Genomic DNA, 72089 nt, shown 5'->3' on the forward strand with positions numbered 1-72089 from the left:
CAAAACCTTCCTCTGGATGCGTATACACTAAATATGACGTTTGGTCGAGATCTATCCAGCCGTTTCGCCGTGACAGTGGAACAGACAAACAGACAAGAAAAATAAAAACCACCGATTCGGTATTGACTTGACCTTAAACGGATAAATATCTGAAAAATTGCCAAAACAAACGAAATTACAGACAGCGGACCCCTTACAACTTTATTTATATAGATAAGCATGGACACGTCTAGAAGTGCAGACCTTTATTCCGAGAGTTATTGCTTTGAAACTGTACGACATATCTACAAACGAACTTCACCATCAGACGCCTCTTTCAGTGTTTTACATGATTGGTCCTATGGCATCCTCTCGTATCTCCTATATTTATGGGTTAGATTGAGTTAGAGTCATTGAATGGGGTGAAATTTTGTAGTTTTCACATACTACTTTATAGTTTTTATACTCATGAGAGAGAGATTTATTACAGAAATAAATCATCCGTCCTCCAATGAGGGTGGCCATTTGGATCCGGAATACAGTTTCAATTTCAATTTCAATGGAGTTTAAAAATATCAGTTTTATCGTTGAAACTGTTATCTTTTTTTCCCCAGGGTTAGTGGGGGAGGAATGGCAATCACGTTCTCAGGTACAGATGGAAGTGAATGATTTGCAGAGAGTCCCTCAGTATCTGTATTACTTTTTTTTTTCTAACTCGCAGAATGGAACTTTCAAGTTTTGTAGGAAGTTCGATGTCTGACTAGGGAGGGCGCCTCTTGCTCCGAATAACAGGCCTCTGACAATCCACTGATCGATAGGTATTTTATACTTGACGTTAGATGGAAGGTAAGGCAAGCATGGGACATAAATAGCTTGCTTTTCTAGGTCCACATCCCGAGCCTGATCCAGGTCCCTTTCAAAGCGAATGGTGGAATCTAAGACCATCGCTTTAATGTCCTCTCTGTGATAGCTAGAATCATAAAATTTGGCTATTATATGGCAACGGGTCATGTCAATGTGCGTATCGAATGTCATCATTCTATCTTTCCTATAAGTGTGCCAAACGATAACATATACGTGTAAGAAGTACAAAATTAACTTGAAATCGAGAAATACAGCTCTATTTAACGTATAAGGGATAGAAACACGACAAAAATTCATAGGACCGAAGTTGTGGATCTCTCCAAAATGAAAGGTGATTGTGTTTTCTGTTTTGTGATACGACTTACCGTTTATACTCCGCACGCCTTTACTTCTAAATTGACGTTTTGGACGATTTTGGATCTGTCTGGTGGTTATGTGCTGAAACATAGACATCCAACCACGGCCGACTTGATTGCTCGCTCTAGCTAGCTCCGGAGCGCAGCGAGAGTTCCAGTCGGCCGTGATCCAACCAATCCCAAGTTGCCATTCACATCGACTCATATCGGCAGAGTGCGATCTCGAAGCCTAGTTACCAATTCTAATGTTTACATTCACCACGTGGTTAACGTATATCGCTTAGCGTGTACGGTATTCGGGACGCTTCGCGATCTTTTGCATTTTTCTTCACTAATTAGTGTTTTTCATATTAGTATCTCTCTAGTATATAGCGTAGTTTACAGTTTAGCATAGCGTAAGTTAGTACAATACAGGTTTGATAGCTCAGTGTATAAAAATATAACTGTAGTTTCATTTACGTCTGTGTATTGGTTAGTGCACTTCGTGCGTATTCAGGATGTCTCAGTGTAGTTCGGAAAAGACAAGTGGCAAGAGAGTAACTGAGATCAGTGGAGTGTTCCCTTTGTAGGCCATAACCTCCTTCCTGTGTCAGACATTAGCGGTGAGTGATGTGTTATTTCTTCATTCCCTTTTATTCTTAATAATATATTCTCTTTTTACTGTTGGATGCTGTTAGTAAGTGTAGATTTTGAGAATTTGTTTTCAGTCCCGATTCATTAGCATTTCTCAGTACGGTATTGCATTTTATGAGGGCTGTTTACCGCGGTCGTATTGCATCAGCTGTTCTCGCGGTAGTAGCACCTGGCTACAGAGGTGAGGCGATGCTCATTTGTTTCGGGAAACGTCAATTTAAAAGTAAAGCCGTGCTGAGTATAGCCACCAATTATCCCGAAACGAAGGTCTGCACCGTCGTTAAAATTGCTTCTATATTCCGATATTTTCTGGGGCCAAAAGTTATACATTTGCATAGCTTAGAATATTTTCTCAGAGAAAAGTGTCCAGGTTTCGGGAATAGCATTCGCATATGTACGGAGTAATTACGGAAGAAAATAATACAGTTAAGAAAGTTGAAATTAATAGGTTTATAACTGAGGACAGCCGGATAGGACAAATATGTAAATACCAAGTGAATGTATTGGAAAATGAAATGCTCCTCAACAAATTATACCGGTATGAGTTATGGATAAAAAGCTGTAACAGAGGAGAAATTTAGGCACAGGGATTCTTAGACAAACAGATATGAAGATAACTGATGGTGTTATTACTTAAGCTATTCGAGGACGGTTATAACCTCCAACGATATTCCGCCAGTATCCCGTAGAATGGCCGATTGACGTCTCTCTTGCTTTCTACCCAAGGAACAACCATGAATTTACAGGAATTATGACGAAAATGGCAATACGTTACTTCCTTGCTGGCAAACAGAGACGTTATAATACCAATATAAATGGTCCGTTATTGGACATTATAAATTTTCCAGCTAACTCATTCTTAGTTGCCAGCGTTTCGCCCTCGTGTGCTAGGGTGGGCTCATCAGTTGGTACCTAGCACACCTACCAATACGCTGGCTAGTGCATACCGTGGAGGCCACTGCGTAGGCTAACTGGAGCCACCGGCAGTGCCAATGCACTAAGAGACTTTGTCTCATTACCAAAAATTGATGCCTGCTTGGCCATCAGATGATATAGATGTTGATTCCCATAGGGAATCTGAAATATTTGTCCTGAATGATGGCCAAGCAGGCATCAATTTTTGGTAATGAGACAAAGTCTCTTAGTGCATTGGCACTGCCGGTGGCTCCAGTTAGCCTACGCAGTGGCCTCCACGGTATGCACTAGCCAGCGTATTGGTAGGTGTGCTAGGTACCAACTGATGAGCCCACCCTAGCACACGAGGGCGAAACGCTGGCAACCAAGAATGAGTTAGCTGGAAAATTTATAATGTCCAATAACGGACCATTTATATTGGTATTATAAATTTACTCATTCAGGACAAATATTTCAGATTCCCTATGGGAATCAACATCTATATCATCATCACCAGAGACGTTACCATGGTAACCTGTAGGTTCGTTGTCGGTCTGTCGGTCACTCAATGTAAAGCATGATACCCGCAGAAAATAGAATTTTCTCCATCATTTGAAGAGTAAGGTATTATTAACATAACAAAAGTTGTTTATAACGAAGAGACGTTTAACATACAGTCCACGGAGTTTACAGAAAATCAATGGTATAAGAGAAAATGGAGGAAAACCGTTCTGGTTTTCCTATACTCCCCCCCCCCCCCCATCTATTCAAAGATTTTAAAACGATATGCATATCAGAACCTAACCCCGGGATGAGTATAAGCTAATTATGACGTTTGGTCGAGATCTATCCAACTGTTTTGCCGTGATGGTGGAACAGACAAACAAACCCAAAAAATAAAAACCACCGAGTACCGAGCTCGATAGCTGCAGTCGCTTAAGTGCGGCCAGTATCCAGTATTCGGGAGATAGTAGGTTCGAATCCCACTGTCGGCAGCCCTGAAGATGGTTTTCCGCGGTTTCCCATTTTCACACCAGGCAAATGCTGGGGCTGTACCTTAATTAAGGCCACGGCCGCTTCCTTCCCGGTCCTAGCCCTTTGCTGTCCCATCGTCGCCATAAGACATATCTGTTGTCGGTGCGACGTAAAGCCAATAGCAAAAAAAAAAAAAAAAAAAAAAAAAAAATTAAAAAAAACACCTATTCGGTAATGAGTTGAACGTTGTGAACATGTTTTGAGTCAATCCCCGGATATGCACCTCCGTGCAAGGCTCTAACGATAGTGTGCCTAATTTGATGCTCAAGGGAGGCTTGCAAATCAGACATATCTTTCAGGCTTTCACCAATTCACAGATTTCTCCATCCACTGATTTCGAGATGAAAAACTCCCGAATTTTCTCCAGTGTCTTGAAAACTCGCTAGATGACCGCCTACAGGAGTCTCGTGATAATACTTGAAAATAATGGACTTTTTGGTCATGTCGGAATTGACAACAAAGGTATAGCGAAATTGCCTTACCTGAAGAAAGATCACTGATTATCGGCGCAAGCTACAGGTCTCCTCTTTGATACTTAGAAATATCGGGGTGCAACAGACGCGCATCACACAGGATAGTATTAACCCATTAAGAAGCAAATAATTACGTTTTAGGTAGATCAGAAGTGACCAGACTACAGTTACTAGAAGAATTACCACAGAACATACTATTTATGTTATCAGGCACCATATTCTCGGATCCCCTAATACGGCGTACATCAAACTGAAATCCTTACAGCTCAACGAACTAGACCAGTACGTCGGGGTTTCCCAATAATCCAACCAAAAGCTTAGTTATCCACTTCGAGCTCGAATTTCACATGTTCTAGGTACATCCTGAATTTTCCAGGGCGAAGAGCACCGTAAATCCCTTAAGTTCACGTACAGAATACTTGGGATTCCTGAGGTGGAAGGGGTCTAGAAGAATATGGGACGGATCGCCTACCTAACTCAAAATTCTGCAATAACACGGCAGCAACAGCAGATGGAGAAGAATCAGTGTGTACAAAGAACCTTCTTAAAAATAATCGGACATGGCTAGAACCGGGCATTACCTAGAAGGGAAACATCAGACTGGGTGAAAGAATACTTCCACTTGCGTACATATGCTCCACAGTGGAATGGATTATTTGCACCACTCCAAAATCGGGAATTGGTGCGAGTAATCAGTGAAAGAGAAGTAGGCCTACAGTATTTACAGAGAGCAACTTTCATTGAAAGATCCAACAATGACATTAGGGAGAAAGTATGCAGTGCAGTAATATGTGCTGAATCATCTGAAACTTTGCCTTTGCTGGCGGGATCTAGTGTTTACAGTGCACTAAGTCTTCTGGTATAGGCTAGAGCAATTTTGTTACTTTCATTGATCTGTCTCTGTCTTACACTATGAAAGTGATTGAGATATGAGCGATGCTCGTAATGCCATTTCTTATGCAGTCAGCCCCTGCTACGAATGGTGTGAAAATGTTGCTCATAGAGTCGGTTGGTGCATGGTGCATTTCAGTGGGCTTGGCAGACCGATATGTAATAGGAACTTCTGGCTCGGTGAGGAAAGCAACGGGAAACTACCTCACTCCTCATTTCCCCAGTACTCCTCTTCAGTGATGCCTAGGCCATCTATGACAGCTGATGGCGGAGCTGTTGAGGATCCAACCAGCCTTAGGGCTGATGACTGAACACATTTGAAACTGGCAGTACTCAGATTTATTCCTCAAAATTATTTACTAGCAATTACCCGCAGCTTCGCTCGCGTGGATTTCGTAATTTGATCAAAGTAATCGTTCCTCGGCATTGTACTAAGACATTATCTGAAAATTCCTAAAGTATAAAAACTCACCCAAAACTGAATTACATTTACCCCAGAAATTCTTTTTAAAACATGTTTGTGGTATTACGTTTTGAGGCTAAGACGAACATGCGACACAGAACTGTACATGTAGAAACAGTCTTCTCTCAAGTCGAAAAAATAAATACATGTTTCTTTATTTGTATAGGAGATTCAAAATACCCATTCCCACATCTGTAACATCTTCAGTTTTAGAGATACAGCCTATGTAAGTATCCCCATAAAAGGAATTCAACCCCTTGATCAGTCCTTCCCCCGCCTGATTAAAGTGTATTTTCCGAAAACAAAAATGCATGCTTCTTTATTTTTAAAGGAGATTCCAAATACCAATTTTCTCGTCTGTAACTTCTTCAGTTTTTAAGATATAAGTATCCTCATAAAAAAAAACAATTGAATATTTTTCACGTCGTTTCACCTCCTGTTAAGTGTCTTCTCTGAAAACAAAAACGTACAGACTCCTGTTTTTTTTTTTTTTTTTTTTTTTGCCATTTACTTCACACAGATAGGCCTTATGGCGACGATGGGACAGGAAAGACCTAGGTATGGGAAGGAAGCGGTCGTGGCCTTAATTAAGGTACAGCCCCAGCATTTGCCTGGTGTGAAAATGGGAAATCACAGAAAACCATATTCAGGTCTGCCGACAGTGGGGGTCGAACCCACTATCTCCCAGATGCGAGCTCACAGCTGCGCGCTCCTAACCGCAGGGCACAACTCGCCCGGTCCTGTATTTTTAAAGGACCTTCCAAATACCAAGTTTCTTGTCTCTATCATGTTAAGTTTTTTACATATAATGTACTCATAAAAAGTAATTCAACTTCATTTTCACCCCCCTTCCTACCCGTTAAGTTGATTCCCCCTCCCCCAAAGTACATGTTTCTTCATTTTTAAAAGAAATTCCAAACACCAATTTTCAGAATTCAACTCATTTTAAAAATTCACCCGCTTTTCCAATTCTTTTCAGCCCCGAACTGGATTTTCCGAAAACAAAAAAAAAAAGTACCTTCAGTTTTTGAGATAAATCTATACTCATAAGAATACTTCAACTTCTTCCTCTTCTTCACTTCTTTCCACCCCTCTCCCGCCTTAAGTGTACTTTCCGAAAACAAAAAAAAACGTGTTTCTTTATTTTGAAAGAAAATTCAAAATACCAACATTTACGTCTGTAAAGACTTCAGCTTTTTATATACAAGTATACTCATAAAAAGTAATTCAACTTCATTTTCACCCCCCTTCCTACCCGTTAAGTTGATTCCCCCTCCCCCAAAGTACATGTTTCTTCATTTTTAAAAGAAATTCCAAATACCAGTTTTTCAGAATTCAACTCATTTTTTCAATTCATTAAACCCCTTAAGTGGATTTTCCGAAGACAAAATAACACGTGTTTCTTTACTTTGAAAGATGATTCCAAGTACAAATGTTCAAGCCTCTAACATGTTCAGTTTTTGAGATATAAGTATCGTCATAAAAATAATTCAACTCCCTTTTCACCCAAGCCCGTTAAGTTGATACACCCCCCCCCCCTCCAAAAATGCGTTGTTTCTTTATTTTTTAAGGTGATTCCAAATACACATTTTCCCGTGTGTAACCTTAAGTTTTTTAGAGATAAAAGTTTCTTCATAAAAATAATTACATTTTTCACTTCCTTTCACCCTCCCCCTAAGTGAATTTTCCGAAAACCAAAAAAACTTGTTTCTACATTTATAAAGGATCTTCCAAATGCCAATTATCACGAACGTAACATCTTCAGTTTTCAGATATATGTATCCTCATAAAAAGGAATTAAACTCCTTTTTCACCGCCCCCGCCTCCAAGTCGATTTCTCACCCCCTGAAAATGCGCGTTTCTTTATTTTTAAAGAAAATTCCTATTACTAATTTTCACGTCGGTAACATCTTTAGTTTTTGAGATATAAGTATCCTCATACAAAGAATTCAACTAATTTTTCAATTAATTCACCCCCCCCCCCCCTTTAGTGGGTTTTCTAAAGACAAAATATTACGTGTATCTTTACTTTGAAAGAAAAGAATTCAACTCCTTTTTCACTCCACCCCCGCCCGTTAAGTTGGTTTCGCTCCACCCAAAATATGTGTGTTTCTTTATTTTTAAAGTAGATTCCAAATACCAATTTCCATGTCTGTAACCTTCCTTTTTGAGATATAAGTTTCTCCAGGAAAAGAATTCAATTTTTTTTAACTTCCTTTCATACTCCCGACTCAAGTGAAATTTCCAAAATCAAACAGTAACAGTTTCCTTAAAAGAGATTCCAAATACCAATTATCACGACTGTAACATCTTCAGTTTTTGACATATATGTATCCTCGTAAAAGGAATTCCTCTCGGTTTTCATCCCCCCCCCCCCCCCAACCAAGTTGATTCCCGAACCAAATGCGTGTTTTTTTATTTTATTTTTAAAGGAGATTCCAAACACCAGTTTTCACGTTTGTAACACCTTTAGATTTTTTGGCGTAGGCCTATATCATACAAATAATTCAACTAATTTTTCAATTCCCCCCGCCGTTAAGTGTATTTCCCGAAAATCAAAGTTTTAAAGGAGATTCCAAATACTAATGTTCACGCCCGCAACATGTTAAGTTTCTGAGATATACTGTAGATACGCTAATTTTAAAAATTCACCCCCTTTTTCAGTTCTTTTAACTGGATTTTCCGAAAAAAGAAAGTGTTCCTTTATTTTTACAGTAAATTCCAAATACCAATTTTCAAATCTGTAATATGTTATGTGTGTGAGATAATTTGCAGATATAGTCTTTTTTTAATTCACCCCGTTTGTCACTCCTGTTCACCTCCTATTCATCGGATTATCCAAAAAACGCAAAAATACGCATTTTTTAAATTTTCAATTTTCATGTCTAACATATTCAGTTTTGAGATATAAGTTTCCTCATAAAAGGTGTTCAACCAGTTTTCCCCCTTTTTTGACCCCCCTTAATGGGATTATGCCTTTGTAGGTGGCGAAGTTAGGGCTCTTGGCCCTCTCTTGCACTTAACCACTATAGTGATGCATCACTGGGAGCAGAGTTTGAGTTCATAATATTATATAGTAAATAATTACCTACACAAAATTACATTACACTACTCACATTCATTCGATCATCCAGTCATACAAGTTAGTCAGCTGCATTCAACAGGTAGTCTCGGCAAGCAATCTTAAATTTACTGTAAGTAATGAGTAGAGACGGGAATTTGCCTATTTTATTCCTGTGTTCAGAAACGTAGGCTTTTGAGATATAAATCCGTTTAAGGGCCTTTTTAGCTATATTTCTTTGGTTTTATTGTGTCTATAAATGCCTATTTCAAGGGTTTGTGCCTATTTGGAGTATAATTGCCTATTGCATGCCTTTTGACTGTTTTTCTAAGCAGATTTTCTTCAGGAGAAACAAGCCTTGAACCCCTCCAATCTCTTAAGACATAAGCGACAACCAGTACCCGAACTATGTTGCACAACCCATATGCCCAATTTCACTACGGATGGAAGGGTAGTTTGTCAACCTTGCTGTAAGGAGGTAAGTTCATTTGTTCCTTTTATCTTTTTTGTGATTGAGAACTATGATCGCATTTCATTGTAGCATATATAGGCCTATTAATTTATGTATTGTAACAAGTTGTTTTGTTGCAATGCTGTATTAGTAGTGAACTTTCAATAATTTATATTGCTAAAGTGTAAATAATCATTAAATTACTGAACGAGGAGTTAGAACGCCGGTGGTCTCTTGTCACAGAATAGATGAAAATTAAATCGGTATTTTGAACTGTGATTCATTTCCTATTAAAATAGAGATTTACAACTGAAATGCAATTTTTAAAACTCCCTTTAAAAAATCGTGAATTCTATTACCCTTCCGTTAAGCCTTCGCGAAACACAGGTCGCAGATCCAGTGTAGCCCGGCTAGGACGATGCCACAGCGTGGTTTACAAGGGTGCCAAGACTATCTTTACAAGACCAGACAAAAGACCGTTGGTCTGGATTGGTGAGGTCCGGTTAGTAGCTGCTGTGCTTGCGGGGGGGGGGGGGGGGTTTAAGGGGGAAGCAAAGAGAGTCTAAGGGGCGTAAGCTCCCATGTTAACAAGCCTCTAGTATCCCCTCTAGAGGCTTGCTAAATTGTGACATAAATAAGGTTACGCGCACGTCAGCACAATTTCAAATTACGCAGTTTTTAATTTTCAACGAGGGTGGCGATCTTGTGGGCACACGTGATGCAGGATCTATTGCAGGCAACAGAAAATAGTTTTCATGACAGCTGACCCGGATGACCAACGCAGGCGAATAGAAACAAATAAAATGTTCACAAATCTGAGATTTATAGTGCCTCCGTTTTCATTCTTCTATATAAGAATATTGCAAGCATAAAGGACGGATCTCTCCTCTACGTTACTCCGGTATCGTTTCACGTCTTTTTTATTATATTTTTCAGCCGGTAAACTCGAAACGATACTGCCAAATTATAACTGAAAATCCTTAAGGGCATATTTCCATGTAAAATACTAATTCTCTTGTTCCTACTTTAAAGTTTTGTACTTCTAGAAACATCACCTCTAATGGTCTTTTTTTATGAAACAAATACATGATATATATTAAGCATTATTGCCAATTAGCCCAACTGTAGAAATTTAAAATATAGGGACAATGTAATTTATGTCAAATTTGTTACTTTTCAGATCAAATGTGAGAAAAATACCACAAAGATCAACTTAGGAATACTGCGATGCCTCTCATACGAGTACAGAAATCTGTATCAACGCAGCTTTTCTACCAATCCACTTTGGGCAGCGACCAACAACCATTTTCTTCCGACCTATGCACTACAATGTTGGGAGCTAATATGCGCCTGCATAAACCGGAGCATCTTCAAATTTCAACAAGCTGCCGGGAGCAATCACCACGTTGGAGAAGAGTGGCATGCCCCTGGTGGAGTCATTTAGGATTTTGGAAGAAGTCAGGGGAAGATTTGATAGAACCTCTAGGAAGACAGCCGCTGTAAGCGAATTAAAACCAGATGAAGTGACTTCATTGAAGTTTTGTCCAATCACTTAATGTGATGTTGAGAGATCTTTCTCTCAGTGCAAAAACATTATGCATGAGAGAACAAGATTGTTACCGGAAAACATTGAAACGATGCTTGAAAATTCCTTTCATAGTAATTGAGTGTGTCATTAAATTATAAGTAAATTTTTCGTGCCTATAATTCTCCTCTCTCGTAATGAGATTGTATTTCTGATAGTGACATACAGGGAATTCCAAAGTCTAGAACCCGTCACAACAAAGGAACTGTTATACATAGAGGATCGTTGAACAGGAACAGAAAGGGAGGAACCAGAGCGGGTATTACTGCTGTGAAAGGAGGATAACGTAAGCTGGGATGAAATGTATAGGGGTCTGTCTTCAGAGACCAGTCTGTATATCTGTATGTGATTACGTTCGTCAGGTTTCAGCCATGATTCCAGTTTTATTTGAATGAATATCGACGGTTCAGAGCAATATTATCATAACTAGCATTTTACATTAAAGGAAATTAAAACATTCTGTGTATGCCAGAATCACCCCGGAGGCTTATGGCTTTTAGTATCGCCTAGAACGCTGACTTTACAAAGGAAAAATTACATGTATCCTCCTAATTCAATACAAATGGTTTCCACTATGGTCACTTACATTTTACCATACACCTGTTACTTCTATAACACAGCTTCTTAATTTTGTCGCTGCCCTCCCGACCATTTTACACCTAGCCAACATTGGAAACAATCTTCGAGAATGGGATCGCTAAAATGAGAATGCTGCTATTATAAAACTTTAAATTCATCGGCGTTTTTCCATCACTTATCACATACATTTCACCTGGCACGGCGTCTCCTCTCAAACTTGGTTTCTCAAGCTTTTATCGACACAGATAGGTCTTATGGCGACGATGGGATAGGAAAGGCCTATGAATTGGAAGGAAGTGGCCGTGGCCTTAATTAAAGTACAACCCCGGCACTTGCCTGGTGTAAAAATGGTAAACCACGGGAAACCATCTTCAGGGCTGCCGACAATGGTGCTCGAACCCACTAAGTCCCGATTACTGGATACTGGCCGCACTTAAGCGACTGCAGCTATCGAGCTCGGTGCTCTCCTAGCCATTCGTGGTGATGGTGTTTCTACAGACATGTCTGCCTGAATTTTCAACAGTGATTTCGTCTAGATTTTGAATTATCAAACTAAAATTTTTAGACTAAGAGGTCCGCAACCTCACCATTAGCAATTTTTGTTTAGTTTCCGTCTGTATCACTTTTTCTTTTCTTAGTTTTAGCACAATTTTTGGATTTCAATTATGTTTTATATGAACCTTTTTTCACTGAATTTGTCTCAGCGAGTTATTTATTGCTCCATCTAATGATATAAATATTGTTTATTGTTTCTATTTCCGTCATTTCTCTTTTGCTTTTTTTAATGTTCCTTCATAATGTTTTTAGCACATTTTTAGCGTGTATTATGAAGATTACTTAAACCCCCCGTATTTCACTGAAGATGGCTTAAACGAGTCGAAACATGTTTGAATTGCATTGCTCCATCTAATGACGGAATTATGTTTTCTATTGAATTAGGATATATTTAATTTTTTCCTTTGTAAAGTAAAAACCGTCAATTCGGAATGATTCTAATATCTTGTAATAGAACGCTGACAGTCATAAGTCTCCATGGTGATTTCTGGCATTGCAAAAGCTTTTAATTTACTAGATACGATTGTATTGCTATGAACCGTCGATAAATGCACTTCAAACATGCAGAAATGTGCAATTCATAAGATATTACCAACTAACACTATAACTAGATTTTTAAATACCGTATCCTTAAAAATATGAATAATAAGATGCCATCATCATTTGATTTTTAGAGACTTTATTATCCCCGATGTCCATCTCACCTCCAATAACACAAATGAAAACCCAAGGTATTAAAGAACGGGATGGATCATAAAACTTTCAAGATATTCCACCATTTCCAGCATTGTTCTTACCTTAATACACAGTTTTCCACAGGAAGCAACTTGTACAACTCCAAAGGAAATCTAAAGCCTATGATTTATGCAACAGAAAATCTCTAATAACCAGTTTTTCCCTGAAGAAACTGTCAATAAGTAGAATTTCAATAAAATATAGGCTCAGTCTTGTCAACATTTTTCATAAACATATGATGTACATGAGGGCTGGCGACGAAAATTAATGTGTAGGCGCCTAAGTGAGAGAAGTCATTTTCTCAGTAAACTCACCTGCGTTGTCACAGCTCTGTAACAATTAACAGCTTCAAGCTTCATATGAAACAGAATTTTGTATAATGAATATTGAATTTTCACAACCGCATTGTCATTGAAAGTCTATTTCGATAAGAATTTTGTACGATGAATCTACTTGAAAATAGATAAGGATCTTCACTATAAACAGATAGCATGAATAACCTAATGATCATCAATGTGAATGGCCCTAGCTTACAAGATTTTGAATCGATAAAATCAGCAGAGCACTGGCATTTTCAAACAGGAATACATAGATGTTAGGAATAGCAAATGAGAAGGAACCAATGACAACTGAAGGTGATATGATCGAACCGATTAATAGACTACCGGTACTCAAATGAATTTTATTTTTGATGCCTGGCTAAGGAATATTGTTGGCTCCTAGATATTTACAGATTTGTCCAGCCCTGATGTAGAGAATTATCTTAACCTGCGAGAAATATAGCAACATCATCCTTAAGCTCTTCAGTTACAAGCAATGCTACTGAAGTCCTTTTACTATTATACATATCTTTAAATACCCGACTACGGCAAATGCAAAACACTAACATTATGCCATAATTTAATTACCAAGTTCTGTATATTAAATTACCACTGAAAAAACTTATACTGAAACAAAAATTTAAATAATTCACTCACCAACAATTATCCTTCATACATTTTCATTGTTATATTTCTCTGAGAATAAGTAGCCTACTCCCAGCAGTAAATGATATATTAGGAAAACAACAGGGATAACAGGAAGTAAAACAGAATTGTGTGAAACTTAACACTATTCAGGATCAATCCAAGAGTCAGAAATGGAACAATTTGGAGACAAAATTGCATGGACATATAAATTAGAACAAAATGCCAAATAATTTATAAGCAAAACAAATTAATGTCTCTTTATTTGTAGCCAACTATACATGTTCAGTCTTTCAGTACTTCGTGTACTTGGGAATGTATAATGAGAATCTATAAAAAGTATAATACATAGAAAAGTGATAACATAAAAAGTGCAAGAAGAATTGGCAATCTTGTCTGAAAATTAAAAAAAGGGGGGGGGGGGGCGGCATTTGACCAGTTAGAATTTAGTTTGCATCAACTTCTTCTTCCGGATCCTCATCAAACTCGGCTTCTTCATCAGCAGTGGCTTCTTGATACTGCTGGTATTCTGATATCAGATCATTCATATTTGACTCTGCTTCAGTGAACTCCATTTCGTCCATGCCTTCACCAGTGTACCAATGCAAGAAAGCCTTGCGCCTGAACATGGCAGTGAACTGCTCTGATATACGCTTGAAAATCTCCTGGATGGCAGTGGAGTTTCCAATGAAGGTGGCAGACATCTTCAGACCTCGAGGTGGGATATCGCAGGCAGCAGTTTTCACATTGTTGGGAATCCATTCCACGAAGTAACTGCTGTTCTTGTTCTGGACGTTCATCATCTGTTCATCAACTTCTTTCATTGACATACGGCCCCTGAAAATTGCAGCCACTGTGAGGTAGCGACCATGTCGTGGATCGCAGGCAGCCATCATATTCTTGGCATCGAACATCTGTTGTGTAAGTTCAGGAACTGTGACGGCACGGTACTGCTGGCTGCCGCGGGATGTGAGCGGAGCGAAACCAGTCATAAAGAAGTGGAGTCGAGGGAAGGGAACCATGTTAACAGCAAGTTTCCTGAGATCGGCATTCAACTGACCGGGGAACCTAAGACACGTCGTAACACCAGACATTGTTAGAGAAACGAGATGATTCAAGTCGCCGTAGGTAGGGGTTGTGAGTTTCAGGGTCCGGAAGCAAATATCGTAGAGAGCTTCGTTATCAATACAGTATGTTTCATCTGTATTTTCAACCAATTGGTGGACAGAGAGGGTAGCATTGTATGGTTCCACTACAGTATCTGAAACTTTGGGAGAAGGTACTACTGAGAAGGTGCTCATAATTCTGTCGGGGTATTCCTCGCGGATCTTGGAGATAAGGAGAGTTCCCATGCCGGATCCAGTGCCACCTCCCAGTGAATGTGTAAGTTGGAATCCCTGCAGGCAGTCGCAGCTTTCGGCCTCTTTCCTGACTACATCCAGAACGGAATCCACCAACTCTGCTCCTTCCGTGTAGTGACCCTTTGCCCAGTTGTTGCCAGCGCCGCTCTGACCGAAAACAAAGTTATCAGGTCGGAAAATCTGGCCGAAAGGTCCTGAACGAACAGAGTCCATGGTGCCGGGCTCAAGATCCACAAGAACGGCACGAGGCACGTATCTACCTCCAGAGGCTTCATTGTAGTAAACATCGATTCGTTCTAACTGAAGGTCCGAATCTCCGTGGTAAGCTCCAGTTGGATCGATTCCATGCTCGTCAGAGATGATCTCCCAGAACTAGAAAGGAACAAAATAATTACCTCCAATGAGTAACAGAGAAAATCCTACCAAACATTAATATTACACACTGCCCATTTCTTACAGTAGTATCACTAGAAATTATATTTATTAATTATGGCCCAGATGAAACTGCTCTCGCAAGTGAAGATGTCTAATATAGTCTGCCAATGCAATCCATTTTCCAGACATGAGTAGCTTAAAGTGAAAGTTGGTTCCTTAATGTTAGACCAGGTCATTATTCCCATGAGCGTCAATACGTAATTTTCATGGCGCCTTAGAAATCAAAGACGCAGTAAGTTCAAGAAAGAAGAAATCAACATCATTTTAAGATAAATATGCAAGAAACGTATTGAATAATTTATCCTTAGAGACTGGTTAGGATTCAAAATAATATATTTAGTAGAAGAGATGCAAGACTGCCATCAATTGCCCGCAGGAAACTGGCTAGAACATTGGGCACTCCGAAAGAAAAAGAAACCTTTGTAGTAATTTTCGGTTTCTGTTTCAAGCCAGTGGCCTTTGATGCTTCCATCTCATTGATAACTGTAAACATACTGGTACAATTTATGTAAAATGAAAATGTTCATAACGGAGTTCCTTCAGACAGCACAGAAGGATAAACATTGCAGTAAGTCCTGATCAGCCATTTCTAACAAAAATAGCATCCGGCTGGAAAAACAATGTCATTTTTCAATACCCCCATCGAAAAGTCTGGAATCCTACAATTTTAAAGTAATACAATTCCAAACACTACCGTCTCAAATATAATTAAAATTTTATGGAATATCATAACTAAGTAAAGACGACCTGTGAATTCCCAGAATAAATATCTAAAGTTTTTCCAATGCATACTTTCATCTCTATCATAAAAAAAACCAGCATTCCTAAATATTTCATTCATCGCAAAAGAAATTTCGGCAACAAGAATGACAAATATCAATTAACAAACCCCAATCCGGCAGAGTAAAAGAAAATTACATTACATCTCATCACAGGATTACAAATTGTATTTCCAAGAAATGAAATAACCTCATTAAAAGAAATAGAAGAAATACAGCACGGCACGGTATCAAGAGTGGTGTGTAACATTCCTGCTTATGAGTACAACTCGATTCGTTGAATGGTATTTAACTGGTAGCACAGAGTTAAAATGGTATTACGTCGGTCGTATGGTTGTATGTGAGTATTTTCCAGCATAGCTGTCAACTAAATTTGGTACAAATATTTCTTAGTCTGTGAAAAATGTTGCTGGGGCAAGACACCCCTGGAACCTCCAAGGGAAGAGGTGAAATATAAATAAAGCTAAGAACGACCGATATTAATGTCGAATCCACAGTTTTGCGGACTACTGGACCGATTTAAACCAAACTTGCTACACATATGACTTACTATCAGAAGACTAACCACGCGGGGGTAAGACAATGCTGGCACCCTTATTGGTTGGGAGTGAGGGGTGAGAAAAAAGAGCAATAAAAAATAGTGTCGAATCTATAGTTTTCGGGCTCGCTGAGATGATAGTGACACTCCGGATGTTTTAAAGTCCAAGTTCAACCCCTTATGGCATCGTGGGTGAATAAAGGTGAAAAAGAATATTTTCAAAATGACCGAGACAATGAACGTATGTGTGTATGTTCCAGCATAGTTCTCTATCAATATTGATGGAAGTATGACTTACTATCTAAAAAAAAAAAAATACTGTGGGGTAAGAAATCCCTAGCCCCCCAAGGTAGGGGTGAAATATGAAAATAATCGAAAACGACCAATATTTGAGTCGAATGCATAGTTTTCAGGGTCGCTGAGATGAATTGTGACACTGGATGCCGTTTAAGACAAAGTTCAGTCCCAATCGGCAGAGGGGGTGAGAACGAATGAAAAAAAAAATGTCGCAAGTGACAGAGTTTACGGACGTATGTGTATATGTTCTAGCATACCTCTCAACTAAACACGGTACATATATGAATTACCTGGAAGAAATTACTAGAGGGGTACGATTCAGCTAGCACCGCCACCGGCGAAGGCGAATTATAGAAAATACGGAAAGAGGGGTGAAATATTGAAATAATAAACTACGACAAATATTAATGTGCAGTCCATAGTTTTCAGGGGCCCTGAGGTGAATAATGAATGACATTCCGGATGTCTTTGAAGTCCATGTTCAGTCAGCAATGGCATGGGGATGAGAAGGGGAGAGAAGGAAAATACCCAAACTTATGGAAATTACGCATGCATGTATGATTCTTTCAGCATAGCCCTCATACAGTTTTGGTACACATATGACTTACTATCTGAAATAAATACTGTTGGAGGAAAACACCCCTAGCACTCCTGGGAATGGGGGTGAAATATAAAAATAAACGAAAACGACTGATATCAAAGTTGAATCCGTTGTTTACGAGGTCGCTGAGTTGAACTGTGACACTGTGGATGCTGGTTAGGCCATATTTCAGCTGTAATCAGAATGGAGGTTGAGAAGGGGTGGAAATTAATGCAAAAATAACCGAGATTATGTATGTATGTATGTATGTATGTATGTATGTATGAATGTATGTATGTTCCAGAATAGCTCTCAACGATAGTGCGTACACATATGAATTGTATGTGTGTTTAGTCCTCAGCCCGAAGGCTGGTTGGATCCTCAACAGCTCCACCATCAGCTGTCATAAATGGCCTAGGCATCACTGAAGAGGCGTACTGGGGAAATGAGGAGTGAGGTCGTTTCCCGTTGCTTTCCCCCACCGAGCCAGAAATTGCTATTACATATCAGTCTGCCAAGCCCACTGAAATGCATGCACCAACTGACCCTATGAGCAACATTTTCACACCATTCATAGAAGGAACTGGCTGCATAAGGAATGGCATTAGTAGCATCACTCATACCTCAGTCACTTTCATCTTGTCAAAGCCAAGGATAAAGCTGAGACAGATCAATGAAAGTAACAATATTGCTCTAGCCCATACCAGAAGACATAGTGCACTGTAAAGACTACGTCCTGCCGGCAAAGTACCATCCGAAAATTATACTGTTGGGCGGGGAGAATACTCCTGGCACTCCTAGAGAATGGGGGTAAAATATTATAAAAATAAACGAAAACGAAATCATTAATGTCGAATCCATTTTTACGAGGTCGCCGAGCTGAACTGTGACACTATGGATGCTGGTTAAGTCCTACTTCAGCCGTAATCAGATTGGAGGTTGAGAAGGGGTGGAAATGAATGTAAAAATGACCGAGATTATGGATGTATGTGAGTATATTCCAGAATAGCTCTCAACGAAACTTGGTATACATATGAACACCAGGAGAAAAGAAAAACCTGTACAGATGGAACATCCCAAACCCTGCTCAAGTTGGGGAATGGGAGAGGATGACATGTAAAAACTATGGAAAATAACCTAGGCCTATATTAATGTCGTCCGACTCCTTGGCTGATGGTCAGCCTAGCGGCCTTCGGTTCACTGGGTCCTGGTTTTGATCCCCGGCCGGGTAGGGGAGTTTAGTCGCTTGTGATTAATTATTCTGGCACGGGAACTGGGAGTTTGTGTTTGTCCCAACACTTCTTCATAATCAGGCAACATACTACACTACCAACCACGACAGGAACACTCACGTGATTATATTCCTCCACTAGCTGATGTACCCGTGCTTCGCTACGGAATTCTCAGGACTGTCTTTGTGGTTTTCTTAACTGAAGTCTACATAGTAGGTCATTACAAAAACGTCAGTAGGAATGTAGCGATTTAAAGCAATGCTATTATATGAAATAATCGATCAAATGAAAAACCGCACATTTTCTCACTTTTAACGAACTTTCTACGATGCGATCTAACAGACCAAAGTTCCAGAGCTGGAGTGGCCAGCCGCAGGCGGCCGTGAACACTCCTCTCCACTCATAGGCAACGCAAACCCATGGTGCACCTCACATATGTGTACTAATCACAGGGACTCGTACCATGTCGTGCTGTTCCTCGCATAGTGGGTTCAGATCACAGGCAACGCAGACCAACAATGTCGCTCATATAGTGGTACTAATCACAAACACCCAAACCCCTGGTGTTTCTCACATAATGGTACAAATCACAGGCAACGTAAGCTCGTGATGTTCCGCATGAGTAGTACCATAATGTTTGAAACACCGTGAGTTTACGCTACCTTTGATTAGTACCGCAACTTGAGAAATACCATGGTTCTACTTTACTAGCGATAAGTGCCATTATGAGGGACCGTTGACCTGGATATTGAACCACTTTAGACAACAAGCATCATCGATTCAGGATTGTGCTTGGGAAGCAGTCCTTTGGTCAGTAATCATTGTTTCTGGGAAGGTGAAGCATTCCAGGTCGGATCCTCTAATTGTTTTAAATTCATATTCATCCATTCATTCTTCATCATCATGTTGTGAATTCTGGTCAGTGGATGAATTTTGTACTTTTAAATTGTCTATGCATTTCGTCTCATTTCGTTGGTTTACGGGCCGATGACCTAGATGTTAGGCCCCTTTAAACAACACGCATCATCATCATCGTCAACATCCAAAGTTTTCGGGGTCGCTAAAATGAATAGTGACACTCCGGTTGTCGTTTAAGTCCAAGTTGATCTCCAATTGGCAGGCGGGTGAGGAGTGAAGAAAAGAAAAATCCAAATAACAGAGATTAAGGATGTTTGTGAGTATATTCCAGTATAACTGTCAGCTGAATTATCTGGGGAAAAAATACTGTGGGGGGGAAAGACACTCCTAGAAGCCTTAGATAAGGGGCCGAAATATACTTATGTCTAAAAACGACCGATATTAGTTTTGAGTCCATACTTTTCGGGCCTACAGGAGCGATTTCAAACAAACTTGGTCACTTATGACTTAGGCCTATTATCGGGAGACGAACTGCGTGGAGGTATGATAACCCTAGCATATCTACGATGGGTTGAGATGTAGAAATACTCGAAAATAGTGTCGAATCCATTCTTTTCATGGTCGCCGAGATGAATAGTAACGCTCCGAATTTTTTAGAAGTCCAAGTTCTGCCTTCCTTCGCACAGCGGTGAGGAAAAGGTTAAAATCAAAATGTCCAAAAATGACCGAGATAATGGACGTATGTGTGTATATTCCAGCATAGCTCTCAACCCAACTGGACCTACTGTATGGAAAAAATACCTTAGGGGTAAGAGAACCATAGCCTCTAAAGTAGGGGCGAAAACGACCGATATTTGTGTCTAATTCATAGCTTTCGGGGTCGCTGAGATGAACTGTGACACTCTGGATGCAGTTTAAGTTCAGTCCTAATTGGCAGGCGGGTGAGAACTGGTAAAGAAAAGGAAATGTCAACAGAGCAGAGTTTAAGGACGTATGTGTGTATGTTCTAGCATACCTCTCAACCAAACTTGGTATACATATGACTTACTATATAGGAAACATTACTGTCGGCGTCAGATAAACCTAGGGGCGAGAATGAATTATTTAAAAAAAACACAGAAAGACGGGTGAAATATAAAAAATAATAGACAACGACAAATATTTATGTACAGTCAAGTGAATGACACTCCGGATGTCGTCGTTCAGCCCCCATCGTCATGGATATGAGAAGGGGTGAAAAATAAAATGTTCAAAATGACAGAAATTACGGATGTATGTGTTTTCTACCTGCATACCCCTCATATAAAATTGGTACACGTATGACTTACTACCTGAAAAAAAATACTGTTGGGGTAACACCCCCAGCACTCCTAGGGGAGATGGGGAAATATAAAAATGAACGAAAATGACTGATATTAATGTCGAATACATTCTTTACGAAGTTACTGAGTTGAACTGTGACACACTGGATAGTTAAGTCATACTTCAGCTGCAATCAGTATGGAGGTTGGGAGGGGGTGAAAATGAATGTAAATATAACGGAGATGATGGATGTATGTGGGTTTGAACCAGAATAGCTCTCAACAAAACTTCGTATTCATATGACTTACCATCTGAAAAAGAAGATGAAAAAACTATGGAGATGAAAAATCACAACCACTGCTGGAATGAATAAAGTCCCCATCTAGCGGCGAGGATAGGAATTGTGCCGGCTGCCGAAGCCTGTCGCACTCCTCTGGGACAATGATTAACGACTGACAGGTGATTTGAATTATATTGGAGAGAGTTGTTGGAATGAAAAATGACAGGGAAAACTGGAGTACCCTGAGAAAAACCTGCCCAGCCTCCGCTGTGTCCAGTACAAATATCGCATGGAATAACCGGGATTTGAACCACGGAATCCAGCTGTGAGAGACCCGCGCGCTGCCGCCTGAGGCACGGAGGCTCAAAAAATGCTATACACTAATATACTTATTTATTTATTTATTTGAAAGGATCAACTACTTCCTCCCACTTTGGGTAGGGGAGGTAGAATAACACGCATGGTATCCCCTGCATGTTGTAAGAGTCGACTAAAAGGAGCCCCAGGGGCTCTAAGCTTGGGAGCGTGGGTTGACGAACACGGGGCCCTTGGCTGAATTCTGGCATTGCTTCCACTTGTGCCACCCTCCCCACTTTCCTCTATCCTGTCCGACTTCCCTTGGTCAACTCTTGTTCTTTTCCGACCCCGACGGTATTAGGTTGCGAGGCCTAGGGAGTCTTTCATTTTCACGCCTTTCGTGGCCCTTGTCTTTCTTTGGCAGATAGCTTCATTTTTCGAAGTGTCCGATCCCTTCCATTTTTTCCCTCTGATTAGTGTTAATAGAGGATGGTTGCCTAGTTATACTTCTTCTTAAAATAATAATCACCACTATCACATCAACTACTTCCCAGACAATCTGGGCTGCCACAAAGAGAACGTTTAACGCGAAACTAAATAATCTCAAACTTGAACTTAAATTAAACACAATCATAACAATAACTCTAAATCCTCAAAATAATCCATAAAATGTCAATCAACGTCACAGTAAAGAAGTCAACAAAAATTTACTTCAAACAGATAATACAAATTATAAAATTAAACATTCGAAAAGGTACCCGAGCAGAACCTGGTACTTCAGCTGATTTCCTTTGAACTGGCATACAAGAAGTTAGGGAGTCCCTTACCTAGGACATCATGTGAAAATGTAACTTAACTTGTTAGGTGACGAACAACTGAATATGGTAGTTGTCTGGTCATTTCTCAAGTTGTTACTGTGGCAGTCGTGTAGCTCAGTTTCGAATTTAGGTGCTGATTAGCTGACGTGCCTATGTTTCGCTACGGAATGAGCAGGCCGCAAACAGCCGCGAAGACTCCTCTGCCTTATTCCGTTAAGTTCGTACACTGCTCATTCCAACCAGAGTAGGGATCGAATAGCTGAAATACTATGACGAACCAGTGTGTTACGTACCAATAGTTATAAGAAATTTTATGAACAAGAGGAATGGCATGCTACTTCCCGCCAATATTCAGGCAGGCTGTTTTACTCGGGACGCAGCAGTAATCCCATCTATCGGAGATGAGCGACAGCAGAAGAGACAAAGCACATCACAATAAACAATGGTCAATGCAATGTCATTGTTGGTTAATTTTATGAACTTTTGGTATTGTAGGCCTTCACATTTAGTTTTCTTCCGACTCTGTGATATTAGGGCATCTATTGTAAAGATAGTTCTTTCTTTCTTTCTTTCTTTCTTTCTTTCTTTCTTTCTTACATGACTCCCTCTTTGTCTTATTTTTCAAGCGATCGCTATTCTTCAAGGGATCGTTCCTTTACGATTTTTTTCTCATTTTTACAATTATCTTCACAATTCTCCTTGTCGATATGGACTAATGACCACGCTGTTTTACACCTTAAGACAATCATGACAAAAACGATCTCCAGTTAACACGATTGAACAATACTTCCATGTTAGCAATACTCGGCGCTGATATGGACTAAGCAACAGTCGGTACGGTAAAACTGTATGAAGATATAAATGATCTGAAATTGTATTCTCTAACTTTTCTTATGCAGAGCTACTTTTCGATAGGACCAATGACATAGGTATTTAAAAATTAAATTTTAGATCCCTTCCCCTAAACTACCATTCATGCAGCGTGTATTAATTATGTATAGCCTAGACTGTAGCGTCTTATTCCCGACTTAACATACCGATTTTCATTAAATTCTGTTCACCCATTTTCTCGTGGATCGACGTTGATATGGACTAAGCAACCTTCAAAAAGTTCAAGAGATGTACTGACTAATACGTCATAAACATGGCTACCATGGCAAATATATTCGTAACCGGTACGGTAAAAATGTATAAGCTATAAATGATCGGGAATTTAATTCTATATAACTTTAGTTATGTAATATTATATCGATAGGACCATTAATAACATAGGTATTTGAGAATTAAATTTTAGCCCTTCCCCTAAACTACCATTTCACTCAACGTGAACAGAATTATTTATGGCCTAGATTGTAGTGCCTCATTCCCCGGTTTTGCACACCGATTTTCATTAAATTCTCTTCAGCTATTATCTCGTGATGGCCGTACAGACAGAGATGATGGAAAATTAAACAGTGGATTTCCTTGTTACTGTGAACACGACTGATAGAAATACCATTCTTTTCAAATTCTGAACAATGTACAGACAAAATTCTTATTTTATAAATATAGATGTACAGTCGCTCAAGGAAAGGATGAGCCCACAGTATTGCATCAAATCCTCGTAGGTGCACTTTTCTCAGAAAGTAGTGAACCGATAGATATGTTTGTTGGTACCCACACGGGTTTTATGTACCGTATATATGAGATGAATTACATTTTGCTAATTTAAAGTGAATCTGATAAAAATATCAAAAAGTTGCAGTAAGAAAGCCTGCCATCACCAATTCACTCCTAGGCCCTGTGAAATGCTATTAGGGTACAAGGAACGAATAGAGGTGCGAAAATACTATGTTTCTGGACAATTGGCTGACAAGGGGAGGTCACGATGTCCGCATCACCGATTTTGTTCAATATTTGTAGGGTGGTAGTACTAAATCACAAAAACACACTGGCCAAGCAGTAGCGCGCAACTCTCAAACATTTCCGAAAAAAAATATTTTGAAAATGTCGAGGGTGACGTTGTGGACGAGTGGTTAAGGTTCTCCATTTCAGTTATGAAAATGGCGAGTTCGAGTCACGCTGCTACCAGCTTTTGACCCCCCGCCCCCTCCCCCCCCCCCCCCCCTTTTCATCTATTACAAACTTATTTTCTTCTATTACTGTCAAAATCCTTTTCAACTGTTTGTTGTTTGCTCTCCCGGGAACTCGTTTGCACTTTCCATAGCTTTACATTCAAAAACACTTCCGTTCGAACATAATTCAACATGCGAGAACTCCATGCTGATGGAATTTATGATGAGCACGTCTGGTTACATTGCATACAACAGTTTCACGACACGACACAACGCGGTCAGACAGTGACTACCGACTAACTGCTGCTCTCATTCGCAACACGAGGAAAATGGGGATCAGGAAATGCCAGAAGAAAAAAAGTTGAGACGAGCGTGACTCGAACTCGCCATCTTCATAACTGAAGTGGAGAACCATTCGACCACCACGCCACAATCTCTCACTTGATCATACCGGGCATGCTAAACCTCTCGTACCTTTTCTCGACATTTTCAAAACAGCTTTTTTCGAAAATTTTTGAGAGTTGCGCACTACTTTTCGACCACGTTAACTGGGTGACCAAGATGACGTCATAGGATGTTAGAGGGAATTAGGTAATATCGAAAAACTAAGTACGAATTTCCGCTACTGCGCATGGGTGACGAATGTAATTCAACATTTCAGCCAACCCTTTCTCGCGGAAGGAAGGAGGCGTAACATCCGCGGTCCTTACGAGCTTGGGCTCATAAAAATACGTAGGCTACATATCCGCGGCCCGTGACGGATTACTTTAAAAATGCATACCCTGACGTATAGTCATATATTTGAAGTTAAAATATTCGGAAAATATAATTATAATAAGTTTTATTACAGCCAAATGGCCATATAAGTAATTACATTAATTTTAACATTTCCAAGCCACATAGGTCTCATTCTTCTGAACAGAACTTAATCGACAATTTCCCTCTATTAGGACATAGTATCTATCACATTCACTATCGCACAATTTACACATGCATCCGAATTCAGGTTCATGAAATGTTTCGGTTCTGCAAAGCTTAAAGTGAAAACCATGAACAGCCAATCTAATTACAATATGTCTTAATTCGTAGTTCGCTTCCATCCATCCCCGCGTTGTCATAGCATCCGTTGCATAGAATTCTAACCAAATGTCTTCTCTTTCTTCTTGAATGGTGTGGTTGGACTAATTTGTTATCGTCCAGTCACGAAACCAGAAAATGTCTTCTCTTTTCTGCTTCAGTTCCGTAAGTAGTCGATCGTAATTTGTCGTGGATGGTAGTGACATCTTGAAGCGTAGCTCTTCGATCAGGAAAGATTCCCTCGTCAGAACATGCACAAGTCGAGATAGTGTATACATCGAAAGCCCCAGAACTCTCTTTAAGTATGCGGCTTTGACTTTCTCTATTCGTCGTAGACTATTAATGTTTAGGTATTCCCAGACGAGTTGTAGACCATAGGTGATTATAGGCACAATTTTAATACTGAAGAGCTGTACCGCTGCTTTAACTGACATCTTAGGTAAATCTTTGATTTCGTTCACTGCTTTAAATGCCAAGATTGTCCTATTCTCTATGTGTTTTGTGAAAACATCACCTCTGGTTTGGAATATGACTCCCAGATATTTGAAGTGACTAACCCTTGTTAATTCTCTACCATTGTAATGGACTATCAGTCACTGCTGGCCTTCCGCTTCCCCCTTTTCTGAAAATCATGTAGACAGTCTTTTGGTCATTTATGCTGAAATCAATGATCTATTCTCTATGTCACTGAACAGGTAAATAGCATTTTTACAGGTTGGAAGGAGAGGAGGGCAGTCACCTGATTTCTGAGCAGTACCCTCAGTACGGTGGGTAAGCTACTTCTTATTACATTGAGGGAATGATTCTGCTTCCATGCTAATGAAACAGGTCGCCGTTCAACAATCCATGGCGGCATGTCCTCTAATCCCACGCTACAGTTCGGCAGGCCACCATTACCACGTGCTCATAATCACGCTACCATTACTGTCAATTCATGATTTGATATTTATTTCATTAATGGCTCGTGTAGGCACATTGTGCGGTAATGTGTAGTTAACTAATTAACGAATGATTTGTGCATATTCAAAATGGATTTATGTGCGTTGTTTTAAATGTTGTTTAACTGGGTATGAAATTGCCATGAAATGACCTCGCGAGTGATTCGAAATTCAATTATGCTGGCTTCGTAGACAACTTATATCAAAATAATCTTCTAGAGTAATTTGAGAGTAAACTACTTCCTACTATTTTTACTGTGTACCGGGCGAGTTGGCCGTGCTGTTAGGGCCGCGCAGCTGTGAGCTTGCATCCGGGAGATAATGGGTTCAAACCCCACTGTCGGAGCCCTGAATATGATTTTCCGTGGTTTCCCACTTTGCATACCAGACTGTGTGTTAATTAGGGCCACGACCGCATCCTTCCCACTCCCAGGCCTTTCCCATTCCATCGTTATCATAAGACCTATCTGTGTCGGCGTGACGTAAAATAAATTGTATGGTTTTTACTGTGTGAACTTGCAATACAATGTAGTTTCCATGCAGTATTTCTCTGTGTAAGTAATCTAATAGCTAACACGTCTTGGAGCAGGTTGATGGATCCCTGGCAAGCATTAAGGATCTCACTTCACTGCTACTCCACGTATCGTTTCACATCGTTCGTACATGCTTTTCTCATTCCTAAACATAACACCCCCGTTGGTAAACTGTACGCTAATGATCGGACCATCAGGCGGTATCGAAGCGATCTCGTGTTTTGTTGCTTTGTACTTAATTTTCCAGTATTTTAATGGTTGTGATTTCTGTAATTATTTATATCAGTATGCATTTTGTGATGTAAAGAGATCTGTTGTAATACACCGCGAGCTTAGTTTGCGTATTTATACAAATTTAAACGTTAAATGTTGGCTCGTGACGTCATAGTTTCAGCATGGCTGACCTTCAAAAAGTTTAAGAGATGTATTGACTAATCCGTCATAAACATGGCTACCATGGCAAATATATTCATTTTATAATCCCTTACGAAGGCAGCGCCTCAAACCGTCTCTCCAATATAAATGGAATCACCTGTCAGTCGTTAATCAGTGTCCCAGAGGAGTGCGACAGGCTTCGGCAGCATGCACAATTCCTATCCTCGCCGCTAGATGGGGCTTCATTCATTCCATTCCTGACCTGGTGGAATGACTGGAAACAGACTGCGGGTTTTCGTTTTTCAATCATTTACGAACTGCGAAAAGTCAGCACTTTCCCCGAAAAATCATAATTTTCGCATCTAATACCCTTATATTTGGACATAGCAGAAGGATCGCGCAGCTGTGAGCTTGCATTCCGGAGAAGGTGGGTTCCAATTCCACCGTCGGGAGCCCTGAAGAATGTTTCCCGTAGTTTACCATGTTCACATCAGCAAATGCTGGGGTTGTGCCTTACTTAAGGACATGGCCGCTACGTTCCCAATCCTAGTCCTTCCCCTTCCTTCTGCCGCTGAAAACCTTCACGTGTTAGAGCTACGTTAAACCATCACCACAATGAACTGGTAGCATCAAATAGGCAGGTTACTGGACTATAATTCTAACACTCATATTTGTGCAAACAAGAATTACCTTGACGTGATCACCGGAAAAATGACCAATCAAATAACAGTGCCAATTGTTAAGAACAATATCGAGCGAGTTGGCCATGCGGTTAGGGGCGCGCGGCTGTGAGTTTGCATTAGGGAGATAGTGGATTCGACCCCCCCCCCCCTGAAGATGGTTTTCCGTTGTTTCCCATTTTCACATCAAGCAAATGCTGGAGCTGTACCTTAATTAAGGCCATGGCCGCTTCCTTCCCACTTCTAGCCCTTTACCGTGCTATCATCGCCAGAAGGCGTATCTGTGTCAGTGCGACGTAAAGCCAATTATACAATAATAATCCCACCAGCGGCAGCCCTGAAGATGGTTTTCCGTGCTTTCCCATTTTCACTCCAAGCAAATGTTGGGGCTGTACCTTAATTACGGTCACGGCCAGTACCTTCCCAATCCTGGCCTTCTCCCATCCATCCGTCGCTGAAAACCTTCAGTGTGTAAGTGCGACGTTAAACAAGTAGCAAAAAAAACAAACCCACATTAAATTGACTTGCTCAGAATTGACCGGATTATACGAGCCATTTACAATCTCCATGAACATTCAAAGGGGCTTCAGCACAGATTCAAAATGAACTTATGGAGGTCATAAAAGTATGTTGTTAAGGATAAAATTGTCTGAAATTCAAGCCCTCTTTTGTTTCAATCCAAGCCGATATGACCAGGGGTCGAAAAGTACCGGGCGCCCAGTCGCCATGGGGCCTGAAATATTTTTACCTGGCGCCTGAATTTTCTAATTCGGTTCTGAAAATTTATTTTTTGAAATCCGGAGTTCCCTTACATGTACTTTCCCATTACTTTACAAAGTAACAAGTCGTGTGGTGTTTCACGTTTTTTTCTGTAGCTCATATATTTTAATATGTGCAATAAACATTTTCTGTGCTTTTGGCAGAGTCTTGAATTTTGTAATTGCTCTTCGTACCTTGGAACTGGACGTTTCAGTTCTACGCGGGAGCTGCCTAGCGGTCATGGGAGATATCGTTGTAACCCGTCAAACAAGTATCCTTTCATGTGTAACCCGTCAAACAAGTATCCTTTCATGTGAACATATCGTAACACATCGAGTTCTATTACAGATGATCAGCTATCGGTAGCCGAGTACAAAGATCAGACCAGAGTTGTGGAGAAATGCACAGAACTACTACGTTAAATAATTCCACAAACACTTCATTACCGCCATCCTTCCCGTGACTAGCCGTTCCTCAACTATTGCCGCCAAAGCAGTGCTGATACTGTAAATTCCCGTGGAATTCATTCTTTGCATTTAGAACATACGGAATGACGTGTTTATCAATTCTTGTATTTTCACCGAACAATATTTCTACTTTTAATTTAATTACAGCATTTTGGTATTGAACAGTTTGCACTTTATAAATACGGTTGTTTTTATTCCTGTGCGTTTATGGAAAACTGGCAACGTAGCATCAGACATCGAAGCCCGCGAACTCGGAAGCCATTTAACGCTGGTGTATTTTACGTTTCTGTGCTAAACTTGAGAAAATCGGCAAAATGAAACGAACAAAACCGCACAAATTGACTGATGCGAGTAACAGTGTACTCTTTCAGATTTCTTCGTAGGTAGGGCCCGTAAATGTAACACAAAGTGATACAGAAGGGAGTGAATGTGAGAAAACACTTGATGGAAGTGCCGACTGTAGAGTTCAGGACGACAATGGCCAGCGTGAAATTTATGGTGTTCAAGACAATGATAGGTCAAACATCAAAAATACGTCGACATTTCATATTTCAGGCAAACGGAAATTTCAGCACTTTCAGCGAAGTGCGTAAAGAAAATGAATGCTAATATGTCACAGCATATGAATGCATTGTTCATGGCATCTTATCATATTGCAAAAAATAACAGACCCTACACTGATTTCGAAGGTTTGGTTACATTGTTAAGCAAACTGAATGTTACTGATTCAGAGAAGTATGAGAATGATACACAATGCAGAGAATCATAGCTTGAATGACTACCGTGGCTGTGCTGTGAAGAAGGAATTGCGAAGTGTAAATTATGCAGTAACTTTTGTAGTATTGCCGATAAACATTCTAAAGGTGTATCCGGATTTTCAGGACCATTTAAACTGGAAACGTTTAAAACATACGAAAAATCCTATCCTCACTCGAAGTGTCAGGAGGCCGAAAAAAATGGTGTAACAGCCCCAAAGGGCCTTGGCCTACCAAACGATCGCTGCTCAGCCCGGAGGCCTGCAGATTATGAGGTGTCGTGCAGTCAGCACGACGAATCCTCTCGGCCGTTATCCTTGGCTTTCTTGACCGGGGCCGCCATCTCACCGTCAGATAGCTTCTCAATTGTAATCATGTAGGCTTAGTGGACCTCGAACCAGCCCTCAGATCCAGGTCAAAATCCGTAACCTGGCCGGGAATCGAATCCGGGGCCTCCGGGTAAGAGGCAGGCACGCTACCACGACACCGCGGGGCCGGCAGGAGGCTGAAAGTTTCATGAAAAATCCCGAATGTGCACCTTTAGCGAGGTGCGTCAAGAAAATGAATGCTAATATGTTACAGCATATGAATACATTGTTCATGGCATCTTATCATACTGCAAAAACGGACCCTACACTGATTTTGAAGGTGTGTTTGCATTGTTAAGCAAGTTGAATGTTACTGTTGGGAAATCAAACAGGCACATGTAGTGTAATTTTAAAAGACGCTGACCTTGAAGGTGACTGGTGATTATTTGGGTTAGTATCTCTTAAAATATAAATTTCCATTCTTATATGAACTGAGATTATACTACTTAAGGCCACATTTCAAAAATAATACGTAGCTTGATCCTAGTCTAATCTGTGGTGTTCATAATGTGTATTTGCGAAAAATGTGCTAGCTCCTGATAAAAAGGGGCCGGCTACTGAATTATTTCTATTTTCTTCTACCCCTGGATGACCTTAGCCAACTGAGGTCAATTTTCGGTACTGTGTCCAAGATAGGATTGAAGAAATGTACTTGGGTCCGGTAAAGAACCCGACCATCGCCAATAACATTTTCAGAAAGTTTAACCCAAAGGGCGATTTCTACCATTGCCCAAGCAGAAGGATCTTAGATGAAAAAAATATGTTTTTTTTTTTTTTTTTTGCAATTCGTAAGTGATTATTAAATTAAATGGTGTGAGGTTATACTCACGACGGCACGAACATTTTTCTTCTCCACAGTGAAATGTTAAATAATTCAATTCGTCACGCATGCGCAGCGACAAAAATTTGGACTTAACCTTTTTTGGATATTAATTACCAGTCTCTCTACCTTTTTGGATATTAATTACCAGTCTGTGTGACGTCATACATCACCCCTCGTTCACCCAGTTTTAACATGGTCCCCACACGCTCTCCTAGTCATATATAGTGGACTATTCAATGTTATATATCTCAGTTAACTGTGCAAAAACACAGTATTTACGCACCTCTACTAGTTCCTTGTATCCTAATGAATATATCTAATAGCATTTCACAGCGCCTACAAGTGAAATGGTGATGATCTGCTTTTACTGTAACGGGCTTATTTCTAAATTGATTAGTTATGCTGATTTGATACATTTAATGTGGGTAGGTAGGTAAGGGTTATTCTGCCCGAAGGCAGGTCCGAACCTCCGCAGAGGTGTTCTTGAGCCGGAGTTTACGTGCGGTAGGGTGGCCAGTTCCTTTCCTCTCCTCCATTCCCTTACCCCCCACTAACAGCGCATGGCAACCCATCCAACTCCTGACCACGCCCAATTTGCTTAACTTCGGAGATCTGACGGGATCCGGTGTTTCAACACGGCTACGGCCGTTGGCATTTAATGTGGAGTATATACAATTTTGGATGTTGCTTTAAGGTGTGACTTAAGTGTGTAAATTTTACTCCGGTTCTGCATCAAGTGATAAAATTATGTTTTTAGTAAGCACAGTATTTCGGTGCTTAATGATTTTGAAACTTTCCTTCATCTGAATTTAATACCGAGTACTAGTTATGTTTATTACAAGACTTCATATCTTGCCCGCATTGTCGACCTTAATGGACGTATTAATATCAGAAAAATCCCACCTTTACAAGTCCAAAAATATTTTCACAAGTACATGTTTCGATCTTTTTTTTTTTTTGAACATCATCAGCTTAATCACAAACTATTAAAATCCAAGGTATCATTGTAGGCAAAAATGTACATAGTTAAAATATTCTAAAACTAGCAAGATACCCGTGCTTCGCTACGGTATTATACTGAAATTTATAATTGAATGCTAATTGTTTTAGATATATAATCCGCCGAAATTTGCGATCTGACTCGTTTTCTGCGAGAATCCGCCAAAATTCGCGATCTGACTCGTTTTCTAATAGATTACGGTATGTTTCCTCACATTTTTCAATCTTTCTTTCCAGCAATCGATTTCGTACTTCCCGGGCTAGGTCCAGATATTCCACCCCGTCAGTTGGGTCCCTAAATCTTTGCCATCTTTTCCTATAAGCGTTTTTAATATGGATCAAATCCTTCAGGAGATCCGGCGTGGTGTCGTCTTAGGTGCCTTGGCGGTACTGAACCCGTGGCCGGACTGCATTCTTAGTCATTACCCGTCCAGGACCATTTTCCAGGGGGGTCCGCACATTTGACAACGGTCCAGAACATTATTATTATTATTATTATTATTAAAAGATGTTCTGAACCCCACAGCAAGCTGCAAGATCGCTACTTGGCGGTAAATTACATCTGCTGCCAGTGTCATTGTTACAATGTGACCAGCACCATCGTCGCGCGTAGGCAAGTGTGCGGGATTTCTGGCGATACCAATGACATACTTCCGTGCATTGTTGACCTTATTATAGAGGTGAACAATTTGACGGTCCATCTCATTCCTATCGTTTATTTCAAATGTGTTTAAATTTTTATTTACATGCCAGGAGGATCTACTGTAATCTAAGAACGTTCTCCGAAGGAAAAGATGGCTGTTGAAAACCAGCCCAGAAAGATTAAAAATGATCGGTTTATGATCAGAATAAGTACATCGAAACTATATAGCCTGTTTCCAGTCATTCGACAGGGTCAGGAATTGAATGAATAAAGCCCCATCTAGCAGCGACAATAGGAATTGTGCCGGCTGCCGAAGCACACCTCTGGGGCAATGATCGTTGAATGACAAATGAAATGAAATATTGGACAGTGTTGCTGGAATGAATGATGAGAGAGAAAATCGAAGTATCCGGAGAAAAACCTGTCCCGCCTCAGTTTTGTCCAGCACGAATGTCACATGGAGTGACCGGGATTTGAACCACGGTACCCAGCTGCGAGAGGCCGGCGCGCTGCCGCCTGAGCAACGGAGGCTCCTTAAGTACATTATGAACAGTAAAATCAATAGATCTCACCTCCTTTTACACTCCACCGCCGTTAAGTTTATTTACCCCCCCCCCCCCAAAAAAAAATAGAAGACGTGTTTCTTTATGTTTAAAAGATATTCCAAACACCAATGTTCACATCTGTTACATTCAGTTTTGAGATATAAGTATCCCCATAAAAATAATTCACTTTATTTTCACTTCCTTTCACACTCCCCTCCCCCCACCCCGTAAGTGAATTTTCCGGCAAAATATACTTGTTTCCTTAATAGTAAAGGATCTTCTAAATAGTAATTATCACGACTCTAACTTCTTCAGTTTTTGATTTATGTGTCTTCATGAAAGGAATTCAACTCCTTTTCACTCCCGCCCCCCAAACGCGTTTTTCTTTGTTTAAGGAGATTCAAATACCAATTTTCACGTCCGTAACAACTTTAGTTTCTATTAGATGTATGTATTCTCATACAATTAATTCAATTAGTTTTTTAATTCTTTCACCCCCCCCCACCCCCACCCCTTCATTGGATTTTCCGAGAATTCGTGTTTCTTTACTTTTAAAGCAGATTCCAAAGCAGATTTCACGTCTGTAATATCTTCATTTTTGAGATATCAGTAGCCTAATTAAAAGAATTCAACACCATTTTCAGTCACTTTTACCCCCCCCCCCCTTTCCACCCAAGTGGTATTTCCGAAAGCTGAAAATACACGTTTCTTTATTTTTAATAGAGATAAAAATACCATTTTTCACTTCTGTAACATGTTAAGTTTTTGAGATATACTGTAGAAATTCGCTTTTTAAAATTTCACCCCTTTTTATTTCCCTTACGTGGAGTTTCCGAAAACAAATCACCTATCTTTCTTTACATTTACAGGAGATTCCAAATACCCACTTTTTACGTCTATAACATTTTACGTTTCTCAGATATTCTGTAGATATAGTCTTTCAAAAAATTCACCCCAGTTTGTCACTCCTGTTTAACCCCCATTAATTGGATTTTCCAAAAACAAAAAAATACGTGTTTCCTTATTTTTAAAGGAGCTCCCATATACAAATTTTCAGTTCCGTAATATTTTCAGTTTCTGAGATATATGTATCCTCATTAAAGGCATTCATCCCATTATTCACCCATTTACACCCCTCCTATTGGGATTTAAAGAAAGCAAAAAATACGTGTTCTTGTATTTTTAAAGAAGATTCTAAATACCTTTTTTTACATCTGTAAACTTTTAAAGTTTTAAGATGTAGACACACTCATTTTAAAAATTCACCCCCCTTTTCACCCTCCATTATTTGGATTTTCCAAAATCAAAAAAATACCTGTTTCTTTATTTTTAAAGTAAATCCCAAATACCAATTTTCAGGTCTGTAATATCTTCAGGTTCTGAAATATAAGTAGCCTCATTAAAGGCATTCAACCGCTTTTTCACCCTTTTCCACCCTTCCAATTGGGATTTTCCGAAAATAAAAAATACGTGTTTCTTTATTTTTAAAGGAGATTCTAAATGCCAATTTTTACATCTTTAAACTTTAAAAGTTTTGAGATATAGACTCATTTTAAAAATTCACCCCCTTTTCACACCCCCCATTAATTGGATTTTCCAAAAACAAAAAAATATGTATTTCTTTATTTTTAAAGGAGATCCTAAACACCAATTTTCAGGTCTGTAATATCTTCAGTTTCTGAGATATAAGTATCCTCATGGAAGTCATTCAACCACGTTTTCACCCCTTTTCACCCCTCCTATTGGGATTTTCCGAAAACAAAAAAATACGTGTTTCTTTGTTTTTAATGAAGATTCTAAGTACCAATTTTTACATCTGTAAACTTTAAGAGTTTTGAGATATAGATGCACCCATTTTAAAAATTCACCCCCTTTTCACCCTCCCATTAATTGGATTTCCCCCAAACAAAAAAATACGTGTTTCTTTATTTCTAAAAGAGATCAAAAGTACCAATTTTCATGTCTGTAATATCTTCAGTTTCTGAGATATAAGTACCGGTATCCCGATTAAAGGCATTCAACCCCTTTTTCACCCTTTTGTGCCCCTCCTATTGGGATTGTCTCAAAACAAAAAAATACGTGTTTCCTTATTTTTAAAGAAGATTCTAAATACCAATTTTCACATCTGTAAACTTTTAAAGTTTTGAGATACAGACACACTCATTTTAAAATTTCACCCCCCTTTTCACCCCCTTAGCGACGGAATATCCAAAAATCCTCTCTTAGCGAGCACCTACATCTTAATATGAATATATCTCCAAAATTTAATTTCTTTATGTCCAGTAGTTTGGGCTCGGCGATGATGAATCAGTCAGTCAGTCAGTCAGTCAGTCAGGACAAGCTACTTTATATATATAGATTACACTTATGGTGATAAATTGGTTGATTTAAAATACATTGGTGTCATGATAAAACAGCAACTTTAACGATGTTGATCGTAGGAGCAAATGGTGAGTGTGAAGTAAGTTCTCCTATTTAGAACTGTACACTTAGTTTTAAAAAACGTATACAGATAGGCCTATTTGTTAAACTAGAGTTCATATTACATTGTATGTAATGTTATACAATAATATTGCATTTAACACTATATCAGCTGTTGTTGAATAGCTAGCTAGTAGTTGAATAGCTGGAGAAGTACAGACATGATAGTCGAGAATGATTGCTGGTACAAACAGGTGGGAACAATGGCGGGAGGGTACTCGATATGAAAAAATAAAGGCTAAGTTAGGAATGAACTCGACAGATGAAGCTGCTCGCATAAACCGAATTCGGTGGTGGGGTCATGTGAGGCGAATGGAGGATAGGTTACCTAGGAAAATAATGGACTCTGTTATGGAGGGTAAGAGGAGCAGAGGGAGGCCAAGATGACATTGGTTAGACTCAGTTTCTAACGATATAAAGATGATATATAGAACTAAACGAGGTCACAGAACTTGTTACAAATAGTTGATTGTGGTGGCGATTTATAATTCACTGAGGCTTGCAGACTGAATGCTGAGAGGTATAACAGTCTAAAATGAAGACTAGCTGATGTACCCGTGCTTCGCTACAGAATTCACAGAAAGACTGCCTTTGTAGTTCTCCCAACTGAAGTCAACATAGGACATTACAATGGCATCAGGAGGAATGTAGCGATTAAAAGCAATGTTACCATATAAAATACTCGATCAAATGAAAAACAGCATATTTTCTCACTTAACGAACAGTACGATGGTGCTGATCTAACAGTCCAAAGTTCCAGTGCTGGAATGACCAGGCCGCAGACAGACGTGAACGCTCCTCTGCCATTATTCCATTAAATGTGCACACACCTCATTCCAATCAACGCTTCAGAGTAGGGATTGAATAGCTGGAACGCTATGATGAACCAGTGTGTTAGGTACCAGCAGTATCAGAAAATTTATGAACCAGAGGAATGGCATGCTAAAAAAGAGAGGTCTACTTCCCGCCAATATACAGGCAGGCTGTTATAATCAGCACGCAACAGTAATTCCATCGGAGATGAGTGGCAACAGACAATACAAAGCACATCACAACAAACAATGGTCAATGTAATTTTATTCTTGATCAATTTTATGAGGTTTCTATATTGTAGGCCTTCACATTTGGTTTTATTTCAACTCTGTGATATTAGGGCGTCTTAAAAAATTATTTATAGCGTAGACTGTAGTTCCTTATTCCCCGAGGTTACATACCGATTTTCATTAAAACCCGTTTACCCATTTTCTCGTGACTCGGCGCTGATATGGACTTAGCAACAAAAATCCAAATTTATGAGTATCTCTGTTATCATAGCCGGTGCGGTAAAATGTATACGACATAAATAATCGGAAATTTAATATTTAAAGTTATATAGTATTTATCGAAAGGGCCACTAATAAAAAATATTTGACAATTAAATGTTAGGCCTTCCCCTAAACTACCATTTCACTCAGCGTGAATAAAATTATTTATAACCTAGATTGTAGCGCTTATTCCCCGACTTTACATAGCAATTTTCATTAAATTCTCTTCAGCCGTTTTATCGTGATGTGCGTAGTACATATATACTGTACATAAATTACGGAAAATTAAAAAGTGCATTTCCTTGTTACTGTGGACATGACTGATATCAGAAATACCATTCTTTTTATATTCTGAGCAATGTAAGACAAAACTCTTATTTTATATATATATATATATAGAGAGAGAGATGCATGCATGTATGTATGTATGTATGTATGTATGTATGTATGTATGTATGTACAGATGGATGGATAAGTGAAGGCTTGGAGAGCACTGTGCTGGGATGTTATACAGTAGTCATCTTTATCTTGCTCAACAAGCCATCATAATAAAACAGCCAGAGATCCGGAGAGAAATTTTAAAATTTCCGATGCTACCACTATATACATAACAGAAATTAAAACATCTAAACGTATGCAAGATTACCAGTTATTGAAAATATTAAGGCTTCATATGTTAAAAAAGTCTATCAGGAAATAAATGTTGAGACGAGTCCTATGAGAACAACCCGGCATGCTGTTCTAAACAAATAGCTGGGCTGGAAAAAATATTAAGTTCAGTCTTACTAATAAAAAATCCTCATAGGGTCGTTCAACACTTGTATAGTTCTTTGCTGAATAAACCCCGTATAAGCGTTGTATATTTTTGTTACCGGGCGAGTTGGCCGTGCGGTTAAGGCCGCGCAACTATGAGCTTGCATCCGGGAGATAGTGGGTTCGAATCCCACTGTCAGCAGCCCTGAAGGTTTTCCGTGGTTTCCCATTTTCACACCAGGCAAATACTGGGGCTGTGCCTTAATTAAGGCCACGGCCGTTTCCTTCCAATTCCTATCCCATCGTCGTCATAAGACCTATCTGTGCCGGTGCGACGTAAAGTCACTAGCAAAAAACTGTTATTAATAAATATGGTTTATGCATTATATCTATATACAAAATAAGAGTGTTGTCTGTACATTGCTCAGAATTTAAAAAGGATGGTATTTCTGTATCAGTTGTGCCCACAGTAACAAGGAAATGCACTTTTTACTTTTCCGTAATTTCTGTCCGTCTGTCTTACACGCATCACGAGAAAACGGCTGAAGAGAATTTAATGAAAATCGGTATACAAAGTCGGGTAATATGTCGCTACAATCTAGGCCATAAATAATTTTATTCACGCTGACTGAAATGGTAGCTTAGCGGAAGGCCTAAAATTTAATCCTCAAATATTTGTTATTAATAGCCGTATCTTAACAAAAATCGGTACGGGAAGTTGAGGAATAAGTCACTACAATCTAGGCCATAAATAATTGTATTCACACTAAGAAAAATGATAGTTTCGGGGAAAGCCTAAAATTAAATTCTCAACTATTTGTTATTAGTGGTTCTATCTTAATGAAAATTGGTATAAAAAGTCGGGAAATAAGTCGCTATAATCTAGGTCATAATTTTATTCACGCTGAGTGAAATGGTAGTTTAGGGGAAGGCCTAAAATGTAATTCTCAAATATTTATGTTATTGGTGGTCGTATCGATAAATACTAGGCCTACATAACTAAAGTTATACAGTTTTAAATATCCGATAATTTATATCTTATGCATTGTTAGCGTACCGGCTATGATCATAGAGATATTCGTGAATTTGGATTTTTGTTACAAGTCCATATCAGCGCTAAGTCAAGAGAACATGGGTAAACAGAATTTAATGAAAATCAGTATGTGAAGTCGGAGAATAAGGAACTACAGTCTACGCTATAAATAATTTTATAAGACGCAATAATATCACAGAGTTGAAACAAAACTAAAGGTTAAGGCCTACAATACAGCTCATGAAACTAATCAACAATAACATTACATTGACCATTGTTTGTTGTGGTGGACTTTGTGTCTTCTGTCGCCACCCATCTACGATATATAGGATTACTGCTGTGTACCGAGTATTTTTTTTAAATTTACCTAACATCGCGCCGACACAGATAGGTTTTATGGCGACGATGGGATAGGAAAGGGCTTGGCCTTACTTGCAGTCCCAGAATTTGCCTGATGTGAAAATGGGAAGGTCTGCCGACAGTAGGGTTCCAATCCACCGGATGCAAGCTCACAGCTGCGCGCCCCTAACCACACGGCCAACTCGCCCGGTTGTGCCGAGTGTAACAGCCTGCTTGAATATTGGCGGGAAGTAACTGAGGAGTAAGATAACTTTCTTCTTCTTCTTCTTCTTCTTTTTTGCTAGTTGCTTTACGTCGCACCGACACAGATAGGTCTTGTGGCGACGATGGGACAGGAAAGGGCCAGGAGTGGGAAGGAAGCGGCCGTGGCCTTAAGGTACAGCCCCAGGATTCGCCTGTTGTGAAAATGGGAAACCACGGAAAAACATCTTCAGGGCAGCCGATAGTGGGGTTCGAACCTACTATCTCCCGAATACCGGATACTGGCCGCACTTAAGCGACTGCAGCTTTCGAGCTCCGTACTTTCTTCTTTAGCATGCCATTCCTCTGGTTCATAAATTTTCTGATACTACTCGTACGTAACACACTAGTTTATCATAGCATTCGAGCTATTCAATTCCTACTCTGAGGCACTGATTGGAATGATCAGTGTGCATATTTAAGTGAATTATGGCCGAGGAATGTTCACGGCTGTCTGCGGTCTGGTCATTCCAGCTCTGGAACTTTGGACTGTTAGATCGGCACCGTAGTACTGCAACAGACTATCCTCATTTTTTTCGTATTGAATAGGTGGAAATCAAAGTTTTATTGTTCACCTTTTAACCGTAGTACTGTTCGTTAAAAGTGAGAAAATGTGCGGGTTTTCATTTGATCGAGTATTTTATATGAAAACATTGCTTTTAATCGCTACTTACAGTACCTATTGATGTTTTTGTAATGGCCTTTGTTTACTTCAGTTAGGAAAACCAGAAAGTTAGTCTTTCTGAGAATCCCGTAGCGAAGCACGGGTACATCAGCTAGTTACCATATATACTGCACGTATATACTCGTACCAAGCCGTTGGGATCTCTTTCTATAGTTCACTGACGTATTTTTCACGTTCACCGCCTTTATGATCACTTTTGCTGATTACCTACGAGCAAAATCTTCCGAAAAGCCGCGAGGTAGCACGAATGTTCGAATAAACAAGAACAGAACAATAATTCACATATTTCATCCGTATATTAATTCTCACTAGCAATAATTGTCACTGATAATTACTAACATCATTCTGCGCTCATGTCCGTGGTGCATTGAGAACATGAAGTTCGCAAAATACGGAGCCACCTCTTAGATCTTTCATTATGTCATTTCTGTCTGCGGTAATATCAATTCGAGCATATTCCCTTGTAAATAGATATTTCATTTTAAACTTTCGTCATCTACGAGAAATGGGTTTCTCCGTCTCTTACAGCGTTTCATTTTACGAACATGTCCAGCCTCCATAACCTCTAAATGTTCTATGCCTTCTATGATACCTGATATACAAGTTATACACCGTTCATTAGTAATAATGAAATAGTATAATTAAATCCGGGCAGCCTAAAACTTGAAATTGCCGCCCTTTTCTTTGTTTCTATTGGCTAGCTGTGATGAGCTTTGACGAAGGCAATGTTCATATTCGTGCGCTTTTCTAACAATAATAATAACAATAATAATAATAATAATAATAATGTTCACATTCTCTCCGATAGAGTTCGCAAGAATTGTAGCCACGTGGTGACCACATTCAGTGAAAGAACGGCATTGTAATATAGACATTGCGTGTGCTGGATGCGATTCCACTATGTTCGAAATACATGTATTTTGTGTAGTGATCAACAAAAACTGAACTAGACCAATAGTCTTGTCACGCAGAATACTAGAGGCCCATCGACCGCTTCGCGGCACTAACCTGGGGGGCTTGTGGTTAGTCCACACCAAAGTTAATAAACAATGTTTACGAAACAAAGTTAATAAACAATGTTACGGAAAACATTTCTCAAGAGGTTAATAAACTTCTTTAACATTGTGTCCACACCAAAATATCTGTTTGTGAGGTTACAATGGATAGGGTCAGGAAGAAGAAAATACAGCTGCAGCTTTCATTATTTTAATGAGTGCAATTAGAGAAAAATGCAGACGCAAAGTGTGGCAAAGAAAAATATTGGAAAAGCGTTTAGAATTAAGTTTGCAGAGGACACTTAGGCCTATGTCAGAACTTTCAGTTCATGATGCAGCAGGTTTTCAAACCTTTCTGAGAATGTCCCCACAAGACTTTCAGTTCTTGTTGACAGTAATTGAGTCTGAAATTGCATGAAATGATACAAATTTATCGGAATGTCATCTGCATTAATGTTAGACTAAGTATAACTTGAAGATTCCTAGCGATTTGTGACTCCTACCAAGGATCATGTAAGAGTGTAAGAGAAATAACTCCTACACTTCAGTTATGTATTTGTATGGTGTATATGAGTTGCTTGCGATTCGACGGTCGATTTCGAAAAATAAATAAAAGTATTGTATTCCGCGCTACGAATTTGCGTGTTCTAATTGCGTCTTTGCGCATGTGCGAACCGAAATGTTAACGAAAACACGAAATGTTAATGAAAAGTTTCATTCACAAAAGTTAAAGAAATTTTGTTAAGTTAATGAACACGCTAATTTGTTTATTAACAGACAGAAATGTTCATGAACATTGTTCATGAACATTGTTCATTAACAAAGTTAACGAAAACATCTTGGTGTGGACGCACCTTAATTACACCGCCCGACTTCCTTTGCTTACCCCCAGTATCAGTAGCAGGACCTAACATATCCAGACCAATGATCTTGTCACGCGGGATACTAGAGGCCTGTAAGCCGCTTTGCTCCTCCTCAGTTGGCAGCCTTGCGAAGCTCACCGTGACGTCATTCGAGCCGCGTCAAGTAACTGCTATATCTACCAATGTCTGCGAAATCGTGGGAACCGCCCAATCATGGATCTGTCCCGAACCGAGTATGGAACATTTACAGACACCCTGCTGACATGCATAATAGTATTTAAACACAAAATATTTAAGCGTAATGACCGAACTATATTCCTTAAACCAAGGCAAAACTATCCCTATATTTACAGCCTAAGTATGTTCTGATCAATTTTCTCGTATTAGGCACACAGTATCATTAATCGCGCGAACAAAGAAATCACAACCCTTGCACACTACGGGAAGAAACAACGGTTACGATTACTGCATGTTAGTTCAGAAGCACTCGAACATGGAAGTCATTCAAACACTGGAATCGATACTCAATGCAAGAACCATAAAATAACAGCAATAAACATAATACCAATCTAACTCACCTTTGCTCCAATCTGATTTCCGCATTGACCAGCCTGAATGTGTACAATTTCCCTCATCTTGGTAACTTAGTTCGTGCTCTCGAAAACCTCCTTCCCACGCTTTCCGTAGACCAAACTAACTGTTGACGCGCCCTTACTAACGGATTCCTACAGCGAACGGCAGCTGCGCTCCAGCTCAAATCTGATTGGTCATCTTGAGACAACCGCTACATCATGCAATACAGCCAACCGACCAGAAAGTCACTAAACTCACTTCGTGGTTTGAGTGGCTGCATATCTTGGTCTCGTCACACATGGTGGAATAAATATCCTATTATATTAAACTTCAAACCGCAGAAAATATATTTCCGTCATCTTGTCAAAAGAAAAAACATGGCCTTTCTTTTAACGTGTTTTAAGGTTTACCAAAGTACTGAAGCAAACTTGTTGAAGAAGGAAGGAACACAAAAAACTACCTAAGCATATATTTCCGTCATCTTGTCAAAAGAAAAAACATGGCCTTTCTTTTAACGTGTTTTAAGGTTTACCAAAGTACTGAAGCAAACTTGTTGAAGAAGGAAGGAACACAAAAAACTACCTAAGCATCAAATACTACTTTTCCGTCGCAATGTCACTTGAAAATGTTAATGTTAAAATGTTAATGTTCGATTAAATTAAATTATGGTTTCCTTCAGGGAACTGTTTTTTTACCGAGCGAGTTAGCCGTGCGGTTAGGGGCGCGCAGCTTTGAGTTTGCATTCGGCAGATAGTGGATTGGAACCCCACTGTCGGCAGCCTTGAGATGGTTTTTCGTGGTTTCCTATTTTTACACTAGGCAAATGATGGGGCTGTACCTTAATTAATGCCAAGATCGCTTCCATTCCTCTCCTAGCCCTTTCATATCCCATCGTCGCCATAAGACCTAAGTTATCTGTGTCGGCGCGACGTAAATCAACTTAAAAAAAAAAAAGCTTCGTTTAATATAAACGCCAAGGGTAGGCATTTATGCAAATGGAGGTACATAGATTCTCAGCCAAGTGCTCGATCAATGAGCACCCAGAACGAGCAAGACCACAAGTTCCGCGCGCCAGCAATCTAGAACCCAGACCGCTATCTCGCATACCGCCATCAAGGAGCCCGCCGGTACTATACTAACTAGTACCCCATCCAGCCGCAAAGAGCGCCCTGCCGAACCTACGCAGCCCAACGCACCCCAGCTTCCTCCACCTGCCACCAGAAGGCAGCCCAGCAGCTCAGGGCAAGAAATCAATAATGGATCCAGTCATTCAACCAATCACAAGGCTGGACCAGTTAAGGGATGGGCTTAGCAGTTATTTTTGCTTAACGATTACAACTGTAACGGTTACCCAAAAATACTCGTTAACAATAACGGGGTCCATTATTAAAGGCATCTAATATTCGATCTTCTTCTACTACTACTACTACTACTACTACTACAGATTTACTCACACCTGTGGGGTCGCGGGTGCGAACTGTGTCGCACACGTGGACTTAGCCCAGTTTTACGGCCGGATGCCCTTCCTGACGCCAACCCTACGTGGAAGGCTGCCGACACTATTGTGTGTTTCGGTGGTGGTTGGTAGTGTTGAGGTGTTGTCTGAATATGAAGAGGAAAGTGTTGGGACAAACACAAACACCTGTCCCCGAGCCGGAAGAATTAATCATACGTGATTAAAATCCCCGACCCGGCCGGGAATCGAATCCGAGACCCTCTGAACCGAAGGCCACAGCGCTGACCGTTCAACCAAGGAATTGGACGCATTTAATATTCGATGTATTAAGGAAATATGGTGCCAACTCTGTGGTGTAGGTGATGCGTGTCTGCCTCTTACTCAGAGGCCCTGGGTTTGATTCCGGGCCAGATCAGGGATTTTTACATGGGTTTGAGGTCTGGTTCGAGGTTCACGTGATATCAATCATGTTACTGGGTTTACATCCCAATAACTGTTACGGTTTTCGGAGAGGTTGAAAGTGCCAGAGTTTTGTCCTGCAGGAGTTCTTTGATGTGCAAGCAAATCTACAGATACGAGGCTGACACACCTTCAAATACCACCGGACTGAGCTGGGATCGAATCCGCCAATTTGAGCTCAGAAGGCCAGCGCTCTGCCACCTTGCTCACGTGATATCGTTTAAGGAGCTATCTTAATGGCGAGATGGCGGCCTCGGTCAAGAAAGCCAAGAACAGCCGACAAGATTCGACTCGCTTGATACGCCAAAAGCCCTTCGCGCCATGGCGCTAGGGAAATCTATATATTTAAAATAAGAGTTTGTATATTGCTCAGAATTTGAAAAGAATGGTATTTCTTGATTGACAAAATTTAATGAAAATCGGTATATAGAGTCGGGGAATAAGAAACAACAGTCTAAGCTATAACAATTTTATTCACCCTGGATGAAACTGTAGTTTAGAGGAAGGCGCTTAAAATTTAATTTTTAAATACCTATGTTATTGGTCCTATCGAAAAGTACTACATAACAAAAGTTATAGAGTATACAATTTCCGATCATTTATGTTTTATTCAGTTTTACCGTACCGACTATGATAAGAGTGGTATTTCAGAGTCGGAAGAAAACTAAATGTGAAGGCCTACAATATCGAAAGCGCATAACATTGATCAACAATAACATATCATTGACCATTGTTTGTTGTGATGTTCTTTGGCCCCTATATTGCCACTCAACTCCGATAGATGGGTATTACTGCTGCGTACCGAGTATAACAGCCTGACTGAATATTGGCGGGAAATAGCTGGGGAGTTAGAAAACGTTCTTCTTTAGCATGCCATTCCTCAGGTTCATACATTTTCTGATACTGGTGGTACGTAACACCCACTAGTTCATCATAGTATTCCAGCTATTCGATCCCTACTCTGACGCGCTGTTTTGAATGAGCAGTGTGGACACTTAAGGCAGAGGCTCAGTAGTAGTAGTAGTACGATCTGGTCTAGAATTACAATTTAGGCCTATTCCAAATTATAGCACCACAATTCAACTCTGAAATGAGCCGTTTCTTACGAAAAGCTTCTTCCTCTTCACTTTTATTAAATTCTGCATTCATTTTATTCAAAATTAGCAGTGAAGTGGGGGTTTCTCCTCTGGCTTGGAGGGTAAATTTGCCTCCAAGTTAGATTTTTCCGCCGCTTGTGTAGCGAATTGAGATTTTCCGACTCATCGGTTACTCCTAGGAACAGATTAGTAAAAGGGCATAGTTTTTTGCCCTGGGACTCTCCAGTATTCGGACCCATCCCCCGCCGGAAAAAGACGAAAAGTGTTCACGGATCACGGCTGTCTGCGGCTTGGACATTCCAGCTCTGGAACTTTGGACTGTTAGATCGGCCGCATAGTACTGTTCGTTAAAAGTGAGAAAATGTGTGGTTTTTCATTTAATCGATTGAAATGAAATGGCGTATGGCTTTTAGTGCCGGGAGTGTCCGAGGACATGTTCGACTCGCCAGCTGCAAGTCTTTTGAGTTGACACCCTTAGGCGACTTGCGTGTCGTGATGAGGATGGAATAATGATGAAAACGGCACATACAACCAGCCCCCGAGCTAGTGAAATTAACCAAAGATGGTTGCAATTCCCGACCCTTCCGGGAATCGAACCCGGGACCCCTGTGACCAAAGGCCAGCACGCTAACCATTTAGCCATGGAGCCGGAAAACGTGTACACTACCTAACCTAGAATTATGTATACAGTAGCGGAGCACGGGTACATCAGCCAGTATAGTATATGCAAAGTCGACGTAATTAGCCCAAGTTAAGCTTCATCATTTCCTGTTATGCAGTCTACCTTCAGATAGTTCACCCACGGAAAAATACTTAAAGCCGATCACTTTCGATATTAACGAAAAATAAACAAAACATTAACTTTAAATATTACAAGAAAAATGCTTAGATAGTTATATGGAAACGCCACGACAATGCCTAACAGGAACATGAAGTGAAATGCAGAAGAAAGGAAAAAAAAAAAAAAAAACCACTCTACCAGGTGTATGCATAAGTCTTTTCCGGTTCCACTGACAATAAGAGATGGCGCCAGCGAACAGTACGCAGTGTATGAATTTGATACGTACGTCAGTTTGTTTGTCTGACATTATTTTTAATACATTGTTGACATACAATATTACTATCTGAATTATTATGTGTTATTGTTAATTATTTAATTAGTATTGTAAGCTCACCGAACATAAAAGTATTCACCTAGTGCGCACGTGCAGATGGCGCAGCGAACGAGTCCCGTGCTCAAACGCACGCGCACTGCCTCTACGTGAGCATAAGTTAGTAGCGATCGGCGAGATATCGGTGTTTCAATTGGACAGTGTACGTCAACATGGATAGATGTCAGGACGTGACAGAGTGGCAAAAAGGGGCAATCGTGTTTGGCCGTGCCCATGGCCATGCGCTGCGTGAAGTTGCTGGATTTTTTGGTGTTTCACGGCGATCTGTTCAACGTGTCTGCAAGCAGTGCAGTGGTGGCCATGAAAACGACGTCAGAATTGCGGTCGGAAAAATATCCTGACTGAGAGAGACCGGACACTCGTTTCACGGCTTGAGAATCAAAATCCCTTCCAAACTCGACAAGAATTGCTGCAGTCAGTGAATGAAGGTCCATCCCAAACTGTCAGTGAGAGAACATAGCGATGGGAATTGCATGCAATGAACGTTTAGAGACGGTCACCTCGCAAGAACCCATGCTCAAACAGGCACGTCTTTAATGGGCTAGAAGTCAGCGAACGTGCCTGTATTCCAATGACGCACGTCGTCGAGTGCACCGAAGGCCAAATGAAGCATTATTTCATCCTGGATGTGTGCAAGGCCACGTTCAAGCCGGAGATGGGTCTGTGATGTGTGGGGGATGTTTTGTCGTATTATGGATTGGGCCCGCTCACTTAGGGATCGCTTTCTGCTATGCACTACACGCCTTTCCACTGCGACGAGTGCGAACATTGAAAAAACGTAAAATTTCTCCACTACCCACCTCTCAGCGCTACTAGGATGAACAGTCGGCCGGCGCGCTGGCAGGCAGCATACACGGTCACACTACGAACAGGGCTTCGGTGACAAGTCTTTTTCACACCTCCACGCTATTTTTTCGGCTGGGTGGCGCTCTTCTCTGCTCAGTCGGCCCAAGAACAATCAAACGGGCAGACGCCTAGTTGGCTGTCGCCTATCCCCAACCATGTACAACTGTCTCATCAAAAGCGTGGACACGTTCTCCTCCGACTGGTTCATTTGTAATGAAGTTGATGGACACGGCCACTCAATCTGGGAAGTTGCCCGGCTTCAGGACAGATCTTCTGGCCAGACCTCCCCGGACGTCCTCGCCTTCTTCCGGGAACAATCACAAGTGGAGAACTTCATCGCTGGTCGTCGGCACGAGGTGATTCCAACTCCTGATTATCTCATCCGTGACCTACGATCCCTTATAGGCCCTCCTCTCACAGTTGAACCCCGTTTATCTCGCCCGGCATCGTCGTCAAGCCCCACCTCCATTACGTTTACCAACACCACCCCCACCTTCACTACTTCTGCCTCCACTTCCATGACTACCTCGCCAGTACTTACCACGGCTAGCCACTCTTCTATCATGTCTACTCTCCCCATCTCCTTACCTGCCTCTCTCCCGAGTCCATTGCTTCCCTCTGTCGACGTTTCGGCTACCACCTCTGCGGCTCCAGCTCCACGTCGTCGATCCACGCCCGACACGGCAGCACCGCCTCTCCATCCATCTCTGAGCTGCGTCGTCCGTGGCATCGACCCAGCCATCCCGGAACAGGATATCCAGGCCGAACTTCAACTGGCTGGTGTTGCGACCCGTCGAGCCTTTCGGATCTTCAACGACCAAGGCCCTACGTTCATGGTCCGTCTTCAGCTCTCATCTCCTGCCGACGTTGACCAGCTGATCACCACCGGCGTCCGTCTCCGCGGAAGAACTTATCGAGTGGAACCTTCCCGCTCCCCGCCATGTCCGTTCTTCTTCGCCCCACACTTCTCCTCGCCCACCACAGGTCCCGCCACCCACCCCACCCACGCCGCCCCTCAACGTCCCCGCTCCCCCACCCATACTTTTTCTCCCGTCACTCCCGATTTTGGACCTTCTCCGTTTACTCGCCACTTCCGTCACCAACATGACCATCACCCTGTCCCACCTTCTCTCATAACACTCCCCTCCTCCTGCCGCCAACTACTTCCCGCACCCCCTTATTTCTCCAGCTCAGTATGTGTAATGTAACTCTCTGTCACGCTATGTAACATTGTCTTTTGCAAAATGCGCGCCCGAGATGCTTTGAACCAATAATAAATAAAGTTCTCACCCCTTTCCCTTTGGTGTTCGCTGGGGTTTGCTTATGCGGGGTGCCTTGCGGGTCTCCCCTGGGGTCCGACTTGTTGGCCCGGTCTCCCTACGCCAGTTTACTACACAATTTCTTTATGGTATGTACGACACATACCCACTGCATTTCCATTTTTTCTCTGTTTTCCTTCCTCTCTCTGGCCTAAGAGCTCCTTAATTGAGCTGATGGCCCGCCCTTCCTCGTCTGAGGAACGGGAATGAAATAACCGCTTTGATGATGATGATGGCAGGCAGTATATCTGCTTCCCCATCGTGCATGGTCTTTACTAAAAGTGATGTCATGAAGTTTTTAGGAATGTGACACTGGCCATAGGCTAGGAATAGAGGTCGGTCTTGATTGGTAGGGTGAGGAATCTGAGACTCAATACTTTTCCTTTTGGATAATCGTCTCATCAGATCCTCATTTGCCTTGTGGTTATCTGTAACCAATCTGAAAATTACGAAACCAATAGTTTCAACCTAATCGATGACTGACAGTGTCGGATAGTGAACTTCAATACCAGACAGTCTCTTCGAAAAGATTTTTTTTTTTTTTTTTTTTTTTTGCTATTTGCTTTACGTCGCACCGACACAGATAGGTCTTATGGCGACGATGGGATAGGAAAGGCCTAGGAATTGGAAGGAAGCGGCCGTGGCCTTAATTAAGGTACCGCCGCGGCATTTGCCTGGTGTGAAAATAGGAAACCACGGAAAACCATCTTCACGGCTGCCGACTATCTCCCGATTACTGGATACTGGCCGCACTTAAGCGACTGCAGCTATCGAGTTCGGTCGAAAAGAAATAGGTAACGGGAAGTTTGTAAGAGGCTGATATGCCATATGTAAGGAAGTATAATAAACTATTGGCTCTCTATTGAAATGGACATATCGCTAGAACTGTTTACATTTCGACTAGCCTCGACATGTGTTGATGTACCCTCATGAGTAAAAATGTTTCCAACTTCTTGTCATCTAACATTTCCATTTCTTCAATAATGAGGGAGCACAGATTTTCGACCTCATTCATTCAGTCAATCAATCAATCAATCAATACTGATCTGCATTTAGGGCAGTCGCCCAGGTGGCATATTCCCTATCTGTTGTTTTCCTAGCCTTTTCTTAAATGATCGCAAAGAAATTGGAAAATTATTGAACATCTCCCTTGGTAAGTTATTCCAATCCCTAACTCCCCTTGCTATAAATGCATATTTGCCCCAATTTGTCCTCTTGTATTCCAACTTTATCTTCATATTGTGATCTTTCCTACTTTTAAAGACGTCACTCAAATTTATTCGTCTACTAATGTCATTCCACGTCATTTCTCCGCTGACAGCTCGGAACATACCACTCAGTCGAGCAGCTCGTCTCCTTTCTCCCATTTCTTCCCAGCCCAAACTTTGCAACATTTTTGTAACGCTACTTTTTTTTTTCGGAAATCACCCAGAACAAATCGAGCTGCTTTTCTTTGGATTTTTTCCAATTCTTGAATCAAGTAATCTTGGTGAGGGTCCCATGCACTGGAACCATACTCTAGATGGGGTCTTACCTGTCATTTACATCATTGCTACAACCCCTAAACACCCTCATAACCATCTGCAGAGATCTGTATCCTTTATTTACAATCCCATTTATGTGATTACCCCAATGAAGATCTTTCCTTATATTAACACCCTGATACTTAAAATGATCCCCAAAAGGAACTTTCACCCCATCAACGCAGTAATTAAAACTCAAAGGACTTTTTACTATTTGTGAAACTCACAACCTGACTTTTAACCCCGTTTATCATCATACCATTGCCTACGGTCCATCTCACAAGTAGTTTTTTGATCGAACTGGTAGTCTAAAATTTGGTCCAGTATGAATGAGGTCTTCGAGTCTTCAGCATTGAGTTCACTGGTGTCCATTTTTTTTTTTTAAATAGGTATGCTTCTGATTGCTGAACTCATCCATCTTTGTTTTCTCTATTTTCAAATCAGTTTCCAACTTCTTTATTTTTTGATCAGCGCGCCGCAATTTCGGTCTCAAACGTGTTTTTTTTTCTTTGTTGGCTTCAAAACACTTACTGATTGTCTACACTTCAAGAGATTTACTGGCACTATCTGCTAGTTGACTGACTTACGCATAGTTATCGTAAACAGCTGATTCAAAATCGAAATTCTCTTCTCTCTTCCTCTGCTTTCCAGTGTTTTGCACTAGTTCAAATTTCTTTATTGGTCACTTTTCTAGTGTTGATTTTGAATTTAGCATCTTATGCTCGGGATAGTCTTTAAATACGGAAGGAATAACATTGTCTTTCAATTTCCTTATTTTTAGTCCGGGACGGTAATCTGCTTCAGCAAAATGCAATCTACACGCAAAGGATTTTCTGGATTCAAAATTTGGAACAAATCTATTCAGTGACACGTTTTTTAGCCATTTCTGTATTTGGTCTGCATCACATGGGAATTCATGAACAGAAATGCCTTTACTTTTCCCGCTCTGGCTTTCGCAATATGGCACACAGCAAAAAAAAAAAAACACATTGTGTAAATAATATGCCGGTACCTGTACCCACAAGCAAAAAAGTTATAGGCCTACTTTAATTAGATGATTGCCACCTTTCATTTTATAAGTAGGCTGTACATTGTATTAAATGAATGCAAAATATTCTACATTGTGGCCCGATTATTTTGCTGGGTCTTAATTCAATTAAAGTAATGGCGGTGTGAGTTATTCACGACCTTAAGTCGACTTGCAGCTGAAGATAAAAATGAATATTATAACATTTTCAATACACATACAGAAATGGACAAAAATATTCAAACCCCAACCCATACAAAACAAAATGCTTTATTACTGGGCCAATACGGAGTACAGGTCAAATTTACAAACCCAAACGTATACCTTGTACAGCAGTGTACATTAAAAAGCACAAAATGAACTGGAAGAAAATAACAGTACATAATAAAGCAACAAATTCGTACTCCATGACACTACTTGTCTGAACATAAGTATTCATACCGTATCCCAGAAGAGTTCACAACTCAATGAAGAAACAGATATTACCAACTCGATCAGTAGCGCGTTTGTTTGCCTTTTCTGTATATTACTTCTTTTAACCTGATGGCCATTGAGAACACTAGTTTCCGTGCTAGTTCAGATGATATGTTCCCCCATTCTTGTCGTAGTAACTGTTTCAAGTGTGCTTTACTTGTTAGGTGGTGTTTTCTTAGTCTGGACTCCAATTCACTCCATAGATGTTCGATGGGGTTGGTATCCGGCGATTGGGGAGGTGTTTTTAATGTGTGCGGCGTGTTGCAGAGTACCCACAAACGAACAATTTCCGCCGTATGTTTGAGGTCATTGTCGTTTTGGAAGTAAAACTCATTAGCAATCCCAAGCTTTTCGGCGCTTTTGCGAAAGTTTTCTTTCAGGAAGTTCAAATATTGAAATCTATCCATAGTCCCCTCGATAAATACCAACTCCCTGACACCTGAAGCGGCCATTGAGCTCCACACCATAACCCCACCCCCGCCGTGCTTCACAGTGGTAACGAGGTTCTGCTCACCGAACTCTGTGTTAAGGCGTCTCCACACAAAAATGGGTCCATCACTCCGGAAAATATTAAATTTACTCTCATCTGTAAACATCACTGTCGACCAAAACTCTTATCTTTCGCCACATATCCTTTAGAAAATTGTAGTCTCTTCCGTCGACTCACTTTCGTTATGTGCGGTTTCTTTCTTGGGACCCTAGATCGATGCCCAGTACGATGAAGGACCCTCATTACTGTTTTGTGTGACACTGCATGATGGAAATATTTTGCCAGCTGCGATGCTATTGCCGAAGATGTAGTGTGTGGTTGTTTTTTTAATTGTGGTTACTTGTGAACCTTTCTTCTCGTGCGGTCAGTTTCTTCGGTCGTCAACTTCTTTTCTTGCTTATAAGAACATCATGTCCTTTTAACCTTTATATGATGCTTTGCACAGTTGGTTTACTTCTTCCAATGATGTTTCCGATCTCGAATACGATTTACCCTGGTGGTGAAGGTGTAGAATAAGTCGTCTCTCTTCAACAGACGTTTCCCTAGTTTTCCTCGCCATTGGACTAGTACCGTCTCTAACCAGCTGATCAGGCCGTCTCTGTCTGCATCTACAGGGTCTTTATTTATGCTTGGAAGGGACTTTCTCGCTCGACCTTGGCCGCCAGTGACGGTTCAGTTGCCCGCTTCTGCGCGTGCGTATGTACGGCAGAATATGGTGTTCAAAATCATTATCACGCATTTTACTCACCATGCTTAGCAGTTTATGCTCAAAAATCATTATCATGCATTTTACTCACCATTTTTACAGTTTATGCTGAAAATGTTCCCCATGCGCTGCCAAAATAATCGGTATCTCCTAATGAAGTTTTCGGTTTCTCTACCAAGTTCTTCAGCACTGATGGATGTCATTGCAACTCGTATATTGTCTTTAAGTTCATCTAGTGTGTGAGGGTTGTTCCCATAAACTACATTTTTTAACATTCCCCACAAATAAAAATCACATGCCGTTAAATCTGGGCTTCGAGGGGGCCACAAATTTTTACTTATGATCCTCGTACCAAACACGCTTCAGTAAGGAGATAACGACTTTTACGTCTATTTTTATTGTTTACTGAACCTGTACATTTGTATCTCTTGGCCAGTTGTTTTATTGTCCGATTGACAGGAATGGGTATCCCTGGAAATTTCGCTCGAAACTTTTGTCTTGTCGTAGCGCACGATTTTCTGCACTTAATGTAAGTATTATGCAGATATACACGTTCACGTAACGAATATTTCATATACATTACAGCACTATACACAATCACAATAAAACACTATACAATACGACATATAGTACGCAGTAGCTTCATTGAACACCCTACTATCTCGGAATTCAGCTCTCAACAACTGCAGAGTGCCGGAAACCGCGCGCGCCAGCGGCCGGTAGCGACCTGTCATCGGCGGCCAAGTTCGAGCGATAAACTCCCTTCCAAGCATAAATAAAGATCCTGTACTACACAACTAATGCCACGGAACAACACAGATTTCTGTTTACCCGTCCAAACCCCATTTTTACACGTAAGGTATGAATACTTTTATGTCCAGACAAGTAGTGTCATGGAGTACGGATTTGTTGCTTTATGTAGTATTGTTATTTACTTCCAGTTTATTTTGTGCTTTGTAATGACCACTGCTGTACAAGGTATACGTTTGGGTTTGTAATTTTGACCTGTACTCCGTATTGGTCCAGCAATAAAGCATTTTGTGTTGGATGGGTAGGGGTATGAATACATTTGTTCATGTCTATATGTAGGCCTATAGACTGTGCTATACGCACCGGTACCTTTCACTATTTCTAGAATCGGGATCAATTCTCGTACATACCACTCTGAAATAACTAGCACTGCAGAATTTCATACTAAACCACACGCAATACGTACTATTGCAGAATGAAACACTTAAAACCTAAAACCACGGTCTCACCGTTAAGTACTATGTTCCCTGGATCCTAAACACGCAGAAAATTCAAGGTCAGTCCTCATGCTAGCGCCCTGCGGGAAATACGGTAACCATCACGGTGTTCGCTCGAAAGCACAGGAAGCGTGGTGAATGGACATATGTGTAGTAGGCTATATAGCAGAAGGCGATGACTGAGGTAACCAATAACATGAACCAGCATGTTTATTTAAACATTCTGGATGATCAGGTCTTGTCTTTCAGTCAACATCTGCATGATGGGTATCAGTAGCGTATGCTGGGATGAAGACGTGGGCTACCACTAGACATTTCGATAGCTGGTTTGGTGAATGTCAAGCCTTAAGTATTTTGAACTGCAGCCAATAGCCAGCGGAGAAGCCCGCGGTGTTGTCAAGTCTGTTTCACAAGATACTACCACAGTCTATACTACCCTAGCCTAGCCTCTGCTACTGTCAATAATCAACACCTGATCAGTGGAGATGGTAGCCTAAGGTTTGACAAATGTAAGTCCGGCTTTGAGGCTAAATGGATAGAGTGCTTACCTTTGGTCCGATGGTCCCGGCTCAATTCTCAGAATCAACCCCATCATACTCTGAATTCCTCTGGCATGAGGACTGGTGTTCATGGCGTCTTCTACATTCATTTCATCCCCGTTATGTCACCACCAAGCCTATATAGATGCCATGCACTATTATTATTACTTTAAAATTTTGTATTTTATAGCATTACCAGCGGTCGTACCCATTGTTCGCTGGTTTATTAGCTTCCTCGGGAGATCAGTGGTGGTGTCCGACCCATGATCACGGGTTCTATTCCAACCAACAAAAGAGAATACTAAACATGCAAGACTGCATTTCATTTTAGCAGATCTACCTATAGCAAGGAAACTATGTTACTCCTGTAACAACAGCCCTGTTGTTTCTTGCTACAAGGACGTAGAAGTAAATGGGAGTGAAATACCAGCACTCTGTTATCTAAATAATTAAGTCGGAAGTATATACGATGAGGAACGCATGGCAGTGGCGATCTGACGGAGCGAAGCCTAGTACACTCGTATCCCACCGGTCCCCGCACCTAATGGACGTTCAGCAGAGGTGTGGCGAGGGGAGAGGGACGCCACGATTGGACTGCAATATCAGTCTCCGATACCTTGGTCTCAGATATACCTGCGACTTTTTTCTCATTGCTTTCAACATTTGTAAATGGAACAATGTGTCAGATGCTTACATTATAATGTTCTTTTTCATTTCCATCGTTCTCATTTGAAGTTTGCGCTTCACCGATAGCCTTGATAGCCCACAGTATACGCCGCTGATTGATATGCTATTGATACACCAATTTTTCAAGATAACAACAGCAAAGTTCATCGGGCTGGGCGCATATGCGACTGGTTATATGAACACTCCCCCACCCTATTACATCTCGAATGGCCTGCAAAATCACCTGACTTGAACCCCAATGAAAATCTGTGGAACAACAGGTAAAACGCCATCGTCAGCATCCCCACAATTTGGTGGTACTGCGCGAACAAATCCTCAGCGAATAGTTTAACTGGATGCGACGTAAAGTACCTGCACAACCTTGTGGACTCACTTCTTAACGGAATGAGGGCGGTTATCAAGTCCAGAGGCGGAGTTGCATGGTATTAAATGATGCTTGTATTGATTTCTCCAGGGGTGACTACTTTTTTGTGTCGGCTGAGCTTATTATATTTGGTACACAGTACTCGTACACAAAGAATATATCAACGCAAGTGCACAGCACTGCTACTGTAGCCGGACTAAGGCAGAGAGGATCAGTAAATTACTATTGCAATCCGCGATAATTTTACAGAAAATGGAGTCATCCTTTCGCAGAACAAATCGAAACAATAACACAGATCAAAACAGATAATTACAGCTAGTGAAGTCCTGGCCTAATTCTACGGGAAATACACGTTCGAACGGATTAGCACTCCTCAACATACATAAAAATTACATTCGAACTGCAGAAGATGTGAAAAATAACTAGTTTGGACATTGCATTGTAAATGCTGAAATTTCCAAAGTGTAGTGACGCTTGTAACGGTTCAAATTCCGTTACAATATATCTGTATTTGTATTATTATTTCATCTGTGGTATTATTACTATTATTCTAACTATTATTATTATTATTATTATTATTGCTCAATTCAATTCTGCAATGCTTGTCGCTTGCGTGATTGTAGTCATATTGTTACGTATATATGTGTATGTAGATTAACACTAAAAACATGTACAATAAGAGTTGCTGTATATCGGATGTGGATGTAGTGTGTGCAATAACTTCTGACATTGTAATATTGCGAAATACTGCTGGAGTAACTGCCGAGTCATTGCTACGTCATCGTGAGCATTTAACGATGAGCTTAAGTGAACGAGATGGAGAGGCCTCAGTCGGTCATTAAGTCAACAGGAAGGAGAGACCTCAGTCGGTCATTAGTTATTAGTCAAGTGGATGGTGAACAGTGATGAGTCCAGAGGAAGATTAGACCTCAGTCGGTCAGTTCAGTTAGAGGGATAGGCTTGCCATTACGTCATATAGGACAGACTTACCAAGAAGTCATCTGGATGAAGAAGATGCAGTCACATGGATACTTAGTCGTCAGAGAAACAAAAAGGATACATCACCAAATTAGGCTTGATACATCTACAGCAAATACCAATTCAAAGGAATACGTCATTACACTCAAAGTGTTGAAGGTACAGTCAAGTGAACCAGTTAGGGATAAATTTCGTGTATAATTGTTTAATGTCCGGTTAAGAAGAATTCAAATTCATGCCTAGTTTCTTTCAGTTGCAATGTCAATTTCATATTCTCGTCTGTTTTATCGCAGCAAGCCTTACTAATTTTTCTATAAAATTTCAAGAATATATTTTATCAAATTAATTTATAGTTTCATTTCATGGGCAGAATTACATAACCTCAAATTTAATGGGGAAACAGAACAACAATCTCCTTTTCCTAGAACCTATATGGTATGTTATCGAAAGTAAGCTTATTACCCCACACCCTAGAGATATTCAAGAATCTCATTCTCTTATTGCTGCACTAAGTTGCAGCCGGCGCCCTTCAAATAACGTACGTGTAAATAATCAGGTAAGAACCAAGTGAGTACAAGGTCCAACGATTATTTTATTTAATGAATATTAATTTTCATATTTTTCATTTTAAATGCAGTTTTATATTTTTAAAGTAAATAACCGAGTTAGGAACATTTTACACGCTATATAGGCCTACTGTAGGCTAAGTACATTATATATACTGTATATGCTCATTTAAGTGTCGGTACTCGTCTTCAACAACTATTCTCTTTAAATAATACATTACAATACAATATTTATTTGAATATTTGAGATAACAGCATTCAATTCATTATTCGAATTCTAACTCCTTTATAGAGTGTGGTTTCATCATGCTAGTTTCATTCTTCAGTCTTGTGTGTTCCATATTGACATTGTGTTTACTTCAGATTATTTCAATATACAATATTTGGTTGCTTCCATGGATTTTTCTGTTATGTAAAGTGTCTTACATATCCAATACAAATTATCGTTGATTAAAATATATTGTTCCTAGCTGATTTACCCGTGCTTCGCTGCGGGATGCTCAGAAAGACCGACCTTGTGGCTTTCCTAATTGAAGTCAATATATAGGTCATTACAAAAACGTCAGTAAGAATGTAGCAATTAAAAGCAATGTTATCATAAAATACTCGATCAAATGAAAAATTGCACATTTTCTCACTTTTAACGAAGAAGTACTACGGTGCCGATCTAACAGTCCAAAGTTTCAGAGCTGGAATGACCCGGCCGCAGACAACCGTGAACACTGCTGCCATTATTCCGTTAAATATGCACACTTCTCATTCCAACCAGTGCCTCACAGTAGGGAATGAATAGCTCGAATGCTATGATGAACCAGTGTGTTACGTACCAGCAGTATCGGAAAATTTATGAAACAGGAATGGCATGCTAAAGAAGAAAGTTACCTAACACCCCGACTACTTCCCGCCAATATTTAGGCAGACTGTTGCACTCGTACGACTGGGCGAGTTGGCCGTCTGGTTAGGGGCGCGCAGCTGTGAGCTTGCATCCGGGAGATAGTGGATTCGGATCCCACTGTCGGCAGCCTCGAAGATGTTATTCCGTGGATTCCCATTTTTCACACCAGGGGGCTATACCTTAATTAAGTCCAAGGCGGCTTCCTTCAGACTCACAGCCCTTTCCTATCCCATCGTCGCCATAACACCTGTGTCGATGCGACCGAAGGCAATTTTTTAAAAAAGTACTCGGTACGCAGCAATAATCCTGTCCATCTCAGATGGGTGGCAACAGAAGACAAGGCACATTACAACAAACAATGGTCAATGTAATGTTATTGTTGATCAATTTTATGAACTTTCTATATTGTAGGGCTTCGCATTAGTTTTCTTTGGGCTCTGATCTTACGGCGTATTATAAAAGTATTTATAGCGTTGACTGTAGTTCCTTATCCGACTTTACATACCGATTTCATTAAATCCTGTCTACCCATTTTCTCGTGACTCGGCGCTGATAAGGACTTAGTAACAAAAATTCAAATTCATGAATATCTCTGATCATAGCCGGTATGGTAACAATGTATAAGACAAATTATCAGAAATATAATACTGTATAACTTTAGTTATGTAGTATTTATCGATACGACCACTAATAACAATTATTTAGGAATTAAATTTTAGGCCTATCCCTAAACTACCATTTTATTTCAGCGTGAATAAAATTATTTATGGCCTAGATTGTAGCGACTTATTACCCGACTTTGTATACCGATTTTCATTAAATTATCTTCAGCCCTTTTCTCGAGATGCGTGTGCATACACAGACAAATTACGGAAAAGTAAAAATTGTTTATTTCCTTGTTACTGTGGACACGACTGATACAGAAATGCCATCCTTTTTAAAAACTCAGAGTGAGATTGTGTAGTCTAAATATAATGGCATGTGACACTGGCACAAACACTTTCAGTACACAAAATTAAACGAATGTTAAAATTGTAGCCTAAGGCTGTGAAAATATACGTTTAGAAGATGGTATTAGGGTATTTATGAATATGTTAAGACTTGAATACAGTATAATAAATATGTATTACATTACTAATAATAAAATACACAACACTTTTAAAATACCGATAAAATCAAAGGTAAACAGTTTTAATTATGACCCTCTTAACAAATTTCTGCGTACGCCACTGTCTCCGTGAGGCAGCACTCACTTCATAAATAAAGTGAATAAACATACTCCTTGAAAAGGAAAGAACTGACCTTCAAAGGTGGTGTACAAAATGACGACCACCGGCTTTAATACAAACCTTCAGGCTGCCAGGTAAAGATTGATTCACACACTCCAGCTCTGGGATATACAACCCTGTGTTTCTGCCTATTGAGCGCGAAGCAGAGGCCCACCATCTCTTCTTCGCCTCTAGTGCTTCGCATTCCTATAACTTACCTTTCAGGGAGTGGGAACTTGCGCAGTACACTCACATTGTGCAGGGAGAAGACTCCTGAACCGGACAAAATCCACAATCAAATTCTTAAATATTTGAGTGACCGATGTCTCAGCGATATCCTCACCCTATTTTAATTGTAATACCAATTTCCAAGTCAGGTAGAGATCCTAATTTTATACATAGTTATAGGCCAATATGTCTTCCAAATGGCCCGGGTAACCTATTTGAAAGGATGGTGAACCGACGACATCTGTGGGCCATGAAAGAGGTACCTCGACTAGCTACCAGTATGGTTTTCACTCTCATCGATCGGTCACCGACCACATGGTCAGACTGGAAAACGCCATTCAGGAGCTCTTTCTCCAGAAGGAACACCTAGTCGCCGAAAGCTTACACTACTTGGCGATATAGGATTATTTCACACTACACCAGTGGAAACCTCGGGAAATTTGCCAACGTTTATTGAAAACTTCATGTCCTTCCGACTCTTTGGAGACCGAGTAGGGAATGCATTAATCTTAATATATCGTTCAAGAAAATGGAGCACCACAGGGATCTGAACCGAGTGTCACGCTGTTCGCAATTATTGCCAACAACGCCTTGGTTGCCGCTGTTGAGCCTACAGTCGTTCCATCGCTGAATTTAGACGATTTAGCTCTACATTACTGCTCCGGAAGGATGGCGTTTTACCTACAGCAAGCTACGCGCATTAACCGAGTTGACAGATGGCCTCTGCGACATAGTTTTCGATTTTCAGCGGCGAACACCTCGGTTTTACACTCTTGACGACGGTTTGTGCATCCTGAACAAGAGCTCCGCTTGCGAAAGTGTCTCACCAGCGGTAGACACCTGCAGGTTCCTGGGTCTCTATTTTGATAAGAGACTAATGTGACAGCCCCACATCCGTCAGCTGAAGGTTGCCTGCATGATGAGACTTAACATGCTTTCCTCAGGGGCACATCGTGTGGGCGGGGGGGCTCCGACCGTGAGTGCGGTGCTGCTACGTTTCTACATGGCAACAGTCCTCTCCCGAGTATATTATGGTAGTGCGGCTTATGGTTCAGCAGCAATGGAATGTGACGAAGTAAGAGTGTCCGCCATTCTAATGAAAACTCTCCAAATCGATTGTGAATGGCAGTTTGCCTGGAACCAAGACCAACTACAATTACATCAGACCCTAATGCAGAAAAAACATGGCGGACATCGGCGTGCGATATGAGAGGTTGAGGGAAAGGTTATGCATGTTTATTCCGAGTCACCTAAAGAAAATATCACAATTCGAACCTCATGAAATGCAACTCACTAACTCAAAATATGAATAATTAAACACCATAAGTAGCGTTATCGCGTATTGTAAGTCTAAATGAAATTTCAGAGAGGAAAATAACAAAGGGAGAATTATTGTATCAACGTCAGGTTGAAACAACACAGAGTATAAAAATATTTCACATATGAATCTCCGGTCAGCAAATACGATATATAGATGTCAACAAAGTACATTATTAACCTTACATGTAACACCACCATTAACCACAGCCCATTATGTAAAACACGCAAACAAATTTCCCCAACAAAATTTCAACCCTCCAAAATCCACCTGTATTGTTGAGTAGGTACAAGCGATATTTGTATGATAAACTTGACCGTCTAAAGCACTCGTCACCTTAAAACTCATCAGAATTGAATTTTATATAAAAAAGAACATAATCCTCACGTTAACTCACGGGAAATGGGGTTAGCTTTAGTTTACGCATGTTCATTGTAAAACGTTGAAAATTAATTTACATCATTCTTGCACCACCGTTTAAGATTAATTTAGTTTCTAAATCAAATCTTGGTCATGATTTTCCGGATCTTTCTGGGACTGATTTAATTTTCTTTGTAGTAAGGTACGTTGGCTGATAGGGTAAATGCTAGGATAGGCAACATTAGTTTTAACTTCGGAAGTTTGCGCGGCACTGGAATTAGATCACCACCTTCTACAGGTATATGTCTTCCCTCAGAATACATTTGATTTCGAAAATGATAAAATCATTAATGCACACAACATTATTAGTCCTATGATTCGTTTCAAAATTTTCCTTACGAATGCTCTTAACCCAATTTTGCCTTAATACTAGGTCTATTGGAAACTGAAACACTGAGCTCTTACTTACATCAGGCTCACAGCACATTGAACTATAAACATATTGCATAGGTAACTAAAAATAAAGAAAGTACTTTCGGAGAAGGACACGAGAATCAAAATTAACCTAATCACCACCGACATTCTTGGAATAAATAAGCTCTTTGAGAACAAACAGCTTCTTACGGCACTAAAAGAGGATCTATAATCTTAAGACCATAAATAAATATAATGTACAATTAATAATATTCAAATTTCCGTAAATATTTGGTAACAACACGGCTTACACAAATCAAAACAAACGCATGCTAGCACTCCAGCTGCCGCCATTATGGACAGTTTCGATAGGTCGGTTAAGGTCTGAGATATTGTAGTTGGTCTTGCTGGAACTATAATCACAACTCCCCAACCCGGACTTTACAAGAGATACAACGTATGTGGTGTTTCACGGGTGACGCTGAGTCTTACTCAACATGTACAGTAATTTACTCAGAAATCCGTATACAATGTAAAATTCCGCAGCAGGTACTGTACATTAGCCAGCGTGTTCGACAGAGTGAAGAGTTGAAAATTATTTTAAAAATTATATTTAAAAAAAAGGGAAAACTCGTATAGTTAACGTAATTGTTTAAATTTTAACCATATGCATAGGACTTCCAAATGTACGTTTATTCTGAACCACTGGTATTCAAAGAACTCCACTCTAAATATTATGCAGAACAAAGACTCATTGAATCTGAAGGATGTATACATAAGAAAAGAACCCACTCTTCGCTACTTTAACCTGTATAGATAGCTTTCTCTGCTAATAATTCTTTAGATGTCGATTCTTGCAAGAAATTAACAGCATTTTCACTCTGGTGTCACTGAACCTGTTTAAATAGGAGAGTCTATATTAACTAGCTACAGATTGCTAGCAAACTCTGAATAGATATTTTTTTAATGAGTTTCAAGTATTTAAACCCACCAAACTATGTACCTCATCCACCGGCAGTAGCAGCCTCGTAACAGGCCAAACGACATTTAGTTGCCCCTAAAAAAGGCAGTTTAATCTGTAACCTATGACAGCCTGTTAGGAGGTATGCCGTAAGTTATAGTACAGTATGATGTTTGGCGTTAGCCTGTAGACTGATTTGATGCAGCTGTCCATGCCACCCTATCCTGTAGTCACTTTTTCATTTCTTCATAACTATATAGTACAGTACACAAATTAAATGTTTAAGAAATGAGTGTCAGTTGACTGTACTGAAATTACTAAAAAGTAGAATTACAGTTCTATTTCTGCTGGTGTCCTTTATATATCTTTAATGTGGATGAGGTACAGAATATAAACAGTGTACTCACGACCGGCCGATGGCGAGGTTTTTATAGTTATAAAATGATGGTGCATACATAACTTGTCATTACAAGGGCACTGATATAGGTGAATTAAATATGTTGGTTCTACAATTAGGTCTCTGAAAGTTTATTTAGTTTATTGTTAGTCACAGTTTGTTTTTCCCTTTTGTAAAAATTCCATGGGTGTGTGTGTGTGGAATTCTAACCCCCAGTAACACACCCGGCCCTCATAAACCACTTCCTTTGCACATAAATTACATTTAGATTTCTCCCACAACCCATCAATTAGGCCCCTTTAAACAAGTCAATGTATTCCAAAGATCCCAATTCTCAACTAAAATTTTTCTTCATTATAGTGATTCAGTAAGATCACCCTAATGAAATATTAGGCCACAGTTTAAGCTACCAATTTCACATTTATCACATACCAATTATCATGAAAATCTACCTAATGTGCTCTAAAAATATAACTTTACGTGGCACTCGTGAACCGTGAATCATAAAATCCACAACACATTCCACTGCTCTCCAGTGCAATGACGTGCACCATTCCGAACATCAGGAAATATTGGAAGTGATCAGTGAGAGAACTATTTGCAGAGAGCAACTCTCACTGAAAGATCCAACAATAACATTAAGGAGTACTCAGTCAATGAAAATGGTTCCAGTTTTATTTTGATAAATATTGAGGGTTCAGATCGATGCTATAGTAACTTACATTTTACATTAAAGCAAACTGAAACATCCTGTGTTTGCCAGAAAATCACCCTAGAAAGGTATGGCTGTTAGAATTGCCTACAATATAGACAGCCATAAGACTCCATTGCCATTTCTGGCACACATAAGCTTTTAATTTACTTTAATGTAAAATTAAAAATTGCTCGTTATGATAGTACTGATCTGAACAATTGATGAACACACTTCAAACACGCAGAAATGAGAGATTCCCAACTTATTACCAATGAACACTGAAACTACTAGATTTTTAGATACCCTTAAAATAGATTTTATTTCTAGAGATTTCCAATGTTCACATTACCTCCAATAACACAAATTTTACTTGAAAACTCAAGTTATTAAAGACCAGAATGGATCATAAAACCATTTCCAGCTTCATTCTTACCTTAATAATCCATTTTCCATAGAAGGCAACTTTAACAACTCCAAAATAAATCTCCAGCTTTCAATTTATGCGCTATTTGCAATTTCAAGGAAGCACTGTGGAGACATCTTATGCACCAGCAAGGATCATTTGTAAACTTGATGCTGCTACTTACAACCGTTAAATTCTTACCCCATCTGTTTTTCAAATGTTATTAAACTTGAATGTACTACCTCTTTTTACATGTAGGATATTAGTTTTAAGAATTTATCCTTTTATTATATCTAATTTATTTTGTCTTAATTTAATCTTATTCATCATTCTTGTATCACTGTCAACTTAATTAGTATTAAATTATTATTGTAAAGTGATACAATGTAATATACATATAATTTCAGTGCCTGGCAGATGGAAGAGAAGGACTGAAGGCCTTAAACTTGCCAGGAAAAATAAAACATTACTAACTTGATAAAAGCATTTAAAAAATTCTATAAAATTCACCCTAAGTTTATTCAAAATTTTCATGAATGCATTACCTTAACCTGCGAGAAATACTGCATAGCAGCATCATTACTTCACACTAAGAAAAATTACGTTCACTCTTCAATTGCAAGGAATCCTATTTAAGTCCTGTTACTATTGCATCTTTATGAAACTGGATCCAGTCATTACGAACCCCTTTCATAATTTGTATTCTGCACTTTTCTAATTACCCGACTATAGCAAATGCAAAACTATAACATTATTCAATATTTAATTTATCAAGTCATTAAATTACCACTCAAAAGTAGAGACAAAGCTATAATTAACTTGCCAACAATTGTCCATACATTTTCATGCTACAACAGTATTTCTCTCAGGATAAGTACTTCCAGCAGGAAGTGGTAGATTAGGAAAACAGGTTAACAGGAATTAAAAACAATTGTGAGAAATTTAACATTTAATATCAATACGCAAGTCAAAAATGGCACAATTTGGAGAAAAAATGTAATGGACAGAAATTAGAAAAGAAATCAACTAAAAAACAAATTAATGCATCCTCCTTCGTAACGAAACATACATGTTCAGTCCTTTAGTACTTCGTGTACTTGCGAATGTATAACGAGAATCTACAAAAAGTACAATACATAGAAAAAAAGACGTAAAGAAGTGGAAGAGGCGCTCAAAATTTTGTCTTGGAAAAAAAAAATAATTTGGTCAATTCAAATTTAGTTTTCATCAACTTCTTCTTCCTGCTCCTCATAAAAGTCTGCATCTTCGTCAGCGGTGGCTTCTTGATATTGTTGGTATTCTGATATAAGATCATTCATATTTGACTCTGCTTCAGTGAATTCCATTTCGTCCATGCCCTCCCCAGTGTACCAATGCAAGAAAGCCTTGCGCCTGAACATGGCAGTGAACTGCTCTGATATACGCTTGAAAATCTCCTGGATGGCAGTGGAGTTACCAATGAAGGTGGCAGACATCTTCAGACCTCGAGGTGGGATATCGCAGACAGCAGTTTTCACATTGTTGGGAATCCATTCCACAAAGTAACTGCTGTTCTTGTTCTGGATGTTCATCATTTGCTCGTCAACTTCTTTCATCGACATACGGCCCCTGAAAATTGCAGCCACTGTGAGGTAGCGACCATGTCGTGGATCGCAGGCAGCCATCATATTCTTTGCATCGAACATCTGTTGCGTAAGTTCAGGAACTGAGACAGCACGGTACTGCTGACTACCACGGGATGTGAGGGGAGCGAAACCAGTCATAAAGAAGTGGAGTCGAGGGAATGGAACCATATTAACGGCGAGTTTCCTGAGATCGGCATTCAACTGACCAGGGAACCTAAGACACGTCGTAACACCGGACATTGTTAGAGAAACAAGATGGTTCAAGTCACCGTAGGTAGGGGTTGAGAGTTTCAGTGTCCTGAAGCAAATATCGTAGAGAGCTTCGTTATCAATACAGTAGGTTTCGTCTGTATTTTCGACCAACTGGTGGACAGAGAGGGTAGCATTGTATGGTTCCACAACAGTGTCTGATACTTTGGGAGAAGGTACTACTGAGTAAGTGTTCATGATTCTGTCTGGGTATTCTTCACGGATCTTGGAGATAAGTAGAGTCCCCATGCCGGAACCAGTACCACCTCCCAGTGAATGCGCTAGTTGGAATCCCTGCAAGCAGTCGCAGCCTTCGGCCTCTTTTCTGACTACATCCAGAACAGAATCCACCAACTCTGCTCCTTCTGTGTAGTGACCCTTTGCCCAGTTGTTGCCAGCACCGCTCTGGCCGAAAACAAAATTATCGGGACGGAAAATCTGGCCGAAAGGTCCTGAACGAACAGAGTCCATGGTGCCGGGTTCAAGATCCACAAGAATGGCACGAGGCACATATTTGCCCCCAGAAGCTTCATTGTAGTAAACGTTGATACGCTCCAGCTGAAGGTCCGAGTCTCCGTGGTAGGATCCAGTTGGGTCGATTCCATGCTCATCAGAAATGATCTCCCAGAACTACAAAGAAACAGAAATGACATCAATAACATCCAATGAGCAACAGAAAATCCTCACAAATGATTACACACTGCCATTTCTTACAATAGTATCACTGGAAATATTTATTCATCATGGCCAAGACATAATTGCCCAGTTCCACGCTGCTCTGGCAAGTGACTATGTGAAATACACTCTGCAATGCAATCCATTTTCCAGACATGTGTATCTTAGAGAGAAAGTCTGATCCTGAAATTAAGACCCTCTGATATTGCATGAACATCAATACATAATTTCCATAATGCCTTAGAAATCAAAGACCAAGCAAATTCAAGAAAGAAAGAAAGAAAGAAATAAGTTAAACTTAACATGCGAGAATAAATATGCAAGAATTTTTTTTTTTTTTTTTTTACAATTTGTCCTGAGAGGATTTAAAATAATATAGAAGTGATGCAAGCTTGGCATAAATTCCCAAGAAACCAGCTAAACATTGGGCACTGGAAAAGAAAAGAGAACCTTTGCAGAATTTTCTGTTTAACTGAGAGGGAACTTAAATTCTGCCACATTGATAACTTTAAAACATACTAAAACAATTCATGTAATATAAAACCGTACATAATGGTGTTTCTTCAGATAGCACAGAAGGATAAGCATTGCAGCAAGTCCTGATCTCCTGCCATTTCCAACAAAAATACAGTAGAATCCAGCTTTTTTTTTCTTAAACCAACATTTTTCAACACCACGATTGAAACGTTGGAAACCCTAGAATTTTAAAGTAATTCAATTTCAAACATTACTGCCTCAAATATACATAAAATGATGTGGAATAACATTACTAAAAAAAGGCGAACTGCTAATTCCCAGGACAAAATGTCTGAAGTTTATCCAAGGCATACAAGCTGGATTTTCATCTATTAAAAACCACAGCCTTCCTAAATATTTCATTCATTGCAAAAGAAATTTCAGCAACAAGAGTGACGAATATCAATTAACATAACCCACTGTGGGAGGGCAAAAGAAAGCTGCAACTCATTACAGAACAAATTGTTTTTCGTGGAGTAGGAGTCTTCCTCCCACATTAAAATAATCATGGAAGAAATATGGCGCACCATGATATCAAGAGGGTTGTGTTCGTTCCAGCATATGAGTACATCTAGATTCACTGAACGGCAAATCATTGCTGGAACAGAGGAAAATGTGGTGATACGTCCGTATAGATAGTTAATACTGCTGTACTTAGAATGAACTACAATTTGTTGGCCGAACCAGAATATGAAAGACTTAGCAGCCACCAGCTAAACACTCACCAACCCAAATGAGCCTACAGCAAAATTTGGGCATGCCACCTGGTATATTCCTCTCCAGTGAAAGCAATTTCAAACGCACACTAACATATACAGGGCCAATATATGTCAGGTGTGTCAGCCACCACACCCTCGCCTGGCCTGTTTCCTTGAACTATTCATTTCCTTCCTTTCTGCCTGCCATACATGGGTCAACAAGAATTCCAACGAGAATAGAATAGAGCTGAGTAACCGTAAAACCAGAATATGATACAGGACAGTAAGAAAGCAGTATATTTCATATCTTTACGATTATGAAGTGCTGAAAATGCCAAAAATGAAGTGCCACAATCAGATGCAATTACTGACTGGCATGGCAGAGGAAACTACATTTTGAAAATGGTAAGTTAAAAATAAATTATACATGGAACATTTCACAGCAAAACAAGAATGCATTAATCCTTGAGAATGGAACTTCAGCAGTCTATATGAATTCTTATAGGTGTGATAAGAGTACGATTTGGCAAAATTAGACCAGATGATATTGAATGGTAGGACATATCTTGAACACACCCATGACTAGCTCATTTGGTTTTTGACAGGAAGTGTAGGCAGTAGGAACTGTAGGGGTAGACCAAGTCCTGAATATTACAAACAGATTGGAGTAAATGCAGGAGTTAGTAGTTCTGTAGAAATGAAAAGTTCAACAAAAGATAGGGTGGCACGGACAGCTGCATCAAGCTAGCCTGGGCTGATGACCCAAACAAACAACGTATGCAAGTCAAAATGATAGGAGACGACACTAATGTACTTCAAATATTCTCCTCTACTTGGTTGCTTAATGATAAAAGCTTATCTGCCGTTCACTGGAATATAGATCAATTATCCAGCCACTGGACAGGATATAAAACTAGCCAGGTGAGTGGCTCAGATGGATGAAGCCATGCCCTTCTGACCACAACCTGCAGGATTCGATCCTGGCTCAGTCCGATGGTATTTGAAAGTGTTCAAATAAGTCTGCCTCATGTCGGACGATTTAAACGCAATAGGAGTAGAGATATGAAAATAAGTTTTTTACATAAATTTTTTTTTACGTCTCACTAACGCCTTTCTGATGGTTTTCAGAGACGCCGCGGTGCCGGAATGTTGTCCCGCAGGAGTTCTTTTAAGTGCCAGTAAATCCACCGACACGATGCCGAGGTATTTGAGCACCTTCAAATACCACTGAACTGAGCCAGGATCGAACCTGCCAAGTTGCGGTCAGAAGACCAGCACCTCAACTGTGTTTTTGTACACTTGCCTGAGATATACAACATTGAACAGTACACTATAAATGACAGAACATATGCCTTTGCTGGTGAGGTGTAGTGGTTACAGTGTACTATATCTTCTGGCATGGACTAAAATTTGTTACTTTCATTGACCTCTCTCAGTCTCACCCTCGGCTTTGACAATATGAAAGTGACCTAGGTATGAGCAATGCTAGTAACACATTCCTTATGCAGACAGTGCTTGTTATGAATGGTGTGAAAATCACTCATAGGGTCTGTTTGTTAATGCAGTTCAGTGGGCTTGGCAGACTGATATGTAATAGCAACGGGGAAATAACCTCACTCATTTCCCTAGTATGCCTTTTCAGTGATTCCTAGGCTACCTATGACAGCTGTTGGCAGATCAAGTCTTTGGGTATTAATTCATTTAAGTCCGAATTTTCGCTATTGCGCATGCGTGACGAATTTAATCAACATTTCACCGCGGACAAGAAAAATCTTCCTTCTACAAACAGCACAGCGAGAATGTGCCATAAGCCAGGGCAGCCAAACTTGCTCGCTGAAGGAAGGTATAACACCCGCTATTTTTATGAGCTTGGACTCTTAAGTACGCATGTATCCGCGGCACGAAACTGATTATTTTAAAAATGCATAGCATGGCTTACGAATATTAGTCAATTTTTAAGTTAATATTCGGAAAAAATTAATTATACGACCTATTTTCGACGTCACTAAACAAGTAGCGTTGCTACAGGTTGAAAGAAGAGAGGAGGGCAATCACCTGATTTATAGCAGTTAGGCCTACTCACAGTAAGGTGAGTAAGCTACTTATACTGATTGTTGTATACGGCTTCCATGCTATTGAAACAGGTCCCCGTTCAACAATTCGTGACGCCACCATGCCCCAACATGACATTTAAATCGACATGAAAGCACAAACTAAGCACGCATTGTATTACAGCAAAAAATGAGTCTTCGCATAAAATACATGCTGTTGATACAAATTCACCATAGAAATCACAAACTTCGAAATACTGGAAATTTTGAACGAAGCTACAAAACACGAGATCTCTTCGATACCGCTTGAGAGTCCAATCATAATGGGCTATTTATGAAGGGGGGTACATGTTTAGGAATGAGGAAATCATGTACGAACGATGTGAAACTAACTGAAGCAACAGTGAAGCGAGATCCTTGCTTTATGCTTACCAGGGACCTATCGACCCGCCCCAAGAAGCATTATCAACTTGCACAGAAACGTTAAAACAGACTACATTACATTGCAAGTTCACGTAGTAAGTCAAGTAGGAAGTGTTCACAGATTACTATAGGTTAGTTTGATATCCGAAGTTTTCTATGAAGCCAGCATACTTTAAAATTTCAAATCACTCCCGCGCGAGATTCGTTTCACCGCACTTTCATAGGCAATTAAACACTTAAAACAGCGCACATAAATCAACTTTGCAAATGCACGAATCATTCGTCTATTAGTTAATTACACAATACCGAACAATGTGCATACATGAACCATTGATTAAATAATCAAATTATGAACCGATTTTAACTGTACCATAATTACGAGCATGTGGTAATGGCGACCGGTCGAACTGCAGCCGATTATCACCCCTCCTCCAAACTACACATGCAAACGAAACCTTTCATTTAAAGTATCAAGCTATTTTTTTTATCACTTGGGGTTAGAAGATATGACGTTGAGGACTGTCGAACAGCGGTCCGTTTCAATAGCATGCAAGCAGGAATTGAAGTCATTCAATGAAATAATTATACTCAAATCAGGGTACTGCTCAGAAATCAAATGACTGCACTACCCTCCTTTCAACTCAACACTATTTACCAGTTCAGGAAATATATAATACAAATGCAAACTCTCAGCTGTGCTCTCCTAACCGCAAGCCCACCTCGATCGGTCATAATTATCTCTTCCGAATATTTTAACTTAAGAATTTAACTATATTTATACATGGTACACACTTTGTAAATAATCCATTACGTGCCGCGAACATGTGCATATTTACATGAGCCCAAGCAGTAGCGTAGCCGGGATTGACCGTCTGAGGGGTTGTAGTTACAAAATGGTAGAACACAATGAAGGTGCATGACCGAGCTCGATAGCTGCTTAAGTGCGGCCAGTATCCAGTATTCGGGAGATAGTGGGTTCGAACCCCACTGTCGGCAGCCCTGAAGATGGTTTTCCGTGGTTTCCCATTTTCACACCAGGCAAATGCTGGGGCTGTGCCTTAAGGCCACGGCCGCTTCCTTTCCACTCCTAGCTCTTTCCTGTCCCATCGTCGCCATAAGACCTGTGTGTCGGTGCGACGTAAAACCAATAACAAAAAGGCGCATGAATGACTTGTAAGTTTGTTTATTTTTTTGTAAAAATTCCTTGGGGGAGGGGTTCTAACCCTCAGTAATTCCCTGGCTACGCCCATAAGCCCAAGCTCATAATGACCACCGGTGTTAAACGCCGCCTCCCTTCCGCGAGGAAGGGTTGGCTGCCCTGGCTTACGTCACATGTGCTGTAGGGTGTGACTTCATACGAGTCAC

At 40.2% G+C, this 72089-nt stretch overlaps 2 protein-coding genes across 2 annotated transcripts in view; both read right to left on the reverse strand.

The window, feature by feature from the left end:
• Window positions 1-13749: 13749 nt before the first annotated feature.
• On the reverse strand, window positions 13750-42764 carry LOC136876330 (tubulin beta-1 chain-like). Its single transcript, XM_067150182.2, has 2 exons — window positions 42605-42764; window positions 13750-15252 (listed from the first exon to the last, which is right to left on the reverse strand). Exons 1-2 carry the CDS (start codon window positions 42659-42661, stop codon window positions 13966-13968), a joined length of 1344 nt encoding a protein of 447 aa, XP_067006283.1. The 5' UTR covers window positions 42662-42764; the 3' UTR covers window positions 13750-13965.
• Window positions 42765-65418: 22654 nt separating this feature from the next.
• Window positions 65419-72089, reverse strand: part of LOC136876331 (tubulin beta-1 chain-like) — a 14621-nt gene continuing 7950 nt past the window's right edge. The window contains exon 2 of the mRNA XM_067150183.2: window positions 65419-66991. Within this exon, the coding sequence (XP_067006284.1) occupies window positions 65705-66991 (1287 nt within the window). The 3' untranslated portion in view covers window positions 65419-65704. The remainder of the gene's footprint in view (window positions 66992-72089) is intronic.

This window comes from Anabrus simplex, chromosome 6 (assembly GCF_040414725.1).
Source record: "Anabrus simplex isolate iqAnaSimp1 chromosome 6, ASM4041472v1, whole genome shotgun sequence".
NCBI lineage: Eukaryota > Metazoa > Arthropoda > Insecta > Orthoptera > Tettigoniidae > Anabrus > Anabrus simplex.

Excerpts from the sequence above, each read along its gene's own strand:
- LOC136876330 (XM_067150182.2), bottom strand. The coding sequence starts at position 42,661 with ATGAGGGAAATTGTACACATTCAGGCTGGTCAATGCGGAAATCAGATT. Across the intron at positions 15,253-42,604 it reads GAAATCAGATTGGAGCAAAG|TTCTGGGAGATCATCTCTGA; the intron begins GTGAGTTAGATT and ends GTTCCTTTCTAG.